Raw genomic sequence first — 60612 nt, 5'->3', positions numbered from 1 at the left:
TTTCTTATATATATTATGTATTTAAAAAAAAAGTGACAATTATCATTCCACAGTATTTTCAAACATCTAAGCGACACAACGAAAATAAATACAACATATATTAATTTATTCTACGGGAACCCTCTCAATTTTTAATTTAGTTGTAACACGAAATGCAATAAAATTTGATTTTGATAATTTAATATGTATTATTTATCGTCGTAGTAGCAATAGATATACACCTTATTGTATACATTTTGGTAATCTATTTACAATTCTCGAGATACCTGGCCCTGTGGTAGACAGACGGACAGCGTAACCTATAGTAATAGGATTCCAATCATAACTTTTTCAAAACAGAACCCTAAAAAATTAAATTTTGCAAACTATAATTTGTATTTCATGATCACAATACAATACAATGACACTTTATAGTACCTACACCACAAATAGTAAACGACACATAAAAAGGGTACACAGAGTGAAAACTACAATATTGACACTTTATTTTCTATGAATATTTCTATGTCAGCTTCTTAGTTTTAAATAATTTAAATGCTATGGTATTTTATTTCAAATATGTTTTGTGTGTTAGTGCATAATTATTCTTTGTATTATTTTAGGTATAGAAGTTTTTTTTTAATTTGGTATTCTTTTTTAAACACGTAAAACAAATTGAACTTTGCACAAACAAAACCCTTCTGAGTATCGAACAACGCTTCACAAAATTAAACCTCATTTACGTTACGGCGTACGAAGCGTTTTTAATTTTTTTGCACACCCTCGCTGTATACAGGCTGATCGCAATTCTAAAAGCGTAGGTATTTTCGCAAACACTGGAACCCTAATTCCGCTTAGCCCCAAGCAACTTGTAAACGATTTTTCATTATGTTAAGTGGGGCAAATACGTAAATATGCTTTTGCACTTGCCTTTCACTGCCTCTATTAAAAGTAATGAAGATTCACTTGGGATAAAGAGGAAGTATTGGAAGAGATTGCTTATTTTTTTGATAATAGTTAAGAATCATCATCATCATACCAGCCTATATACGTCCCAGTAGGTAATGGCACAGGCATCTTCGCAGAATGGAAGCACTTGAGCCGTAGTTCTCACGCGAGCGCGATGTGGATTTTAAACTTCCACACCATTGGATTTTTTTCGTCGGTGTTTGCAGATCCATAGCTAAAATTTGTACGATCGAGGCGTCATCTTATGATCAAGTAATAACGTCGGAGTAATTCAAAATGAAGAAACTTTCTTGAAAAGGATTACTTCCAATCCAGTTAGTCTAAAATTGAGATTAATTGAGTTTCCTCGTTGATATTGAGAAGACAAATCATTGATGAAATAATAATAAACTGTTATTAAAAGCGTTTATACCTGGTGAGCTGGCAACGTTGCATTTTTGTTAGTTTTTCTCGATTATTCCATAATTTTTTTATGAAAATTTAAAATCTGGTCTGATAGAACTCAATTCTTAATTATATAAGTTAATGTGTCTACTCCAATAATTATTCGTGATAGACTTTTATATTCTTTAAAAACAAACAAAGGAAGACATTGGCTTTAAACATATAATACCCCTTTTTGCGCCAGGGTTTAAAATCGAGATAAAACGAGTACTTTTAACACTGTCTTACATAAATAATAAATAAATATCATGGGACACTTGACACCAACTGACCTAGTCCCAAACTAAGCAAAGCTTGTACTATGGATACTAGGCAACATATAAACATACTTATATTATAGATAGATACATACTCAGAGTTAAGATATATTTATATTATTATATCTTGTTTAACATCCCTGTGCAATAAAATAAAATTAAAATATAAAATGTACTACGTACTTACTGTAAAACATACTTAAATAAATATTAAACATAAGACCTGAGAACAAACATTCGTATTATTCATACAAATATCTGCCCCGGCCGGAAATCGAACCCGGGACCTCAAGCTTCGTACCCAGGTTCTCAACCACTTGGCCATCCGGTCGTCTAAAATACATTTACAGATGGTTATGTAGCCTAGTTAAATACTTATGTTTGAGCGACCCAGCCTTGTAGAACCAGAACGGTCCTCTAGGGATCTCAAGATACATTCAAGGTTCAACGAACCTTATTCCGACCACTTAAGCGTATTGCTAAATATTTGACTTTGCGAAAAAACTCAACAGCACGGTACATTGCTTTGATAGTATCTTGATTTGTTGTTCCACTTCACTGGCTTTACATTTGGGAATGGAATTTCCAAGAACTTCATGTAATGTTGCCGTGTATTAGGGTTCTAGTGGTTTAACCTATGCCCTTTCAAGCAAATCGTGGGTTCAAACCCGGGCTCGCCTCTGACTTCTTAGTAGTTCATGTCCGAAATTATATTTGAAATTTACCACGCGGTGAAGGAAAATATCGTGAAGAATCTTGCAAACACCTACTTACAAAGAAATTCAATGGTGTGTGTGCGTGTAAAGTTCCCAATCCAGAGACACACGCAAAGTCGCCGAAACAAAAACTTAGCTTACTGTACTTAGTTATTATAATACATAAGTGTTATTTCCGAATTTTCCGAATCTCCACACCAATTTTTGACTAAATAAATTCGTCCTGCTGTTTTGGGATGAAGGAATAACAAGCGCATGCAGCTGTAAATTTTCGTAATAATATTAGTAGGATTAAAGTTCTTTTACGATCTCAATTGATCCTCAAGCTTCACCATAAACGAAGCAGTTTAGATCATAAGCATTCATAACGGCGAATATTCACACAGCCATGTAATTTTTGGTCCCGACCTTCGGGGACTTGCCTCCAGCTTTATTCCCTCCAGTTTCAAGTTGTCGTACGAAATGGTTTTATGATTAATGCCCCGATCTGTCCCTTAAGATCTAGAGATTTTTCTAGAACGTGATATAATATAAAAGTATCACGGAGATATTGATTTGTCGGCAATATTTTGGGATTGAGGCTATTTATTGGCTATGGGTGTTTCCTTCGTAATAAATACTGGCTATTATGTCTCGGCCGCAATAATCGACCGGCGTCTCAGCAAACGTTTTCTGTTCATTGTGAGTGCTGCCAGGTAACCGCTGTGTTACGTAAATACCTTCTCAACCGCGCAATTAAAAGAGAAAACAAAGTCGCGCTGCTAACATTATCAAGAAAAGTTCAATTACAAAAGTACTGTTCATCATAATCAGACGGAAGACGTGCACTGTTGAACAAAGAGTCTCCCTCAGTTATCCACCAGCTACCCGCAACTCTCGGGGTGTCGTCAATTCACTTAGTGATTAGTGGGACGCCTACCAACGCTTCGTCTTTCGATTCGAGGTCGCCATTCCAACCTTTCTCCCCCAATGGTATCTATTCTTCGACCGATGTGACCCGCTCCTTGCCACTTTAACTTGCATAGTCTTTGAGCTACCAGTACTAAAGTCATCAACAGCAAAAAGTATTTCAAATATGAAGTACATTATTAGCATACCATTTTAAATAGGTACTTTTTACCATTGGAGAAACAGTTAATCACTAAATGTGTTGGTTATATTTTGAGGATTGATAATTTCAAATTTCAAGACCAAAACGATGGTCGATGTCAGAAACTACCATCATTATTTTAAATAGTAGCAAATGATATTTTGTTTGTTGGCAAGCAAGTAAGGACCACGAGCACTATTAACTAACCTAGAGGGCGATTATTGCTTGTAATTTTCTCATATGTCTTGCTCTTCGCTTTCAAAACACACTAGTACAAGTATCTACTTGTAACACCAAGCATCTACTCTTCCTTGGTGGTAGAATTCGCAGTTCAGATGGTACTCGTAGTAGCGATCCGTAGGAACCTTTCAGTAGGTCCCATAAAAATTAAGTTTACCTCGTCGGATTTACTTTGTCTTCTCAATTACTCCTTCATTACTTAAGGAGCGTGACGTTTTATCGTATCTTCAACAATTTAAGAATTTACCACCAGTCAAGGCCTGGCGAAGGCATTGCGAAGTCGTCAACGTAATACTAACAAACCAAAACAAACATTTAAATTTGTCATTGTAAGCCCTCAAGTACCCAATTTATTTTTCATAAAAAACTAGCCACAAAAATTTCAGCACTTCATGTAATTTTCAACGTTTGTTACACCTTTCCACCACGTTAATTTGGGAGCCATTCTAAATACGCCGAATGAATTCGAAGATAGGTAATTTTATTACACGTCTCTGATTTTCCGCGAATGCTAAATCTGTTAACACCTCGGCAAAACGTCTCCATTAAAAGCTTGAACAAACAAGCAGGCGTGTGCTGATACAGAGGAATCGCAAAAACGAGCCTTACCTTAATCGGGTTCCGAGAGCTTTACCCGGGCCAGGAGAAGAGCGATTTTATATAAAAAAATAGAATTACTTTGCAAAGGTTCACACAAAAAAATCTAAATCGTAAGGTCGCGGGTGAACAAGGAAATTCTTTTAGTTCATCGATCAAATCAGCCCACATTCACCTATTGCTGGGTGAAGGCCTCTTCATATTCACGCCACTTTACCGGTCCTGTGCTAGTCTCATCCACAGTGTTTACCAACCGCCTGCCAAGATGTCATCCGACCAATGGCCGGCCGGTGGTCTGCCCACCGTTCTTCGACCCAGTCTTGGCTATGACTCCGTAATAGCTTTCGAACACCTGTGGTTAGTCTCGCCAAGTGACCCACCCATCTCCACTTCAATTGTATTACCCTCTTGCCCACATCCACAACTCCAGTCAGTTTCCGAATTGGGGATAGATAGATAGATAAAAAGTTTATTTCTACACATCACAACACATGCACACACAAATATAAACATATGGGATTTGATCAAGAAGTATGATGCCCAGCATAGCTTGCTCCATGGCTCTTTGTGCGCCTTTTATTTGGCGCATAAAATAATCAATTAAGTTTTGTTTATGACAGCAAGCATACTTAACTGTCGTGATTTGTTTACTCAGAAATGTTATATTTTGGCAGAATTAAGCACAGATTCGTAATATAACAATTATAATCAGAATAATACTATCACGTCATATTGATTGATAATACTATTCATGATGTTGAATACTTAAAGTTTTTCATTATTGCAAAATTAAAATCAAATACGACTTTTCATTTGTCAATGATAAATGAAAAGTAAAAACAAACAGCACAGAAAATAAGTGTGTTGAAGAAATTTACTAAGCAATCCAAGCTATCGGTAGGCGATAATAATTATACTTTCTATACTATTAAACTATACAAAATTAAAAATTACAAGATTAATTACATCTTGTATTGTATTGTATTGTATAACTCTTTATTGTACATAAAACATATAATAATAACAGTTTACAAAGCAAAATACAAAAGCGAACTTGTTGCGGCCTTATTGTTTTATTCTCAGAACTTTATAAGAGAATGAATTTTAAAAAAAAAAAACAATGTCATCCTCTAGTTCCCTGGCCCAACGTAAGCACATATTACATTTTGAAGAATGTCTCTCATCCCGTATTAATAATATCGGGGATCCTTTAATTTTCGCTGCCGAATAATTTTAATGGCACATTATTCACATAAAGAATTTTTAGACCCAAGCCCTACTCAAAAGGTAATCGACATAAAACATATAGGATATCATTAACTACACAAAGTGATAAATGGACGATATTTTAACACGACACGTGTAAGGCAGGACGGTATGAACGGTATGAATTTGATCACAATAGAAAAGTAATTTAAATCTCAAATTTAACCAAGAACAGTAAAGTGTATAGATATCGACACGGCCAAAGTTACAAAAGTATGTACCTATACACGACCTTAATGTTAAGTGCAAAACGTCGTGTATACAAAGCAGTTGACTGAACCTCATTAAATTTTAACCATTTTTGAATGATTATCCTAAACTTACAGTATAGGCACGTAAAAAATAACTAAAAAAAAGGATCCCCTTAGGCAAGGTTCCAAAGATGCTGGCAGCATTCCCTCTCTGAATAGCTGATTCTTTGTCCGACGAAGCTGCGAGCGCTTCAGTACCCGAAGTTTACTAACCTTCAAAGCGCTAGGACTCGGACCAAGAGTCTTGACACCGAACGGGACAAAGTCATATTCGGTGCCTACAACCTGTATCTGTATACTTTCGCTAATGGACAACGACATTATGTTATTATTGTACTTATATCATAAGTTTGCAGTGAAATATTTTTAATAAGTACACGTCAGTAAATTGTTCCTGATGAATTAATTTAAAATTTTGCGTTTAGTTATATTTTGTTCAGTCATAAAAGTCACCTTATTTCGTTGAAATCACCAAACTATCGAATTTACCTATTACATATTTCTTGTTAACAAACCTGCAAAGGGTTATAACTCAAATGGAACTCATATATTAAATAACACATCACCATCTCTTACATAATATAAGAACGGCATATATTAAAATTCGTAATATATTCGGCAAGAAGTGATCCTTTCACGCATGGCAAAGTGGAGCGTTTACATGAAACAAATTTATGTCTTCACGTTCTTGTAATTAGTCAAAAACGTATAGCTGACGTCTGAAATGATGATGTTTGTATGAACAGATGGCATAAGACATTTATAAGGCAGTCGTATGACAGCTGTATTTAGCGGTGCCATTTATTTGGCTGAGTCTTCGAGCTGTGGGCAAAAAGAAGCTTGGTAGAAGTCCAACATGCGTTTGTTTGTGAATTATGATAGCTTTTTTCCGTTAAGAACTCGCTATCTTAAGCTTAACTAGCCATTATAGTCAAGGTAGCTTTGTACAAGCTTTTATTTAACTGGTCCTGTTTGTTAGGTCAAATCCTGCAATTTAATTTTTACCCACTGTCAGTGAAAATTGGTTTCAAATTTGGTATATATTATGTAGGTTGGATAAAAATGCAAATACAGACGAAAATAGAACCTAGTCAGCAAAAAATCATGTATTAAAAATGAAACTTTTGACAAAAGATTATTTTATTATAACATTGACTATAAACTGAATTTGACCTATAACTGTAATGTAACGCTTCAGGTATCACAAAGATCATCAATCCTAAAAGATTGTGATCGTCAACCCTTTGTGACCTTTGTCACTTACACTCCCTTTACTCGTGCTAAATTTTACAACCATACGAATATCTTTTAGGGAAATTTTGGCTGGGTTTTTTTTTTATTCTACTGGATGGCAAACGAGCAAGTGGGTCTCCTGATGGGTAAGTGGTCACCACCGCTTATAAACATCTGCAACACCAGGGGTATTGCAGATGCGTTGCTAACCTAGAAGCCTAAGATGGGATACCTCAAGTGCCAGTAATTTTACCGGCTCTCTTACTCTCCACGCCGAAACACAACAGTGCAAGCACTGCTGCTTCACGGCAGGATTAGCGAGCAAGATGGTGTTAGCAATCCGGGCGGACCTTGCACAAAGGTCCTACCACCTGCAAAACCTCTGTTCATTACAACCACGTGTAATACAATGATTCTATATTATTGTACACCACATTAGTAAGCAATCCAGAAAACAGGTCATCATCTTCATCTTCATCATTACGTCTACTTTTGGGCATTGGTCTTCCACAATAGATGGTCATTATCATCACCATCATCTTCAAGTCAGTCGTAGGTTACTTTTTAGCAGAAAACAGGTATACGAGTACACATAGAGAAAATTACACGATAAGGAATAAGCAAATATCAGAAGTGGCCATCTCAACCGAAATCACTTCAATGTCACCATGACCAAAATTAAATTCCAGATTGTGGATTGCAATCTGGGTATAGGGGTCTGGGTATAAGTCGACCTAGTGCTTTGCTATTTTTACCCGACTGCCCAAAGTTGGGTTATGTAGCTCTCAGTCTGTTTTCAACAAATAAATGAGATATCATTAAATTTGTTAAACACTTGAAGTTACATAAAGTTTATAATATTTCAAAATAGCGTCCGCGAAAACACTTTTTGTTGTTTTTCGAGAAACGTAATCCTCTTTTGGGCAGTAGGCTAAAAAGAAAAGCCCAGCCTGACATCGACGCCCATCTCAAAGTTTTGAATCTAGAAAACTGAAATTCAGTATAGATTCTATTAAGTTACAAAGAATAAGGGAGGATTTTGCGAAATTCCCACGGGATAAGAAGTTCTGCAATGGCGCTCAGTGAGCACGAGATAGGGCTTTGTATAAATCAGCTGCCAGATGTATTTGATTCCAATTTGCAGCATGCGGCTTATCTCACTAGCTTTGAATACTAACAGCCCAAGACTACCAGCGACAAGCGTGGTACGGAGCGATTTTCTAATACATTACCTGTTTTGCTTGCTAAGCGCTGAGCGGTAATCGCCTCTACCAAGCAATATACAGAGAAATCACGATAGAGATCGAGATAGTCGAAGCTAAGACTTGGCAACCGTAACTGCTGAGATATTTGCGGTTTGTGAATTCTGCTTTGAAAATGTTTAAGCATCTTGTATTGCACAGTTTTAAATAGCTGTTTGGATTAGTGGAAATGGGAAAGGAATGCCTCTTCTGTTATTTAGCAGCTACAAGTAAAAGCTAAAATGAAACAATTTGCAGTCTGAAAAGAAACTAATTTGAACAGCTGAACTGTTGATACAAGTTGAAACGATTTGATTTTTTTTGTAAATTTTTCTTTCAATAGGTACCTGTGACATGGCAGGTTAAATATGTGAATGAAATTGAAAATGTTATTTTGTGTGCAGACTTTTTTTTTACATTAGCGTGAACGAAAGTTCGTTATATCTGAATCTCATGACAGTTTTGTCTCTGAATACGCGAAATAAAAAAGAGATGTTTTGTAGGAGATATTTTCGTAAGTCTTTCTTAGCCTGCTTCAAAACTACAAGACAAGTTAAATTTAAAGCGTCTCAAATACATTTTGTGATAAATACACAGACACACCATAGCATTTGTTAAACGAATTTTAAATATGACCCTTGTCTAAAGTCACCTGTGAGGACATGCATAGACGGAACCTGGACAGGGGCAATTACTAATGTACCACCTAGCAATTACAACAATTAATACTGTGTCAGAGATATTCTTACTTGTAAATATTATAAGTTTATTTTACGAAAATATCATCCTTATGTCTAAAACTCCTAATCCTTAAATTGAGGCGTAGCCTCTGCCAAAAAATATATAATACCTATGTGTTGATGTTGGAAATATAAACATGTATCATGAGTAGATATGGCTACAGTGAGAGTAAATTCGAGATTCCCATGGGGTGAAGAAAAACTTATAAGTGGATATTTCAAATCGAATATGGGATCCATGGGAAAAGTTGGGAAATACGATGTTTGACTGACTTCAACCATTGATCTTCCGTTTTTATGGTGTGGAATCGTAAAATCGAAAATACGTCCCTGTAGCGAGCTTTACTGGAAAAACTTGGGTTATAATTCCCATGTGATCTCAATATGAATTGCAAACTTCACGTACAAGATTCAATTGCTTTGCTGTATACACATTTCACAAGACAGTGTTTACGCTCACCGAAAAGCTAAATGGTAAAGAAAAATGATTTCGCACATAAATTTCGAAAATTCATAGCATTGTTTTGAACCCACGACCGTTTCTGTAGGCCATAGGTCAAAACACTAGACTTCCGCAGTTTTTAACGTAGATTCAGATTACTTTCACTATCATCATCATCATCATATCAGCCATAGGACATCCACTGTTGGACACGCCTCCCCCGTAGATCGCCAGTTGCTTCATGATTGGGTTCACCAATACTTGCCATGCTTGGCAAGCGGGTTGACCAATGCTGTATAGGATGTAATGATGCTAAGAAGATGCTGCTGCCCATCTTTTAGTATTCTATCTATCTATAGCAAACCTTGTTGCGTCCGTCTTCGAACGTAGGCCTCCTCTTCACGTATCACTTCTGTCTGTCCCCTGCCACCTTCTTCCAGTTAGTGCTGCCGGATGTCATCCGTCCATCTCTTAGGAGGTCTTCCTCTACCCGGGTGTTGGCACGTGGTCTCCACTCCAGTATTCTTCGCACCCAGCGGCAGTGATCCATTTTGGCTATGTGTCCTGCCCATCTCCACTTACGTCTTTTCGTATTATCCCATTTTATTTTGGTATGTATAATCACTATTATTTTACAACCTTTTATTTAAGTTGCAGTGTATGGGTCAAACCTTGCACCTAAGTTAAATTTGACACACTTCCAGTATTCAGATTAACTTGTGGTATACTTAATTAAACCTGGTGACAATACAATAATCTGATAGTGGCATCCTGGTAGTCCGGCCAAGAGCGTCTTCACAGGACAGAACTCCTCAATGGTTAATGGCAACCACTTGAAATTTGGTACGGAAATGTAGTTTGGATGACTATGTAAGTGTAGTAAACAAAAAGTACAGTCAGCACAAAACTTGTATTAAAAATGTTATTTTTAACAAAAATGTTACTTAATAGGGCACCCGTTCCGTGCAAACCGCGTCAGTTAGCGTAGGCCCTCATCATCATCATCATCAGCCGGAAGACGTCCGCTGCTGAACAAAGGCCTCCCCCTTAGAACGCCACAATGGACGACAACTCGCTATGCGTAGGCCCTAAAACATTATTTTTGACGTAGGTTTGACTTTAAACACATTTTTTGTCCACAGTACGAAAGCCGAGCCTTCAATGAGTCCGTGACCAACAGCTCATGCGACCTACTGTCATGCTGGATAATGGTGCGACCAGAACGTGGCACTGCCAAGTACACTTGCGAAGTGTCCAGCGAAGGCCCGCGGTTTGCTGTTGACAAGAAATCTGCCAATATGACTTTAGCTGGTGAGTCCTTGAATCCGTTGCTGTGGCGTGCCCGCTTATACAGCGTGATTTTTTTATTTCCGTTAATTTTGGCAGATGACTCTGTTCATTATTAGAAATCACCTGGTAATTTGGTAGTTTGCTGATATGAGACCATTTTGTGACATGCGCATTTTTTTCCCATGTTGTCACAAATAAATGTTTTCTTTTTTTTCTTTGTAGTTAACATTTAAGCCAAGTAGAAAGAAAAAATCATACAAAATTGATTATCTTGATTATCTTTTAAATAGTAAAAGTAAAGCAACTTAAATATTAACGTCATTGAACCTGTGAAGGTTCCCCTTAAGTTGGCGGAAAAAAATATAACATGTATCATGTTTGTTTTGTTTGTTTATACTCTTTATTGTACAAAAAGGAAAAACAAAAAGATTACACAGAAAAGTAAAGCGTTAAGTACAAAGGCGGACTTATCCCTGCAGGGATCTCTGCCAGTCAACCTTTGAGAGGTAGAGAAGAGCTATCAAAAAAAACAAGGATCGACAAATAGAGAACATGTTGTGTCTTTCAGGATAATTCTGAGCTGTTAACAGTGACTTATAATTATCTGTCGACTTCTAACACGTCGACTTGCAAAACAACAACTAACATTCGAACAACTAACGTATTTGTTAGGTATTGTCTGTTTTTGTGTTTATAGGTATTATACATTTTTTGTACTGATTTGTGGTGTGCAATAAAGAATATTTGTATAGTATTGTATTTTTTTGTAAATTAAATGAAACTTAGTAAAATTAATGTTTATTTGTTTATTTAGTCACACGGATTGAGAAAGGGATGCTTGGATGGTTTGGCATGTTGAGAGAATGAATGAAATCAGATTGACTAGCAGATCTACAAGACGAGCGTGAATGGAAACGTTGAGAGGAAGGCCTAGACGAACGTACCACGATCAAATCGGGGACGTTCTGAAGAAAGGTCGGGTCAGGAGTACTCTAAACCGACGTGCATGCATGAAAAGATTGATGAATGTAGAGGAAGCGAGAGTTGTATGCCAGAATCGTAGCAAGTGGAAGGATGTAGTCTCTGCCAACCCCGTTGGGAAAGAGGCGTGTATGTATTTGGGCAAATAACGGTAGGTACAATATATAGAAGAAAGGAAAATAAAACTTAAACATTCCCCAGCAAATTAAATTACGCAGTGGAATTATAAACTGGAGTAACAATTACAAAAAAAGCAGGAAATAAGTTTTTGGTTAAAATTACATTTTAATACAAGATTTTTCTGCCGAATGTACTTTTTGTTGACTGTACTTGCATTGCCACCGAGACGATCCTGGCCGGACTACTAGGATATGACTACCATATTATTGTACTGTCACGCAATTAACATAAAGATACCAAATTTCAAGTCAATCCAACTGCTGAAAGTTGGTTGAATTTAACTTGCAAGATTTACAATATTGCAAGACAGACAGACAACGGGACTAGGTGAAACTAAATAAAAGCTTGTAAAAACTACGGGCGATTAAACAATAAGAATCTAAATCAACATTAAAGCCATTTTGGTGAATCTTTACAATTTTTCGCAGTTCATCGTCTAATTAGCAAACCGATGATAAATGGACGTTTCCGGCAGATAGCTACAATCCCAGCGGGCTGGCTCATCAGTATCAATGATTGTGACACTTATCCAACCCCCCTATAATAAAACGTCAGCCAGAAGCCCAACGAAATAAGTTAAAATTAAAAACTTTGATACGAAAACTTTCCACGGAAGAATGACGCATTTTTTGAAGTCCTTCTTCGTTTTAAATTTAATTAGCAAGCAGCATGGTCCTAACTTTGCTTGGATTTATGAGCTCTAGGCATTCAGAAGTTGGGTCACCTTCAAGAAATAGAGTTGGAAGTTTTAACAATGCTAGCGTTTGAAGAGCGAGAAGGTTTTTTGATAAAAATGAAAGTTGACAAGGGTTATTAAAATGAAGTTTTGTTTAACGGGGCTGTTGGAAAAGCTAAGAGGGTGGAAACGGTTGGAAGCAATTATGGGAATATGCGTTGTTTTGTAGGAATATTGATCCAAGTATGGAGACTTTATCTGCATTCTACAGTTAATAGCGTTTAGATTTGACTGTCTGATTCTCTTTCTGGGTTGGACAGATCAGAGGAAGAATTATATTTTGATAATTAGTAATTATTGCTAAAGTCTTAAGTCAATTGCTATTAACATACTATAGGGATACATATTCATATTCATTTATTGCGATCATGTTCATTTGTACAATTACTGTAGACCTTAAAGTAAACATGCGAGTACGTAGGTACATGATACCTTGTTAGGGCACTGCAATTTTCTTACTTTCTAAATTGCTTATTAAATTTAAATTGTTTGTTAGAAAAATATAAATTAAAGTTTCATTATTAACAAAATGTCAGCGTTTAAAATTGTATAAATTGTAAATAGTACATAGTATAGTTCGCAATATATATATGTCGTAAGATAGGACTTAGAGAGCCGGATCCGACCGTAACATGATCAATGTGGCATAACAAGTGGGATTCGGGCAGAGAATGAAACTTTTGAAGAACTATCAAAGTCCACTAATTCTGGTCAAGATAAAACCAAAACAATACGACACTTGTTCACTGAAATCTTAGAAATGCAACTATCATAACGATTCACAATAACTTAAGGAAAAGCCTAGCTAAAATAAAAAAACGCGTAACAGTTCCTGAGACTGTCGACTCGGGCCAGACTTCTTTACAAAACTGACAATTGACGATCGCTTTTCCGCGTCCAGATCTCAGGCTCTGTCAAGCGCGCCACGCATGGCAACACTGGCGTTTCGTAAGTGCTATAATGCCAATCCTTAATAAACCACACATAGTAATGACCATACAAGGACCATACTCATATTTACACGGCCATCCTACAAGACACACGTCCTCGTGTGTTTAATCTGCAACAATCGACACAATAGCATCATAATATTCGCTCGGCCACTTCTGACCACAACACACACAAAACAAAACAAAATTACGCACACACACACACACACACAAATCAAGATCAGTAACAATAGTATTAGACATTATTCTGATAAATTCCGCATAGTATTACTTAAAGATGAGTGAAAACGAGAGAGACAGAAAAGAGAGCCAACCATTATTCCATTCTGTGACTTAACTATCAGTCATGCTTATTTCAGCAGCCATTTTTATTTTTCTCTTCCTTTCATTCTTATGGCTCTCTTACGAGTCATCCCTGTGACTCCGCTACTAGTCATCCTGTGACATTCTTACAACTCATCTCTGTGACTTCCCTACCAGTCATCCCTGTGACTTACCTACGAGTCATCCCTGTGACTTACCTACGAGTCATCCCTGTGACTCCTACCAGTCATCCCTGTGACTTTCCTACCAGTCGTCCCTGTGACTTTCCTAGGAGTCATCCCTGTGACTCTCCTACCAGTCATCCCTGTGACCTTTTCACGAGTCATCCCTGTGACTCCTACAAGTCATCCCTGTGACTTTCCTACCAGTCATGTGACTCTCCTACAAGTCATCCCTGTGACTTTCCTATGAGTCATCCCTGTGACTCTCCTAAAAGTCATCCCTGTGACTTTCCTACGAGTCATCCTGTGACTCTCCTACTAGTCATCCCTGTGACTGTCCTACAAGTCATCCCTGTGACTTTCCTACGAGTCATCCCTGTGACTCTCCTACTAGTCATCCCTGTGACTGTCCTACAAGTCATCCCTGTGACTTTCCTACGAGTCATCCCTGTGACTCTCCTATAAGTCATCCCTGTGACTGTCCTCCAAGTCATCCCTGTGACTTTCCTACGAGTCATCCCTGTGACTCTCCTATAAGTCATCCTGTGACTGTCCTACAAGTCATCCCTGTGACTTTCCTACGAGTCATCCCTGACTCTCCTATAAGTCATCCCTGTGACTTTCCTCAGTCATCCCTGTGACTCCACCACTCTTTTTTTTTCAATAGTTAAAAATACTTCTTTTTTGTAACATCGTTAGAAAACAACAGCTCCAACAGATACTCTACAATACAGAAATCTTCAACATGAATTTAAGATCTTACATTTTCCGAATAATCTGACTCACTTGCCAGTTGCAAGTTGCCACACTCACACCGTCCAGCACTTTACCCACAGGCACCATCTCCAAACGGTTGCAAACTTACAGGTGAGGCTTGAGCTTAGATCCCTTAACCTCCACAATTATCTCATTCTAAAACATTAATACCAAACCGCACCCTCTCATACCAGCTGATCAGATTTGTCTTTTCCTTCTGCTGCCATAACTCTATCTACATCAATATCTGTGTCCGTTCACCGACCAACAAAATTATCAAATTGATTGCAAGACAAAATATCATCATTATCCAGTACCTCTCAGGAAATGGTTAATTATTTACAGAAAACCATTATTGAAAAACAAAAATAACATTAGCAGATCATACACTCAGAGCAAAAATTATGAGGAATTCCAGCTTCTATTGATTAATTAGCAATTCCACAATGTCGATCAATTTCAGTACCTATATCACTAATAGAAAAAAAAGTGAATTGCACAAACCACACATAGCTAGGTCTCAAAAACCTGTGCCCTAACCAGATCACTCCCATACTTTAACCAACAAGAAAGGAAGACAACTCCGTCTAGCCCTGGGGCCACACCGGACCAGAGCTGCAGCCGACAGAGTGCAATGGAGGCAGCCGGAGGAGGCTCATGCCAAAAGACACACAGAACTTATAGACATTTTATAACAAAATACACAGAAATAGTACCAGTTCGGAATAAAAAAAAAGGCTATGTTGTTATAATTATAACCAGATTACTCGACATAAAGCCTTGTATGTAACCCAAACACAGTAAAGTATAGTAACTCAACTCAAAAATTTCCAACAAAACACTATTCATTATTTGCTAAGTTTTTGATAGCAAATGTCACACATTTATAAAGAAACTTGAATAAAACAATGTTAGTTTATTTAGCTAACACATTCAGCAGTTTTTTTTTTTTTTTATTAAATTCAGAAACAGAGAATCATTAATTTGACAACGCAGATGTTTTCCCAATAAGAAGCTAAGTTCTGTTTTTGCATTAAATTGAATGATTTATCCTGTTTCAATAGTTGAAGTAATTCAACATAGATTTGTCAGTTGTGTAAACTTAGCATGACGATTTTATTTTTTTTTATTTTTTTTTTTTTGTGCTACTGACAGACCTCGGTATGTAGTTGATTGCAAGCAGCAACACTTTTTTTTTGTATTGGCTCTCAAAAAATTAAGCGACTACAAAAAGTCATCCCCCCTTTTCATCAATACCCAAATCTAGTCATTGACTCTTGTAAAGAAGTTGATTGTAGTGGAAAAAACATTAGTAACTTGTATTTTCTTTTTTTTTTTTCTTTACTCGACCGGACGGCAAAGGAGCAAGCGGGTCCCCCGATGGCAAGCAGACCACCACCACCCACAAACATCGGCAACACCAGGGCATTGCAGATGCGACTTTATGTTGTTTACAGTAGCAGTACAGTAATATTGTTTGTACTAACTTGATTTTGTTAGTAGTAGCAATAATTTAGTCTGTAGTAACTCTCTGTAATCTCTCTTTACTCACAAGCAACACAAAACTGCATTATTTGATATCACAAAAGTTCACATTGCACAGAAATCGCGGCAAAAGACAAAACTCAAATAAATCAATGAGCCACATAAACTTTCTTTTTTTTACTAAGGAGTGAAGTTTACAAAAATTAAATTAAATAAAATTTGTCATGTAACTAAACAAAAATCTTTGCTAATACCCATCAAAGATATCACACCATGACACTCTCAAATGTGTTATTTAGGCACCACATAAGCTAAAAACAAAATGTTAAATACTCAAGGTTTCTGGGGTAACAAGCAACTCAGTTTTGCTAAATATGTTTTTAATAACATCCAATCCATACATCACAACCATGAAAAGAAGCATTAATTATCCAAAGATTCACATTAATTTCAGGTCACAAAGGTTAGGTAAGGGTCGTAGTAAATGTTTAGTTCTATTTGTTGTCATTTTTAATGCAAGTAGGTAACATTGGTTGAAATACAACCACTGTTGTATGAAGGTGTGACCACAATGCATTGGTAACTCAAGTGTCCTTAAGAGTAACTGTTACTACAAATTGCAGTCTGCAATAACTGAAAATTACGCTTTCGTCTTTATAATAATGTAATTAATTATGCATCATGCAGACAAAACACTGATATTGCAAGTGTTCATGTACATGCCAAGGAACATGTACCACATCCATATTAATAATATAAAGTTCTCTAAATACACTTACTAAGTGTGGCGTAGAGAATGAACTCATTGTTTTTGTTTTCGGCAACCAGTCGCTTAGACTGAACCCATGAGCTTACGATTTCTTCAACGCGTAATTATATTACCAGCACCAGCAAAATATAATTTCTTACGCTAAACGAATGTTCTCAGTACTGATCAATTCACTTAACACAACTCTTGGGTTAAACGGATAACCAAGAGAAAGAAAAATAAGTTTAAAATAGAGCCGAATGATAAAAAGAAAACTCACCAAATTTCCGTTGTTACCTTATCCATCTCGTCATTCATACTGCCTGTAACCGCAAATAATGCTTCGTGCGCTACAAAATAGATCGCTACAAAAAAACTTTACTCACACTACTACTTTCATAGTTTACACCGACTAAAAATTACGAAATATTCCAAATTTACCGGCTTAACTTTGTTGTAAACAAACAGTGACTTTGACGTTTAACTTTTTTTTTAAATCTGGCTGCAATGCAAAGAGACATTCTTGACAGACTAGAAGAATTGCCAACGTAACTAAATGTGATTTAAACTCGACGCATTTTTATGAAAAAGAAAACACAAAATTGACTTTATTATTATCACAGATTTCAAATTACCACGCCTGTACATTTCATAACATAATTTCGAATAAACACACAAGTGTGACACAAGAATACCGTCACATCAAAAAAAACATGGCATGACTGCATGTACTAAATTTCTTTAACTTTTTTCTTAACGAATACAATAACGAAACGAATAAAAAAATTAAATTCTTTGTAAAATCACACTATTTGCCGATTTAACGTAAAATTTAACCACATTTTATGCGTGTTAGTATCAAAGATTGTGTGCAATCAATATAAAGGGCAGTTGCATTCATTCGTTATTGTTTTAAAATAAGTAAAAAAACACTTTGATAATGTCACTGCGCGTAACTAGCACAATCACAATTTCACACGATATATGAAAATTTAGTTTCATTTGCCCGTTCGGACCACTTCTGATGTCGTAAGATAGGACTTAGAGAGCCGGGATCCGACCGTAACATGATCAATGTGGGCATAACAAGTGGGATTCGGGCAGAGAATGAAACTATTTTGAAGAACTATCAAAAGTCCACTAATTCTGGTCAAGATAAAACCAAAACAATACGACACTTGTTCACTGAAATCTTAGAAATGCAACTATCATAACGATTCACAATAACTTAAGGAAAAGCCTAGCTAAATAATAAAGAAACGCGTAACAGTTCCTGAGACTGTCGACTCGGGCCAGACTTCTTTTACAAAACTGACAATTGACGATCGCTTTTCCCGCGTCCAGATCTCAGGCTCTGTCAAGCGCGCACGCATGGCAACACTGGCGTTTCGTAAGTGCTATAATGCCAATCCTTAATAAACCACACATAGTAATGACCATACAAGGACCATACTCATATTTCTACATATATATTTAGTTCTAAAAAATGCTTAAATTATTAAAATTAAAAAGTGACTATAGGATAGGTCAAAGTTGCAACTTTTTGACATTTGGGCCAAATGGACAGCACAAAAATCTCTGACGGGCAGTGGCCTGCTAGTGATCTGTTAAAACCCGCATTTATTAGGCTAACCTGCGTCTTACTAAATTTGAAATGGATGAGCACAATGGCCATTTTAAATTTGCTTGACCCACAGGCCCGCGGGCCTGGGGTTGAGCAGCTATGCTATATAAATCAACCGGTCTGAAATTAAGAACTGCATTTTATCTTATTTATTTATAGCTGCGTGCACGTTAGAGCTGTTGTAGCTAAAGTAGTGCAAGCATACATAAATGTCAAAACACAATGTGCCGAATATACAGGACCGAAGTTCCTGGCCTAATTTTATATTTCGGTGTATTCGGCTGACACATAAACACGGAGATAACGTGACCGAACTTCGTGACAACTGTTATGCTACTTCGACAATCACTATTCTGAGATACTATCATGACGCTTATGACTCTGATCAAATGGATTTTAAATTTACTGAAACATCTGTGAAGTGAAACGAATCGAATATTCTTGGAAAAGGGTGTTCATGTGAACTTACCCTACTGCCTGAAATATTTTGGTTATTTACAATAATTATAACGAAACTACTTAACTGAAATACGAATCTACTTGTTAGTTTTACAAAAGTTTCCACAAAGATGTTCTACGCTTGGGAACTACGCATGGGAATCTTGGCAGCTTTCTTTTGTAATTTTTTGTTCAAGTTTGGAAGTCGTCTTTGACGTTTCTATAATTTAGTCCCTCATTAGAATTTTGTTGTGTGTTGTGTTTTCAACGGGCCTTTTGTAATAGAGAAACGTTGTTGAATTCTTATCAACCGACTTCAAAAAAGGAGTTCTCAATTCGTCTGTATGTTTTTTTACTTTGATTAATGTTTTTACTGTTATAAATGATGTTAATAGTACATGTACATTTTCTAACATGTTTAGAGTCGGGTACAACTAAGGGATCCCCGACATTCCTGTAAAATTCAGATATGTAGCCCAGGTAGTTTTTATTGAACATCTAACTATAACAATTCATTACTATCCACACTCTTATCGAAAGCTTGAGCGAAATAAGGGAAGGTTTTAGGTTTTTAGCTCTACCTGCTTCTCGCTAATCTTCGGTCATAGTAATTTTTTTATATTTTTGTTTAATATAATTTTAAAGTTCTCGCACGGAGACCGTGGATTAGCAAGCGCAGCGTAGGACGTCCATCAACGAGATAGACGGATGACCTGGTTGAGGCAGCAGGTTCACTGTAAATGCAAGCCGCTTCCGACCAAAACAACTTAATGTCTATTGGGGTCTATGTCTTACAGTGGACGTCCTACGGCTGAGATGTGAAGATCATATTTTATCATGAATCTAACTAGTTCCGTTTGTTCTAGTGCCACCGGAGTATGACCCTCTTATCACGGGTCTGCCAACAATGATGCAGGCGGGAGAGCAAGCCCTAATCAACTGCACTTCGGACTACTCGCTGCCACCAGCCACCATAGACTGGTTTGTGGACTCCGAGCCACAGGAGGTAAGCGAGATAAAACTGAACGGATTACCCAACCAATGTATACAAGCCGTTTACCGTATTATTTACGTAAACGTAAAACGTTTTTTATAACCATTGCTAAGGAGTTTTTTTTAATTAGCTTATAATGTGTCCCCTTTCTTATTCCACTCGTCTCTACTCTTGGCCAGCTCTTGCCAAAATAAAAAAAAAAATTGAATCGCCAAATTAAAATGAGACTGGGCGGGACACGTCTGCCGCATGGATCCGGATCGCTGGGCCAAAGTTATCACCGATTGGGTTCCGTGCGACGGGCACCGGAGCAGAGGCAGACCTAGGAGGAGATGGCAGGACGATTTGCGGACCGATTCCAGCCAGGGAGTTAATAATAAACATATAAGTTTCTGTTAAAAATTTCATTTTTAATACAAGTTATTTTTGCTGACTGTACTTTTTGTTGACTTTACATTGTCATTTAAACCGCATATGCCGTACCAAATTTTAAGTGGGTACTATTAACCATTGAGGAGTTCTCTCCTGTGGAGAAGATCCTGGCAAGACCATCAAGATGTCACTACCAGATTATTGTATTTGCATAAGTATTATGTCAATTTCAAGTCAACTGGACCACTCGAAGTGGGTTGAATTTAGTTTCCAAGATTTGACCCATATAAATAAATAATAAACTGGGTAAGCTAAAGAAAAGCGTGTACAAAAAATCAGACTGCTTTTAAATAAAAACTTACTGGACTTATTTTTTTCCTATTATTGACTAATTTTTTTTTACTAAAAGTACCTATTTAGTATTTCATATACGGTGGTGATCTCTTACCATCAGGAGACTCACTTGCTGGTTTGCCATCCAGTCGAATAAAACAAAACGCTCAAAAAATTAACCCTGTTTAGGGAAGTTGGATTTTGTTTAGTCGGCAGATCATGAGCGTGTTAGAAATTGTAAATTATGTTTCATCTGCACCAAAGGCCAATGATAATGTGTAAGGTAGGACAAACATAATAATATGTTAAGTTACCATAAGCTTAACCATTGTTTATAATAATGGGGACATGAGGATAAAGATACAGAATGTTTTCAAGGAATATGTGAACGCGCATTTGCTGCGAAGGTCCTACGAAATTCAATGAATTTTAGAATAGAACCAGCTGAAAGGGTCGGTGCTGAGAACACTGTCGTCTGATAAAGCTATACTCAGAAAAAATATATATAAGTAATCACTTTTCGGATTAAAAAAAGCTACCCATATCGTTACAAAATCGAACCGAATTATTTCTGCCAGTTTCGAAGTAAGTGATTTCAATTCAACCCATCTAAACGTATTACGACATTACTACATTGGGATATTTGATACCTCAACCCACCGCTTTGCCCGCGTTGAAATTACTGTGTCTAAAATCTGGTATCATGGTGAACGGTTGTGTTGTTCTGAAGATAAGCTCTGGTTCAGTTCGAAACACTTCAGTGGTGGTGATAGATGGGTTTGTTTGAATTGTGTGTTCTAAAGTACAATTCAATAGAATCTGTCAATTTTCTACATATTTAAGACACCCTATCGTGGGCACACTTGATTAAATATGTCCCTGTTGTTGCAATTATCATCTAAAAGGAATCAAAAAAGAATAATAGTCACATCACAAAGCCTTAGGCAGCCCGGTGCTTATATTAGTAGGCTAGAAGTGTCTACAGGATTGTCAGATTCTATTGAATTGGAGTTTAATCAGTGTGGAGGTAGCGGAACTGCATGAACACACATAATTTCTTGCATAAACGTAGCTATCATAAGGTCGCGGGTGAGTAAAGTAATTGTTTCAGATCATCTCTCGGCTATGTCATAAATCCTTATGAAACTGGAACTAAAAGGCGACGAATTTCACCGAAGCAATTCCGACCGCTGCTCAGAATTCGATATCTCGACACCTGACAGTAATCAGATCTCATAAATTCTCTTCATTTTCAGATTCCTCCGTTCGTACTTAAAATACGTATGGCATATGCCCATTGTCTTTCTTATACGTTTTGAGAGAATTCCGTCAAACGTCAAATTAGAAATGAAAGAATGCGCATTAATTTCGGAGAATAAAGACTTTGCATTTGAAAGCAATCAAAAAATGGGTGTGTATTCCGTATAATAGCTCTACATGGTATTAATTATTCAACTGAAAATCCGTACACCATACGAAATCCTTAGAAAAATATTAAATACTTGATTTTTTCGTAATGGCTACGGAACCCTATCTTGGGCGTGGACACGCTGTTGGCCGGTTTTTCAGAATGAGTTAGTTTGGCATAGGTATACTTAAAATACCATTATTCAAAATATGTTCATACGTTTTGTAAATTTAGTAATTCTACTTGACTGCTAATTAAGTGTATAGTCAACCAATATGATTGCCACAATGAAACCCTGTTATAGTAAATAATATTATTTTAACAATATTTATCGAATGACGTAAAATATCATTACGTACGACACGGTTCAACTTATCAGTTACCTTAGCAGTCTAGAACGTAGTCTTAAATAAATCGGTGGAGGAAAAATCGCAAGGAAAATTTGCACATACCCGCAAAGCAAATCAATGATGAGTGAAGTTTCCAGTTAACACTGAGCCTGCATGGGAAACACAGCCGAAGCCGAAAGGAGGCCTGTGGTCAAATTCAAATTGAAAATTCAAATAATTATTCAGTAAATAGGCCGCAATGGGCACTTTTACACGTAACTTTTTTTTACTACCAGAGCTTTCGAAAAGACCATCACAAGAAGAATGCGCCGCAAGAAACTTGGCAGAAAGTATTTTTTTCAAAATGAAATAATCACAATGAATACTTAAAAACTACTGTATAAAATTAAAGAAAAAAATACATGAAAAGAGCAATAAAAATACAGTGATGTATGGAGTCCCTTAGTTACAAAACTAAAACTAAACAAGTGACCGTCATAAATAAAAAAAAAAAATCTGAAATATACATTTCAATGGTCTGCAATGATGATGGAGATAACAATACAATACCATACACGTACAATATCATGTAGCGACATCTCGTCTGGGTGAGCGGTTAGTTCCGAAAGGGAATTACGTCTCTCGATGAGAGCAAAACATAGATGTCGCTAGTGCTGCTGCTTAAGTAGTGTAATAGAAAAAAAACAAGCAACCTGACATTATGTGTGCATTGGAGAAATTCGTGTCTGTACTCCTGTCCAGTGGTGGTGTAGGGGTATGGCACGCAGCACGGAATTTTCGATATGTACAATATGTCTTGCCGTGGTGGCCTAGTGGTTTGACCTATCGCCTCTCAAAGAGGGTCGTGGGTTCAAACCCCGGCTCGCACCTCTGAGTTTTTCGAAATTCATGTGCGGAATTACATTTGAAATTTACCACGAGCTTTGCGGTGAAGGAAAACATCGTGAGGAAACCTGCACAAATCTGCGAAGCAATTCAATGGTGTGTGTGAAGTTCCCAATCCGCACTGGGCCCGCGTGGGAACTATGGCCCAAGCCCTCTTGTTCTGAGAGGAGGCCTGTGCCCAGCAGTGGGACGTATATAGGCTGGGATGATGATGATGATGACAATATGTCTTTGAAGTAAGAACCTTTCACTCAGCTTTGCCAGCCTCCCAACTATTGCAACTCTTATCGCACACGTGTGTAACCAAGTAAATTGAATATTTCACCTCACCGCCTATTCGCGCGTCGTTTATACGTAAATACAGGGTGTTCACGGCTCGGAACCAATTTCATTGGAACAAAGCAATCATCGCCGGGCCATTTGGCGCGGTTCGGGCGTCCCGCGCTATCCCGGCGTAGGCGCAAGCGCAGATTGAGCAGAACAGATGGCTTAATTTCTTTGCCAGGCTAAATGAATACCGAGTCTTAATTAATTTTCTGAAAATCTCAGACACCTAAACAGTATTTTCTTATTTTAATTAAGTTAATTGCATTTATTTTGAAATAACTCAAATATAAAAAAACGCATTTTTTGCTAAGAGTATATTAGTACTTCAGTTCTGATTCTACACTCGTAATTATGAAAATAACATAAATAAATAATAGTTTACAAAAGAAAGCGAAAGAGATGTAGAAAGGCGAACTTATCCCTCAAAGGGATCTTTTCCAGTTAACCTTTGAACAATTTTTTTCCTAACATATACCTACATAAATAAATAAAATAAATAAATAAATATCACGGGACAATTCACACCAATTGACCTAATCCCAAAGTAAGCTTAGCAAAGCTTGTGTTATGGGTACTAAGCAACGGATAAATGTAATTATATAGATAGATACATACTTAAATACATAGTAAACACCCAAGACCCGAGAACAAAATATCTGCCCCGACACGGGAATCGAACCCGGGACCTCAAGCTTCGTAGTCAGGTTCTCTAACCACTAGGCCATCTGGTCGTGGTCGATAAGTATGTAATAAGTTAAGTATAAGTCAGCATTAATAAAATAAGCGATCTGCTTACGTTTAAACTGCGTGCTGTGTTTGCCTGTAATTGGGTAATCTTCCAATTGTTATGCCTATGTTTGTACTGCATGTTTTACGGTATGTTACAGTCAAGGGCAAAGATATCAACACGGCCAAAGTTGCAAAAATATGTATACACGGCCTTAATGTCACGTACATAAAGTCGTGTATACATATTTTTGTAACTTTGGCCGTGTCGATATCTTTGACCTGGACTGTACCTGTTGGCAAACCTAAATAAATACATTTTAAACTTGTTAGTTGCACTTTACCGCTGATAGAAGAAAACGAAACTCACAGGAAAAGTCCAAAATTAAAATACGAATAGTGTGCAACATCGCTAAAACATTTAACTGGCGTACCTATGTTGCATTCGTAGCTTTTAGACACTTAAAAGATATATTCTGAATCTAATTAAGTAGGACGTTTTGCCCAGCACACCTCTATAGGCTTCTAAATAATAATAATTAAGTACCTAATCCAACCACTTTGTGCAGTTCAACCTCAAAGTGGTTGGAAACTGCTCAAGATCGGAACAGATGGCATAAGCTGAAGGAGGCCTACACCTTAGGGGTTGAGAACGGCTAAACAAGAAGAAGAAGAAGTACCTAATAAAATTTATTAACTGCCTGTGTCCCAAACATCAAAATTCCTTCAGTAATTAAATTTTTGCATGATACTGTAATGTAAGAAACATCCGAATATCCAAAATTTCGCATTTGCTTTTAACCGCAATGACACACTCCACTATTTGTAATAATACTGTGGTCTTGTGTTATTGAGAATAAATGTATTTTCCTTCTTTGAGCTGGGAACGTGCAACCGGGCTTATAGCCGGTGAGAGTCCGGCTCTGTCTGGATCCTTCCCAGTCGTCCATAATTGATTTTTTCCGACTGCACGCCCTCATTTCCTTTAAAGCAGCTCATGTAACATTTCAAAAACTACAACAAGAAACAAAAGCAAGGACCTCTGTTTGACCCATAAGCCGCTTCAACCCCGAAAAAAAGTGTAATAAATCCATGGTATTGGTTACATGTCTGTATTTATAAATCGCACTATATATTCCACGCAACTAAGCAAACCCTCATTTGAGTCTGCGCAGAAACCCAACGATTGCCAGATATGTATTTATTCCCAACCCGTGGCCTGATCCTACCTTTATGCGGCATTGTAATATGCGACCTGAGGATTGTTCGAAATATCTTTCCCGCGATGTTGCGTCGTTTAGTAAATCTCGCGCTTACTTCATAGCTTTTTATGTGAGAGCTAGCTTTAGGCCGCGACTTTTCACGCGTAAATCATTAGATCGGTATTCAAATTCATCTGCTGGAAAACGTCCACTGCTGAACAAAGGTCTTCGAATGCCACAATGAACGACAACTTGCCACATGCATGCCCCGCAACTCACAATGTCGTCAGTCTTTCTAATGGTAGCACTGCCAACGCTTTGTCTTCCGGTTCGTCGTCACCACTTGAGGAATTTTCACCCCTAACTGTTATATGTTCTTTGAGCGATGTGGCCCGCTCATTGCCTCATTTGAATTAATCCAGAATTTCGCTGTATTCCTACCGGAAATCTTAGAAATCAACCATAAAAACACCATAATCAGCCATATAGTAATCTACTACTGGACACATCACTCTCCCAGAGAGCGCTATTGCACCCTTTCACTTATATATGTCGGCGGCCGATCGTAAAATCCGCCAGATCACGAAATTCCCAGGCATATCGTGAAAGGGAGATCCGCCATATCGTTCAGAACTCACCGTTTAACGATTTGCCTAGTGACGTTTAGACAGATCATGAAATTCCTAGGCATATCATGAAACACCGCCATATCGGTTCTGGCACTTCGCCGGCCGCTGCCGCGACAACTGTTGCGTAGTTACGTACTATAATCGTGAAAGCGTAACGAACAAACACACCTCTCACCCTAAACGCATCTATTGTGTCCGTCGTGGATAATAGTACCAACAAAAAGTTGGAAAACCCCGACTTTGTCACTTCAAATTTCAATATCTCAAAAACAGCTAAACCGATTTTAGAGAAAGAAAGAAAGAAAATACGTTTATTCGCAACACAAGACACAACAATATTATTAGGTACAAATAAACAACACAAAGTAGAAATAGAAATAGAAATAGAAACGTTTATTCGCATTTCGCAAATTACATAAGTACACAAAATAAAACAAGTATAAAGTAAATATTAATGACAGTATTTGCGAAATCGCGAAACGGTCTCAGCTCAGCATAGTGCTGGCCGTAGAGGCCAACGCTGGTCTTCCGCTGAGACCGCTTGGCGACTTCACGGAAGGCGACATAAATTCAAAAAAGTAAATCTAAAAAGAAACAAATAGAAAGTAATATAATTTAAATAAAATAATAACAATAATGAAAACAAACAGAACACAAAACCAGACAAAAGACACGTGTACAATAATAAATTATAAACAACACAGTAAAAGAAAGAGTCGACACACCACTCAACCAAAGCAAACCAAACCAAAGGTACACAAAGGGGTTTGATGAAACATGTCTAATAACCATCTAAACTATCTAATAAAAAATCGAAACCCTACATGTGTGCGAAGGTTTATTTTAATTAAGGTCAGGCAACAAAAGCGAAAGACATTTGAAATTCATAAGCCAACTACATCTAAGTTTGTTTTCTTTTACGCTTCTACCGCGCGCCAATTAATTTGTCAAACGTCAGGTAATTCAACATTGCGAATGGCTCTAATTTTGTGTCGCGCGGGGAAATTAAAAATGGCCGCTAAATGACAGAGGCCTTGACGGAATTGATCGTTACGGGTGGCACGTTGGCGGGTATTTGTTCAGTTATGATTTCGTATTTATTTAGTCAAGTGTGCCGCACGTTGAACATTCCAGCCTATACATTCCGCAGCTGGGCCACCTCTCAGAATGAGATGGCGTGGGCCGTAGTTCCCTCGCAGGCCCAGTGCGGATTGACAACTTCAAACACATGCCATTAAATTGCTTCGCAGGTATGTGCAGGCTGAAACCATAGGGCAAACCTCTAAGCCACCACGGCTGCCATGTGTTGATATATCGTCGCGTTACTAACATATTTCATAAGGTATAATTTTCACTGTCAGAACAGTACGATGACTGTTATTACAGTGAAAAAAATAACCTAAACATTAAAATTTCATTTTTTTTATTCAACTGGATGGAAAACGAGCAAGTGGGTCTCCTGATGGTGAGGGATCACCACCGCCCATAAACATCTGCAACACCAGGGGTATTGCAGATGCGTTGCCAACCTAGAGGCCTAAGATGGGATACCTCACGTGCCAGTAATTTCACCGGCTGTCTTACTCTCCACGCCGAAACACAACAGTGCAAGCACTGCTGCTTCACGGCAGGATTAGCGAGCAAGATGGTGGTAGCAATCCGGGTGGACCTTGCACAAGGTCCTACCACCTGCAAACAATTACTCTTTTTAATACAATCTTTTTTGTTGACTGTACTTGCATTGTCACCCAAACTACATTTGCATAAAAACTTGAATACCGCAATGTGCTTGCAAGTTGCATACCGTGGAAGAGGAGACGATCCTGGCTGGACTACCGGGATGTCACTACTAGATTATTGTATTTTCACGCGATTCACATAAGTATTCCAAATTTCTAGTCAATCTGACTACTGGAAGTTGATTAAATTGAACTTGCAAGATTTGATCACAGACAGACAGACAGACAGACAACGGGACAGGCGAAACTAAATAAAAGCTTGTAATTTAACCTTATGCAAAATGCTATTTACGCGTTATTGCAGTAAAAGTCAGCCCCGTTACATGTGCAGTGTCCCTTCTTTAAGGCATTATACTCCGAATTTTAAAAACATATACATTTTGTAGCTTTTGAGTAAATGTCTGTGACTTACGGTAGGGTGGACGAACAAGACGAAACTATCCTCCTTCCCATTCCATTCGGTCCTTGCCATTTTGTCTCTGGAACTTTAAAAAAGTTAGCTATTGATAGACAGACCTATATATGTCTCGGATATCGGATAATGTAGAGGAAGCGAGAGTTGTATGCCAGAATCGTAGCAAGTGGAAGTATGTAGTCTCTGCCTACCCCGTTGGGAAAGAGGCGTGGTTTTTTGTATTTATGTATGTAAATCGGAGCGATCTTATAGTGGATCCCTTTTCTTACCCTAAAAATCGCCCAAGTGCTACTAATAACTTGTTTTAGTTCAATAACAGAGCACAGCCTGTCATTATTAGGGCTGAAACCATTAAAATATTTACAATCTTTATACCTACCATCCTGCGTGATATTTGTTTTCAGTTCACGAGCTTACGGCAGGTACAGAGGTATAATATGAGGGTAAAAATTAAGGCTAAGGCCACGTCCAAAGTGGGACAAAACGCTCAATGTCACACCGTAGATAAATCGACGCCCGATTGTAATATCCCAAAGATCATGAAGTTTCTCAAGCATAATCATGAAACACACACACATGGACAGATGATATCCGGCAGCAAGCTGGCGTAAACTGGATGCGAGTGGCAATGAATAGGCAAGACTGGAAAAGTAGAGAGGAGGCCTATGTCCGAAGACGGGCGCTATAAGGGCTGATATAGATAGATAGATAGAATCATGAAACACTGTCGTTTCATGATATGTCTAAGAGTATAGGCGTGCGCATCTAGTCGCATAATTATAAGTCGTAAGTCATAATCAGAGCGCAGAATTTTCACGGCATTTATGATCTGTCATATAGTGACTTCTCAGTTATCGACTTCCGATATTCTATATCGATATATCTATACACAGCATGTTAAAAAAGATTAAAAGTAAAGGTCAATAATAATCGGTTTTATCGTTAAAGAGCGATCTCTTCCAATTAACTTTTGAGCAGTCGGATTAAACACGGCCACAATGATGGTTGGTAATGCTTTTAATAACCACGGGTGTATTAAACACGGCCATAATGATGGTTGGTCATGCTTTTAATAACCACGGGGTGTATTAAACACGGCCATAATGATGGTTGGTCGTGCTTTTAATAACCACGGAGTGTATTAAACACGGCCACAATGATGGTTGGTAATGCTTTTAATAACCACGGGGTGTATTAAACACGGCATAATGATAGTTGGTCATGCTTTTAATAACCACGGGGTGTATTAAACACGGCCATAATGATGGTTGGTCGTGCTTTTAATAACCACGGGGTGTATTAAACACGGCCATAATGATGGTTGGTCATGCTTTTAATAACCACGGAGTGTATTAAACACGGCCATAATGATGGTTGGTCGTGCTTTTAATAACCACGGAGTGTATTAAACACGGCCATAATGATGGTTGGTCATGCTTTTAATAACCACGGGGTGTATTAAACACGGCCATAATGATGGTTGGTCGTGCTTTTAATAACCACGGTGTATTAAACACGGCCATAATGATGGTTGGTCATGCTTTTAACAACCACGGGGTGTATTAAACACGGCCATAATGATGGTTGGTCGTGCTTTTAATAACCACGGGGTGTATTAAACACGGCCATAATGATGGTTGGTCGTGCTTTTAATAACCACGGGGTGTATTAAACACGGCCATAATGATGGTTGGTCGTGCTTTTAATAACCACGGAGTGTATTAAACACGGCCATAATGATGGTTGGTAATGCTTTTAATAACCACGGGGTGTATTAAACACGGCCATAATGATGGTTGGTCGTGCTTTTAATAACCACGGAGTGTATTAAACACGGCCATAATGATGGTTGGTCGTGCTTTTAATAACCACGGGGTGTATTAAACACGGCCATAATGATGGTTGGTCGTGCTTTTAATAACCACGGGGTGTATTAAACACGGCCATAATGATGGTTGGTCGTGCTTTTAATAACCACGGAGTGTATTAAACACGGCCATAATGATGGTTGGTCATGCTTTTAATAACCACGGGGTGTATTAAGAGAGGGTGTATTAATGAGGTCAAAGTAACTCTTTTTAAGGCCTACTGCCAGACTTTCTACACCTGCAGCTTGTGGGTTCGCTTCGCACAAAAGTCATTCAATGCTCTAAAGGTCCAATATAACAACACCTTCAGGATGCTGTTGCGGCTGCCCCCGTTCTGCAGGGCATGTTTGCGGAGGCGCGTACTGATAGTTTTGGAGCCGTGATACGCAAACGAATATCATCAGCCATGGATAGGATGAGGGGCAGCAGTAACAGCCTTCTATGTGCAATATCGGAGGATGTATCTTGTCCGATATTGCACCATTGGACCAAAACACATGTTGTCAAAAATGCCTGGTGACAAACTTTTAGAAATGTATTTCTTTTTTACGTCAAGTCTGATCTGTAATTGTAATTTTAAGGTTTTATATATTTGACATTTGATATTAATTTTTATTTTTCAATTTAATTTAAAACATGTCTAACTTAGTTTTTAAGTGTGTATGTACTAACAAATGAATGGATCTATGTTGTCTGATAAATAAATAAATTATTATTATTATTATTATTAAACACGGCCATAATGATGGTTGGTCGTGCTTTTAATAACCACGGAGTGTATTAAACACGGCCATAATGATGGTTGGTCATGCTTTTAATAACCACGGGGTGTATTAAACACGGCCATAATGATGGTTGGACGTGCTTTTAATAACCACGGGGTGTATTAAACACGGCTATAATGATGGTTGGTCGTGCTTGTAATAACCACGGGGTGTATTAAACACGGCCATAATGATGGTTGGTCGTGCTTTTAATAACCACGGTGTATTAAACTCGGCCATAATGATGGTTGGACGTGCTTTTAATAACCACGGGGTGTATTAAACACGGCTATAACGATGGTTGGTCGTGCTTGTAATAACCACGGGGTGTATTAAACACGGCTATGACGATGTTTGGTCGTGCTTTTAATAACCACGGGTGTATTAAACACGGCCATAATGATGGTTGGTCGTGCTTTCAATAACCATGGCGAACAATCATTATGGCTGTGTGTAATACACCGCTGGGCGCTAAACGCGTCACTCACAGTATACCTTTAGTCTTAATTATTCATAATACCGTCGGACTAAATGTCAGATATCATGTGGGCCAAAATGTAACAGAATTACGTAATTTTGGCCGACGAAGAAAATTGGGGCTCATTTGGGAGATAGAATCTTGTGATATTTTTGTAACACAATTATGATTAGATTAAAATTTTCCGAATAACATACCTGGGTCTATTTGGGATATCGATTGCGTAAGAATTACTTTAATTACGACTTTTTCGGTGTCTATACCAATTCAAAAAAATAGGAAATATTAAACTGTTTTTTATTATATGTTCAATAATTTTGTATTTGAAAAACAGAGTCTGTTGTTGGATTTTTTTCTAATACTTTAAGGAAATAATATATTCAGTGATATAAACCCGAATAACACACGTCTTTAGTCGAGTTTAACTTGCTAAATACGAGCGAGTCTCTCAGTGTGTCTCGGGATAGAATTACACCTCTCCATTTCTTCCGTGGATGTCGTAAGAGGCGACTGAGGATATAGGTTAAGGTATACCGTAGGCGACAGGCTAGCAACCTGTCACTATTGTACCGTTTTTGTCAAACTGTAAACCTAAAATTGCTAAAAGTGGCTCCGAAGCGGTAACCTTTTGTGTGCTCTGCTTACCCCGTTTTGGGAATACAGGCGTGATGTTTGTGTGTGTGTGTGTGTCTCTCAGTCTCAGTTCAAATATGAATTAGATAAGCACGCTTTAAACGTTCGGTTTTAGTCAGAGCCTTTGCACGCCGCGTTTTTTAAACGCGCTGTCGACATGCGTTTTAAAAACGCGCGTCTTCGATCTATTGATGATGATAACGCGAAACGTTCGCAACGGTTTTTGTGACAACTTATACTAAATGCTGTATTTACATAAGCCTCGAGAGCTTTGCGGAAAACTTAGCAAGCACGGCACAAATTAAACATCAAGTTAAATCTAGTTACAGTTAGGTACTTAACGCGTTGTTACCGGGAAGTTAAGTCGGTGGTGGCGACAAGTTACCGGTACAGCGGAAGTTATTGTCGATCGCTTTGATGACTTAACTATTGTTTATCAGTCCTGTAGCTTTTCGTGTTTCTTTTCATGGGGTTCTTGTGTGCTAGTATCATCATCATCCCAACCTATATACGTCCCACTGCTGGGCACACGCCTCCTCTCAAAGAGGGCTTGGGCCGTAGTTCCCACGCGGGCCCAGTGCTGATTGGTAACTTCACACATAATATTAATCATCAATCAAATAATTAGATTGGGTTCCAAAATAAAAGATGTGTCACTAAAACTGATTCACCAAACAATATAGAAATGGCTAAATAAAAATTAATTATCATCATCATCATCCCAGCCTATATACGTCCCACTGCTGGGCACAGGCCTCCTCTCAGAACAAGAGGGCTTGGGCCATAGTTTCCACGCGGGCCCAGTGCGGATTGGGAACTTCACACACACCATTGAATTGCTTCGCAGATTTGTGCAGGTTTCCTCACGATGTTTTCCTTCACCGCGAAGCTCGTGGTAAATTTCAAATGTAATTCCGCACATGAATTTCGAAAAACTCAGAGGCGCGAGAGCCGGGTTTGGACCCTCTGCTTAGGCGATAGGTCAAACCGCTATGCCACCACGGCATTTTTAAATAAAAAATAGTTATAATCACTGGAAAATAATATTGATCATCAAATAATTGAACTGAAATTCGACGATAATGATCATCTCACAAATTACACTAATTGACCCAGCCCCAAACTAAGCAAAGTGTGTTCTATGGGTGCTAAACGGGTAGACATACATAAATATATACTTAAATACATACAAACATCCAAGACTCAATTACCTACTACAAACATCTATATTCATCATACAAGTATTAGTTCCACTGGTGACCATAGGGCTGGCTCTTTCCTCGGTCAACGTATTGGCATTGCCATACAACGAGGTAACGCAGCCAGCCTTATGGTCACCCTGCCCAATAGCAACGACTTGGGTGATATTTGTAAATATAGATTTTTAGGATTAGAGTAAGTTAGTTTTGGTTCTTTTTTATTTATGATTGGTTTTTTGGAGTCTTTTTGTATTTTTTATTTCAACTCCAAATTTGTTACTTTTACGGGTATCCCGTGAAACCATATCGAAAATACAAACTGAGACATGGATGCATAGAAAAACCAGAAAAAGAGACCAGCGCTGGGAATCGAACCCAGGTTCTCAGCAATCCGTGCTGCGTGCTATAACCCCTACACCACCGCTGGACAGGAATCTAGACACGATTTTTTCCTATGCATACATATCTCAGGTTGCTTATTTCTACTACGCTACTTATGCAGCAGCACTAGCGACATCTATGTTCCGCTCTCATCGGGAGCGGGGGCGGGAGAGAGCTCTCTCTTTTTTATTTATTTCTGTTAATTATTGTATATATTATTTGTTTGTTTATAAATAAATAAATAGAAAGTATTAGAGAAAAATGTTCGGTTCTGGCACTTCGCCGGCCGCTGCCGCGGCACGCTCGCTTCGCTCGCTCGGCTCGCGCACTGAGGGTCGCGGTTCTACCTAACACGCCTCCTCGATTCGCTCGTCGTCGTACCTAACCAGACCTGCCTTAGTAGAATAGGTAGAAGCATCGAATTAAGGAACTGATCTATTTATTAGGTGACAGATCTTTTATTTTGGTAATCGAATTTTGATGATCAAACTATAATTTAGGATACAGGTTTACATTAATCTGATGACTCATACTTAGAGACAGATTTGATTAATTTGATGACTAATATTTCTTAGGGATGGATATAATAATTAGGTTATCGCAGTTTAGTGACAAATCTAAATTTAAATGACAGAAAATATAGTTCCCGTTTATAATCAACGTCAATGAAAACGACGATGTAACTTTTGAAAATTAAATTCCCACAGTATTTAGTAAAACCCCGGTTTCAATTAAACTTCAGGATCTAATGACGGGACATGGGACATGGCCCCCAAGCTCAAGGACCCCTCGGACTCTGACTTACAAACTATAAATGACAAATCTGGAGTACGTTGAATTCGAAACACGACGAATACGGAACAAACGATTTTAAATAGTTTAGTTGGGGCCCTTAGTTTATATTTTGCCCCAGGTCAGGGCCAATGGTTACCTAGATACACCACTGAGTAGGCGTGTGTTTTTCACAAACATCTTTAACTCAAGCTTGTAGCTGCCATTAACAAAATAAAAAGAACTTTATCTAGAATTGTTCGTTCTTTTAAACAAAAATGTTAAAACAAATTTCACGCCGAATTAAACTGTAACCACATGGTCCATCCATTACCGTCTAACAGCCTTATTCATAAAAAATCCTTAATTGAGGTTTTGATCGGTCTGTTACTTAGCAGACTGATTAAGCTTGTTAGACGGTTGTCAAGAAGTATGATTCATAAACGCTTGCTAGCAGTCTGCTAGTTGTTGAGCCGCTGATAGACTGATTAGACTCGTTATGTTGGCCACCTTGACAAATCAAAGACAAAAATGGCCTAATCGATAATTTAAAAAAAAAAAGTTGACAGCAGTGACAGCAAATTAGCAGGAAAAAAAAAAAAGCGAGAAGTTTGTTTTCCCGCCATTTCCGATCCGCATGTTTATGTTGTGCAAAAAGCCATAATTGTGTTAATCATCCTATTTTTTTTTCATACTTATTGTTAATTTATTGCTGCTAATTTAGAGGATTTTTAAATACAAATTCCTGAAAATATTTTTTCCTGGTTTTTTTTTAATCTTTGCGTAACTTCACCCTTCACTAAAATATCTTCGGTTTGGTTTTTTGCTCTTGTCAAAGTCAGCTGTTCAAACTTGTGGCGGCCATTTTGTGACTTAGCAGGGAGATAAAGGAGGGTCTACGGTCCGCTAACTTTAGCAGAGCCTTGATCGACTGATTAGCGCTAACAGACGTTTATGAATCATGTTTTTTTAGCATCGGGCCTTCAAGGAGCCTTCAAGGAGGCTCTAACTTTTTATGAATAAGGCTGTAAGTGACATAAAGGCAAAAAAAAAACTAATTTTTGAACAAAGCACGTTGCGGAAATTAAACCGTGTTATCAGCACATTGAGGATCATTTTGCGCCATTACTCTCAGTTTTAATAGCCATTCGGTTTTATGCGAGTGTCTTTGAAGAGGTTCAAGATTAGGATCGATGCGAATTAGGTGGGAAAGGTCGTAAAATATGTCGTGAGTCATACGACAAGGTCGCTCAGCGAGCTATGGAACGAGCTATGCTCGGAGTTTCTCTAAAGGATAGAATCCGCAACGAGGCTATCCGACACAGAAGGTCATCGACATAGCTCAGAGAATTAGCAAGTTGAAGTGGCAGTGGGCTGGTCATATCTGTCAAAGAACCGACAACTGGAGTAAACGAGTTCTTGAGTGACGACCGCGTCTTGGCAAATGTAGTGTAGGACGCCCTCCGGCCAGGTGGAGTGACGATTTGCGAAAGGCTGCTAGTAGAAGCTGGATGCGTCTAGCCGAGGACAGGGCGCAATGGCGCTCTTTGGGGAGGCCTATGTCCAGCAGTGGACTGCTATAGGCTGATGATGATGATGATGATGATGATACGAGGCTCTGTACGGGAAATTAGTTTAGATTTCTAATATTGTCCAATAGGGTTCTAAGGGCCTACGCTAGCAGGCGCGGGTGCATTTCACCACGAGCAACGCACACATAGACACTGCTACCGACACGATATCTCGGACCGGTTGGGACCAGTGCGAGCGCGAGTGCCATCCGCTTGAGACACGCGTCTGTGAACTTTTTTGTGCAATAACGGAGAATGCGATTTTGTTACACTTTAAAATATAATCGTGCATTTCGCCAATGTCGAAATCGTCACCAGATATTTTCTGTGCCAAATTTGTAATATTAAAATATGTTTGTTATTTTTAATTGATATTTCCATTCTTCCCGTTTTATTCTCAACAATAAATACAACAACTAGATACGAGTCTCGGTACCACATTATTTTTTGTGCATAAGCCATAGTTGACAACCCTAGAGCGATCGCCTAGCGTAGGTATGAAATGTGAAATACATACATGAGATTCACTTCTGTACTTATCTGTTTTGTGACTTCGCGGGCGCACGCCTGAGGGTGCGGGTGCAGCAGGGCTACTACGAAACTCAAAACCCGAAGTTCGTATGGTGTCGTCCCTCTTGCTCTCGTATTAAACAGTATAAGCGTCAGAGGGACCGCACGCCACGAACTTCAAGTTTCGAGTTTCATACTCGTAGTAGTCCTGCAGGTACAATCCGTCGCACGTGGCGCGCAGTTAGCACTGCAAGGCTACTACGAAACTCGAAACTAGAAGTTCGTGTCGTGCGGTCCCTCTCGCTCTCGTATTAAATAGTGTATGTGTCAGAGGGACCGCACGACACGAACTTCGAGTTTCGAGTTTCGTAGAAGCCCTGCTGCTCATACTATTTTCCAATAGGCCTCCACCCTTTCCGTGTTAACTGTGTCAGCTTGCGTAGGCCCTGATACTATGCCTCCAAGTGTAAGTGCGTATATTTGACAACAAAAACACATTGAACAACAATTGAGCCTGGAGGAAAACAGACAGTAAGAGGCAATAAAGTAACGTCGAATTCGGATTAGTTCCCGATTAGCCGAACTCTTGTTTCGACGGAAACATTTATATGCAGTCGAATCGACATGTCAAAACACAAACAAAAAGAGGCCATAATAGTAAATGCCAGCGAACAAAAAACAAGTGCTATCCATCCATCCATACTTCAATATTATAATTGCGAAAGTGTGTTTGTGTGTTTGTCCGTCTTTCACGCCGTAACGGAGCGACGGATCGACGTGATTTTTGGCATAGAGATAGTTTATGGGCCCGAGAGTGACATAGGCTACTTTTTATCCCGGAAAAATGCACAGTTTCCGAGGGAACAGCGAGCGATAACCGCATACCACGCGGGCGGAGCCGCGGGCAAAAGCTAGTAGTTCAATAAATATGTTTGATAGTATAAGTCTACCTTATATTTAATATACGACCATAAAGCCACCACATTTCCATAGTTTTGTTCAACTGAAAACCTTTCACAAGGTCCTACCACCTGCAACACATGCACATGATGGAAGTTTTTAACAAACTGTCTGTCCCGTAATTCTGAAGCGCAGAGCCTTCTATCAATATGTTCTGCTGGTGATGGCCCCAAGACAATGCACACTGACACAGCAACACATACAGTTATAACGAATCGAATGATACCTTATAGTGTTGAAACCATCCAACATTTAGGCAACAGAGAGGATCCAAAAAATACATACATAAATATTATGCTCGAAACATAATCCTCCTTCGGAAATTCGAGTAAAAAAATAAGAAAGGGGTCCTCATACAAAGAAATGTCTCGGCGTCTCTCAAAACCTTTATTACTTTTCCTTTTCACCCAACTTATCCTCTCCAATCTCCAGCAGCATAAGCATCCCGAATTAAACCCCAAGTTCCACCACTTCCAAATCATCACCGATTCCTTTCACCGAATCCCTCCTCCAAACGACCAATAAATCTTACACCAATTGGCCAATGACGCGAACTTCCGGTTTAAATCGACCGGAACTCAATCGACTGACCGTAATCACACGAAGCCAAATTACCGGACACAAACCACCTCTACCCCCCAAAACGGCGCTAGTGTGCAACAAGAGCAAATATTCTGTAAGTGAAAAGCTAGTTCCTATTTTCGCCACCAGCGCATGTAAGTTGGCAAAATGGGCTGAAAGGCGGTTGACATGTTTATGGGAAAATGGACTCTATTGTGCAGCGATACGGGTCATTGAGTTGATGTGTGGGCTATTGAATTATTCTGTTTGGTTAGTTCATGGAGTGATATTAAAGAATTATACTATTTAGAGCTTGCTTCTTCGCTACACATGTTACACAGTTCAATCATTGCGACACATGTATTATGTTATGTACCATGCCGAACCCTTTTGCATATCAAACAAAATGGCAAATGATTAACAGCGGAGTGTGTAAAAGACTCGTCGCGTCTATGGCTGAAAGAGTTGCTGCTTGTAAAAAAGGAGATGGAGGGCCAGTTAATATTGATTTTGATGATAAATAAATGTGTCCTAGTAATTAATAGTTATTTGTGTCATAAGGGAGCAAAATGGTGTATTTACGGCGAGGGCGTAAATTGAATCCAGAATGTAGCGAAGGATTCTAAAGTAGAATCCTAAGCGTAATGAGGGATTCAAGTGTTAGCGCCCAAGATGAAAATAATTTTGCTCCCGAGTGGCTCATACAACTTTTCACACCGAGCATTAAGAAACTTGAAAAAAAATATATAAATATTATTATCGAATGAAGAAGCCGTGGTGGCCTAGTGGTTTGACCTATCGCCTCTCAAACAGAGGGTCGTGGGTTCAAACCCCGGCTCGCACCTCTGAGTTTTCGAAATTCATGTGCGGAATTACATTTGAAATTTACCACGAGCTTTGCGGTGAAGGAAAACATCGTGAGGAAACCTGCACAAACCTGCGAGAAATTCAATGGTGCGTGTGAAGTTCCCAATCCGCACTGCCCGCGTGGGAACTATGGCCCAAGCCCTCTTGTTCTGAGAGGAGGCCTGTGACAGCAGTGGACGTATATAGGCTGGGATGATGGATGATGATTATCGAACGACCAGCATAGAAAATGGCGTGGCTTTACAATAATTATCAACTTCAAAAAATGGCATTTGCAATAAAACAGGGGGAAAAGCCTTGAACAGAAAAGTTGCACTTTGCTCCCTCTCGTCAGGGAGGAAAAGTTACTTTTCTGAAGGAGAGGTGTAAAAATAGGTTTTTCACTTCTCATGCTCGTAGAGTTCGTGTTTATGCTTGATCTAGGCGACATGAAATGAAATGCTCTAGTGCATAAAGTAAAATGTTCGTCTAAGATCAAGGTAATCAGGTATCAATAGCAACAAACAAAAAGTTTCGACATATATTTTTTATACATTTTTAATTTATATAATGATAGGTACTAATGCATGAAAAATAAAAGGTTCATAAGTAAGTGAGCAATTTTTTCTATTGTTGCTATTTCATCTCCTCGCAATCGAAGTGAAAAGCAGAATATAAAACTCGAGCATTAAACCCACCCTCGCCCTTACCGCCGTACCGGCTCGGGTGGCTATAGAGGTATGAACACCTCGGTTAAAATGGCTCGTTTTATGCTCTCGTTGTACAATCTACTATTATTTAAATCTGGCAAAGATACACTTGAAGGAAACTAGAGTTGCAGTGTATAAAACGAAGTATAATGTTCACGGTAAGCTACACAAGCAGAAGCTACTCATTGTAGACGGCAGGCATGAAGAATAATAGAATAATATTCAAATACAAAATATACACATCATATCAAAAATGACCAGGTTGTTTATAAGTATTCAATATATAATCAAAAAGGTTTTACAGATACACTAGCGAAATCGCATCAATTTTTTTTTATCTCATGGTCTCATGGGACACTTGACAGCAATTGACCTAGTCCCAAACTAAGCAAAGCTAGTACTATGGATACTAGGCGACGGATAAACATATTTATGTAGACAAATACATACTTAAATACATATTAAACATCCAAGACCCGAGAACAAACATTCGCATTATTCATACAAATCATCTGCCCCGGCCGGGAATCGAAGTCGTCATTAAATTGGTGCTCAATACTTTTGGCTAAGGTTGTATGTCACCACAAATACCAACACAAAGTTCCTAATCCGCACTGAGCCTGCGTGGGAACTACAGCTCAAGCCCTCTCGTTCTGAGAAGAGGTCTGCGCCATGCAATGCCAGTTATACAGGCAGTAAGATGTAAACTAACGAGTGTGCATTAAAGCGCGAATAGCATGCGAGGGCTATAAACCATAGTTTTATTGCTCTGCGCCGCCCTTTGGTGATAATAGTCCTTTTTACAGCTCAAGCTATTAAACAAATAGAAACATTAGTTTTTCCTTAAAAAACAAAAAGGTTACGTCGCTTGGGCTTTAAAAAACAGTTTTGTTCCAGTACAGTGTGTTTCCGTTAACTTTAATAGAGTTAATTTTTTCAAGACACTAATTGTCTCCCCACATCCATCGACGCGGAGTCAGCAAAAGTCGATAGAAAAAACCTTTTCACTTCTCATGCTCTAAAAGTAGGTCAATATAGCCTTACGAAGCGGAAGTAAAGTAAGTACTTTATTCCCTAGGGAGTAAAAGTATTTTTTTTTTAATTTACTTTGAGGGACTTATACGAACTCAAACAGCCAGTACTTGCTTAGTTTTTGGCATAAAATAAGATTGTGTGTGGAGCATTTTCATGACGGAAATGTTACATTCTTAGTCTACGTGGTCTTAGTTATATGCTTTTCCGCATAGAAGGTGTCGCCATTCTATTTATTCCAGTTTGTGTATGGACCATTTCGCCGATGCGATTTTGTTATATCTGTGTTTGGTTGAAAAAAATACTCACCGCGAAAACTTAGAAATTGTTGTAGAGCGTCAATCATAAACGAGTAATGACTATTTTTTCCTCGCAATCGAAGTGAAAAATAGAGTTTTCACATCGAGACTAAAATTCAACATAAACCCTCGGTTAAATAGACACCCTCGCTAAAGCTCAGGTGGCTAACCATTTTGGGTATATATTGGCTTATTTTAGTCCCTCGATAAAAAATATACTATTATGTCCACGCAATAAGAGCTAACAAGTCATGGTTCGGCTCGCATCGGCTCGGCCGACGCCTGCTGACGCCTCTACGTCTTTTTCGCTCAAATTGCGTGGACTTAAAGAGTCTTTTGATCGGCTTAAGCCGATTCCGCCTTAAGAGGATCGCTGGCGGCGGATGGATGCAAGGGACTGAAGACAGAGTGTTGTGGCGCGCCATGGAAGAGGCCCATGTCCAGCAGTGGACTGCTGTAGGCTGATGATGATGATGATGATGAAGCCGATTCCGCGTCAACAGATGTGGGGAGACCCTAAGTGCCCTAACTCCATTGACATTTAATATAGTCCAGTGTAAAAATATGTACTTATTCAAAGTTTCAAAAATATATACCACAGACTCTTATTACGATGCAATAAGGCCGTAGTAACATATTTTTGAGTGGTTCGAATAGATACTTATTTTTGCACTTGACTGTACCTTACGGCCAGTCTAGGGCTGTTTGGAACAAAACGCGCGGCGCATCATTATTATTAGTATACCTCTCAATGGCGGCCTTAAGGCTTGGGCCAATGTCAGTTAAATTAAAGATAAATATATTCTTCTTCTTCACTTTGTACGGTGATTGTACTTTTGCAACTTGATAGCAAAATTCCAGAAACCACGCGGAGACAACTTGCGCATTAAAAAATGACAGACACGAGAGCAATATAGAATTTCACTCATCAATCAACAATATTACTTTGACACGACCCCTGTCACGGACGTCCACAAACCATAGTGAAACCGTTGGGTGACGAGCAAGAGCCACCAATTACCTAAAGTCAAGAGGTATAATCAAACTTATGCATAGCATCGTAAGGTTAATATTTCACCAATCTTTTTTCTGCATTTAGTGACTTTTGCTTGTCACTTGACGAGGTCCACAAAACTGCGCTGTGAACCAATTTTGTGAACCGTTTTGATGTAAGAAACATGCAATTTATACATAGATGTCTAACATTCGAAAAACCCCCGACATAGTCATTTTAGAGTTCAATATCTCAAAAACAGCAAAATCTATTTTAATTTAACATAGCTTAGAACTACTGCAAACAAAATTGCTTTCACGTGAAAAACCTGCATCGAAATCGGTCCGTCTGTTTGAGAGCTACTTTGCCACAGATAAACAGACAGAAAGTCGCGTCTTACTTGCAACACCCCTCTTTTGGCGTCGGGGGTTAACAAAATGAACGAAGACGCAGTTAAATATAATGACCCGGATAACTCACGTCTAAATCGAGTTTAGCCGTTGAGTCGCGTTGCTCCGAAGACGAAGGGCTACGTTAGCCCGAAACATGTCGAGCTAAACTCGATTTAGACGTGAGTTATCCGGGTCATTATATTTAATATGAGTGAGTCTCACGGTAGTTTCATGTTCAAAGAAGACGCAGTTACAGCAATCTATGAAGGTGTAAAAAAATACAATCTCTAAACTGTCGCGGGCGTCTAAATCTTTCTCTGGCAAGATTAACTGTACCGACGGCATTGGAATAGTATAGGGGCTAGATGCCAATCCTATATTACCTGTATTAAATTCCACTTTATTTTTTATTATTATATATTAGATAGTACAGTGACTGTTTCCCAAGAGAATTTTCTTTATTGTGTGTAATGTGCCATCCGAATATTCAATTTTTAAGTTCATTTTTTTAAGAACATTATAACTGTTTTGTTTTTACCGAATCATCCTATTCAAGTTTTCCTTTGTTTTTTTTTTAATAGTATAATATCAGTACTCATTTTAAGAATAAAATACTAAGACGTATTAATAGTCGACTGTTGGCTTTCCATTCGAGCTCACGAGAAATCATGTATTGATTCGAAACATGTCGGACATACCTTGACTAATTAATACATGAGGGACTAGTGTACCTTATTTTGAAATTACATCTATGTCGAAAAGTAGTTTTAATTCAAAGTTACTCAGTATTTGTACACAAACAGCTCTTATTTATATCTTCTAATTAACCCACATTCCAATGACATATCGTAAACAAACTAAAATAATTGCCCTCGCGACTTGAATGTAACCGCAGTGAGCGCCTAGACTAGGACATTAACCCACAATAGAACATCTGGAATCACCGCAGGCTAACAAACTACTGGCTTTATTAAACTTTGTAGCTTGTTTTGCTGTAATTAATTTATTACAAGACAAGTTTAATTCTTGCGGCCGCCTCTGTGCTAAATTTGTAGTAATGATAAAGAGATAACCCGTAATCCTTACAAATAAATTATGGTAGCTAAGGGCTTAAATACAGTCAAAAAGAATATTCTGTTCGTTTGTTACCTCATCAGTTTTTGTGGTCTTCCTCATCAGCTCTACTTAAAAAAAATCTACCAAACTAATAACCTCTCTTTTTAAGTCGGACTTTCAAAATTCTCTGGATTCCTTTAAACTCCCTGATCACCTTGAGCTCCCTTTTCCAGACCTTCCAGGCTTTGGGAATTCTGTCGGTCCTTCGTGCCGGATCGTCAAAAATGCCCAACAATTTCATACCATTCGTAAAATTCATTAAATAAACGCGGCAGCTATACAGGCTACATAAACTGGGCAAATGGATTCGCCCACGAACTTATCAACGGGAACATGAAAGGGAAATATTTCGAATCCCTCCGTCGTGGTAGAATAATTCTGTCGAGGTCATAGAAGACAACTTTTAAACAGTACGCCAAGACAATGATTCAACGAATTTATAGTGTAATCCTACTTTATATTATAAATGGAAAGTTTGTGTGTGTGTGTGTGTGTGTGTGTGTGTGGTTTGTTACTCCTTCACGCTAAAACTGATGGACGCATTTTGATGAAATTTGGCACATAAATAGTTGGACGTCTGGACTAACATTAAGCTACTTTTATCCCGATATTCCGACGTAATAGGGATAAAATCTTGAAAATGCTACCGCTGGGTTTAGAGTCATGGAATTTTGGACAGTTGTTATTAATACAATCTCAATAAAGACCACGATATAAATTTTGGGATTTACCAGGGTAATTTTGTAAAATCCCGGAATTTAAATTGTAACTACCAGATCGAACCTACCACGCGTAAACTACGTGTGCTAAAACTTTAGAATTCAACAAATAATCGCCGTATGTGTTGTATTGTTATAATATGTGTACCGTGCCTGTGGTTAATACCCGTGTAACTGGGGAAGGTGGCCACAAAAATATAATGTCCTTTGCGATACGGCCCGATGTTGCCCCGTTATTAATAAATATAATACCAGAGCTCTCCGTCCAACTCGTTTGCTAAATTTAAATTAACTTAGGCCTTTTTTGTTACATATTATTTATTTATTCTTTTTGTAATTTTTTTTCTTTAATTGTATACTATAAATTTTAGGTATTTTATTTGTAATTATATTATTATGAAAAAATGACTTTTTGCCAAGTTTCTTGCGGCGCATTCTTCTTGGCTTCCGAAAGCGCTGGTAGTTTAAAAAATGACGTGTAAAAGTGCCCATTGCGGCCTATTTACTGAATAAATGATTTGAATTTTGAATTTGATTTATAAGAGTTCTAAAAAAAGTTCTTTTCTCTAAACGCATTGAAGTATTAATGCTTAGGTTTCCGTTTCATAGAGCTGTAAAAAAAAAACAGGAGATAAAGTTCGTACTGCTGCAATGTAGGCTGCATAAAATTATTATTTTTTGTTCTAAAGAATAAAGTAAAATTTCGTCTAAGACCACGGCAATCAAGACAACAGCCAAAAATAAGTTATTTTTTAAATATATTCTTTTGATTCCAGTGAAAATCGAATAAGTTTATAGTTAATACAAATAATTAGTTAATAAATTTTCAACTTCGATGTTGATGTTTAATTTTTGTTACTAAAACCCATTTTACCCTCGATTCAACTATCAACCCTTGCCTGTGACTCGGGTGGATATTGTGGTCGGGTGGATAAAAGTGATCTTGATTTGTAAATCTGTTTAAAAAAAATATACCTCGTTGAGTTTCTTGCCGGATTCTTCTCAACAGAGGTTTTTCCGAACCGGTGATAGATTTCTTTTTGACATTCATAAGTGCTTGTTATAGCCTAAATTGAATAAATATATTTTGACTTTGACTTTGACTTCATTATTGTATTACTCGTCTCTGCCGGTCGATAATCAAATCTTTTTAGTTAATTTTGTTTAAATTTGAGTCATTTCATATACTTACAAAATGCAAATTGGCTGATGCAAGAACAGTCAACAAAAAGGACACACAGAAAAAGCTTAACTATATTCAAAAAATACGAATACCTACTTTAACTTTTCCAAAAAGTAGCCTCGTTAACTTCAAAGAAAAGAAATCATTTTTTTATCAGTGACCTACTTATTTCTTTCTAAGACATTTTAACCGCGTAAGCAGTTCTTCGTAACGACAAAGTTATACCTCACTAGCAGCTGGCTGTGACTGTCTGCAAATAATTAGTTTGTCACGCTCACGCGCCAGTGAGAACTAGTTATTAATTGTTTGGGATAAAATCTATTTTATGTCCTCAGGGTCTCATTCCATCCCAATACCAAATAGCTGCTGTCCGCGACTTTTTTAGAAAAGAATTGGGTAGATTCCTTGTTACAAAAATATAAGATTCTATTCAGTTAGTGACATTATCATTATAAGCATCTACATTTTATTAAAATGTTTTGCTCTATTTGTCGATACTTATTTTGATTGTTTTTCTCTACCACTCAAAAGTTGACTGGCAGAGATCCCTTCGGGGATAAGTCCGCCTTTGTACTTAACACTTTTTTTTACCTTTATGTATTTCCTTTCTTTATTGTAGGTACAATTAGGAGTATAAAGAAACAAAAAACTGCAAACGCGAAGAGCGATAAAGTTCGCGAGTGGAGGCATGTGGAGGCCAGTGAAGTTACTCCTTACTAAAAAATATACATAGGTGTGACGTCACACAGAATTTGAACCGGCTAAATCTTCATTTTTTTATTGTCAAAAGAAAAAACACTTACCTATCCGATATTTTTTGAAAATCTAATTGAAGATTAATTATATTTATAGTTTACTAGCCGTCACCCGCGACTCCGTCCGCACAGAATTCGTTTATCGCTATCCCGCGGAAATTATGTAATTTTCCGGGATAAAAACTGTCTAATGTCCTTCTCCGGGACTCAAACTATCTGCATACCAAATTTCATCTAAATCGGTTTAGTGGTTTAGAGGTGATGAAGTCACAAACAAACAAACAGACTTGCAAACTTTCGCATATATAGTATTAGTGGGAAGTAATTTAGCCTATTCGTTTATGGCGTGACTACGGGATTATAATTTTTCGGGATAAAAACTATCCTATTGTTTAGCACAGGGTCTCCTATCCCCATAGCAGTCCCCTATTTCATCACGATCGGTTGAGTATTTCAAGCGAGAAAGCATAAACTTACATATATCCACATTTTGAGGGTTCCGGAGCCAAAATGGCAAAAACGGAACCCTTATAGTTTCGCCATGTCTGTCTGTCTGTCTGTCAGTCCGCGGCTTTGCTCAGGGACTATCAATGCTAGAAAGCTGTAATTTTGCACGGATCTATATGTAAACTATGCCGACAATATAGTACAATAAAAAAAAATTTAAAAAAATTTTTTAGGGTACCTCTCATAGACGAAGTCGAGATGTTTTTTTTCTCATCCAACCCTATAGTGTGGGGTATCGTTGGATTGGTCTTTTAAAACCATTAGGGGTTTGGTAAGACGATTTTTCGATTTAGTGATTTGTTTGTGAAATATTCAACTTTTAAGTGCAAATTTTCATTAACATCGAGCGTCCCCCCCCCCCTCTAAAATCTAAACAAGTGAGTGAAAAAATTTGGAAAAATTCAGGATGATAGTAAGTATATCAAACTTTCAAGGAAAACTATAACGGCCAAGTTTGCTTGAGAATTATTAGTAGTTTATGAGTAAATAGCAGCCTAAGGTATAAAATATACCTAAACTTGGAAGATTCCGTAAAAAAAAATGGCTACGGAACCCTATTTTGGGCGTGTCCGACACGCTCTTGGCCGGTTTTTTTATTAGTAAAGATTTACCACGCGCAGGAATTCGATCCTTCAGTAAAAGACAGAAGATTAACTTTGGCGTACACCATAAACTTGGAACTTCTGATCCGTATTACAAGCGTCCGAACAATTTGTGGTCCCTCCATCATCAGCTAAGTCTTGAATTGACGTGGTGTCGAAAACTTTAGCTTTTGATGCTTCTTCTGAGGGAAATATAGAAATAGAATATCTGTAAAGGTAGATACAGAAATACATAGAAACAACTCATTATAAGAAAGAAAGAAAGAAAGAAATAAAGAAGACATTTATTCACTTACACAGAAGACACACATATACAGCAAAATTAACACAAATAAAATAAAATAAAAAAAAAAACAGAAAAACACATGAAAATATTAAATACAATATACACAATCATTATCATTATTATTCATTATCATTATCATTATCAATCATTATCATTATTATTAACTCATAATTCAGAAAGATTACAGAAATAACTCATTTCTAAGTTAAAAATAATAACATTCTGTACCTATTACAAATAATATGACAATAGCCCAAAAATAAATGGCACTATGAATTTTTGTAATAGTTGATATAATTTTTTGTCTCACAAAAGTTTATTTTTTATTCGACTGGATGGCAAACGAGCAAGTGGGTCTCCTGATGGTAAGAGATCACCACCGCCCATAGACACCTGCAACACCAGGGTGATTGCAGATGCGTTGCCAACCTAGAGGCCTAAGATGGGATACCTCAAGTGCCAGTAATTTCACCGGCTGTCTTACTCTCCACGCCGAAACACAACAGTGCAAGCACTGCTGCTGCACGGCAGGATTAGCGAGCAAGATGGTGGTAGCAATCCGGGCGGACCTTGCACAAGGTCCTACCACCTGTACCACTACCATGAGTTTAAAGTGACCGTACTCGATAGCGACGGCATAAATTATTTGTATGGAGAATTGTACAGCGCCTCTACAAATAATTTACGCCGTCGCTATCGAGTACGGTCATTGTAAACTCATGGTAGTGGTACTGCACTTCACTCACAAATGTGATAAAACATTGTATGTCATATCGGAGGTACTGGAATTTTGTAGAACAACGTTTAGGCTATATAACGTAAATGATAATAATCGTTTAGCATAACAACAAAGTGAATAACCATTAAAAAGCATAACCTTAAAATTACTTTACATTGGCATAGCAACTTTTGTCATAATATTTATGTTTCATAATGTCAATTTGTATAATGATTGAAATGCATACTGTCGTTTAATATAACGTTCAGAGGGCATAACAGCATTTTTACATAATTAGGTCCTAAGTAAGACTAAAAAATAGACTGGGTTAAGTTCGTACTTCATTAAGGCATAAAGTGCCTCAACCACGAGTAACAGTAGCTGTCAGCCACTGTCAGGTAGAGCAGTGAGACCCTAGGGGTTCAATTTGAGTAAAACGAATTTAGGTTTTAGACGTTTATTTAGCCCCTAAGGCTTTTCTGACAGAATAAAAAAAATAAAATAAAAAACTCGAGGTCGCGGATACGGAAGAGTTAAGTTGGAATGCGTTTCTTTTGGAGAGGCTTCCCTGGACTAGAGTCCGAAGCGCAGGTCGCCGGTGCTGGACAAAGACTGGAGGCAGTAGGGGCTCCAGGGCCAGCAAGCAGCAGCAGTCCTTTCAATAGCGGAAGGACAGGGGCTTCGGTTCCAGCAGCCGTGCAGGTGTTGGTGGAAACGGTGAGGGGTTCAGTCCCAGACCGTACTGTGCAGTATCTAATTTGTAATTTGTCTAATTTGTCGAATACTTCCCCCTCCGTTGCATACAATGCGCAAACGCAGCTTCTTGGCCAGATTAGCAAGTAAGATTTTTAATCCTGCACTGTGAACCTTCTTGTTTGTATTTCTAACTAGCTGTCGCTGGCGACTCCGCCCGCGTAGCATTCGTTTATCGCTATCCCGCGGGAAATATGCAATTTTCCGGAATAAAACCTATCCTATGCGCTTCCCCGGGACTCAAACTATACCTAGTGCCATCCACGAAGACGCGTGATTTTGACAAAATTAGACATTAATGGCATTGTAATAAGAATCATGGCACGCGTCATCGTGAATGACTCTACCTATATCTGAATAACGAATTTCATTTAGATCGGTTCAGCGGTTAAGACGGGAAGAGGTTTCGCAGGATGGGATATTAAACACCCTGCCCGACTGCCCGTAAGAGGGTTATGTTTTTTGATACTGTGTATTATTTTTATTTATGAATATTATTCCTTTCTTTTTGTCTGTTATCTTCACTTCATTCTTGTATTATGTACCGTTAATAAACTTCGTATTAATCCCAGTAACTCTAGTTTCCTTCAAGTTGCACCTTCATCATCATCATCACGTCAGCCGAAAGACGTCCACTGCTGGACATAGGCCTCCCCCAAGGCTCTCCACTCAGACCTGTGTGCTTTTCGCATCCACCGCGACCCCGCGATCTTAACCAGGTCGTCGCTGCACCTTAAACTTGTGTTATTTTTCCCAGGACCCCCTGATCACCCACCCGACGACAGTATCGGGGCCCGACAGCGACGGTCTCCGCGCGTCATGGCGGACTCTCCGCGTCTACCCAGATGATTACGCGGCACCGCGCGGCTACCTCGCGTTGCGATGTCGCGCGACAGTGCCGACGCGACCGCCTGGCGAGCGCGCGATGTCGGTGCGACTTTATGTCGCGTCACGCCCGCCTATATCTACGTACATGTTTAGTAAGAACAGTAAGTCGTTTCTATTGGGTTATTATTATTAGTGAACTAAAATAATTTCCTTGCTCACCCGCGACCTTACGATAGCTAAGCTTATGCAAAATATGCGCGTTCATGCAGTTCCTCCACCTCCACACTGTAAGAACACACACAAATCACACAAACCCATCTATCACCACCACCACACTACACTGACGCGTTTCGAACTCAACCAGAGCTCATCTTCAGAGTGACACAACCGTACACCATGCTACCAGTTGTTAGACCAGGTGTTAGGTGTAGGTGGTGTTGAGAGTTGTGAGTCTAACATCTGGTAGCATGGTGTACGGTTGTGTCACTCTGAAGATGAGCTCTGGTTGAGTTCGAAACGCGTCAGTGTAGTGTGGTGGTGGTGATAGATGGGTTTGTGTGATTTGTGTGTGTTCTTACAGTGGAGGTGGAGGAACTGCATGAACACGCATATTTTGCATAAGCTTAGCTATCGTAAGGTCGCGGGTGAGCAAGGAAATTATTTTAGTTCATTGATATGGACCTCCGCAAAGTAACGCCTAATTCAATAAATTATTATTATTAGCCTGTTGAGGCAAAAGCCTCCCCCCATGTCCTCCACTAGAGGTCTTGGGCGATCTCTGACCAGCTGGAAATTTATTGGGTTAAGAGCGTTTATACCTGCTGAGCTGGCAACTTTGCATTTTCGTTAGTTTTTCTCGATTATTCCATAAAAAATGAATGAAAATTAAAAATGTGCTGATAGATCTGTTACAATACAATACAAAGACTCTTTGTAGTACACCAGATATAGTAAGCGATACAGAAAACAGATACACAGAGAAAAAAATGTTCTTAATGTAAAGAAAATATAAAATAAATAGAGCTGTTCTTAATGTAAGACCACATTTTTAATTTTCATTCAATTTTTATGGAATAATCGAGAAAAACTAACAAAAATGCAACGTTGCCAGCTCAGCAGGTATAAACGCTCTTAATGCGCATAAAATAATGTATTATCGAACCACTGTGGAACCTTTTCGTAGAAAAGTTATGAATTCAAATTATTTTTATTGCCAGAACATAGTCAATACTAAAGGTCATAGTGCATAGTGGCATCGTATTGCTTGACAAAGGAATTAATTATGACACTTACTGTGAGAAAGTTCTACGGCGGGTCAGGAATCAAATAGTTCGACTAATACCTCGTCGAAATCAGAGATATCTTTACACTATAGTACCCTGTCGCTGTCAGCTCGTGTTTGAATTTTTGTATAAAATTGACAGAAGGCAACACAACACACAGACAAACACACAACACACTCAACAAGACAACACAACAAGAGTGCGCGCGTGCGTGTGTGTGTGTGTGTGTGTGTGTGTGTGTGTGTGTGTGTGTGTAAATTAAGAGTATTTTTCACCTCGACTACACCTGATTTAAAAACGTACGAGTATAGCATATTAAGGGCAGTAATTACAATTACCCTTTTTTAATTTCTAATCATGCTGATTAGTTTAAAAGCTTTCACCATCACTAGGTAAGTATAGACTTAGGTCGGTACTATTCGACTGGAGTAATAAAGCGTCAAGCAATAACAATTATAATTCGTTATTTACACTACACTTATTCCAAAATCTTGTGTTTTCTGAAGGATGACATAACAATTTAATAAAAAAAAATCCAATACCTCTTTTTATTTTATTCTGTTAGTTTATATATTTGAGCAACCAGCTACTTGCTGCTTTATATAACGTGAATATATTACGTTATGTCCATGCCATGTCCCAATTAGTACTGCCCTAAGGGCAAAAATGAACATGGTTTGTAGCGGCAACTCAAATGTAGGCGTAAGCCCGGAGCTTGAGACGAAAACCTATTTATTTACTTCTCAGAAAAAGTAATTTCCGATTCATGTCTGTGTCTGAGCATCTAAGATAAGGACGACAATGAATAAGACATTTCCTAAAGTACATTTTGGAATGCCAATATTGAGGTTGAGTTTAATGCGAGTGGGCAGTTTATCTGTATTTAACCTATATTTGTTAAAAAGCAATTTAGATCAGTTAGCGGTATGAAGCCATAAATCGCCATTACTTTGATAAAAGCTCGTACCTCAAAATTGATACTTTTCTAAGTGAACTTTATCAACATTATTTCAAAGGTCAATTTTGTTGACGTATTGATTTGGAATAGGATTTTATTCTGAGTAATGCCGAAATATTCCTTATTCATTACTTCTAATTTACTTTTTACCCGACTGCGAAGAAGGAGGGTTATGTGTTTGACGCGTGTGTATGTATTTAGCTCCACTCCTAACCAATAGATACAAATCCGTATACCTTAAGTCATTTCGTCATTTTTGACGAATAATCCAATGTGTGTTTGTGTGTTTGGTTGTTTGTCCGTCTTACACGTAACATATAACACCGTGTCATACCATGATCGTAATAGGAACGTGTCAGACAAAAATATATTCTTTGTATTGAAAGTAGTAGGTACCTACTTTTCGGTTAGCTTGGTACGGTGACATTTGCTTTTTTTCCATTCCACGCCATGAATGTTTCAGGCCAATATTTTATAAAATATATACTTAAACCTTGAAAGAACAAAAAATATATATCTCCACTAGCTTTTGCCCGCGACTTCGTCCGCGTGGAATAGTAACTTTGGAAAGCATTTAATTTATTTAGGGTACCTATTCTGCCAATAATAGCATAGCACATAGAAACTTCTACGGTTTACTGAAAATAACCTATTTTAATAAATTGCTTTATATCTAAACTCGAACAGGTCAAATTTTCAAAAAGCTCAAACAAATACCGACTTATTTGTTATTAAGTGCCTAAATCCCAAGTTTCATGATTTTATTTTCGACAGCGACGAACTTCCACCATATAAACTTTCATCCCCTATTTCAACCCCTTAAAGCCTCTTTTTCGCGGTTTTTGCGTGAAAGCGTAACAGACAGACAGACAGAGTTACTTTCGCATTTATAATATTAATATATAAAATATAAATATTATATAGTATATATATATATATAGTATGGAAGTATGGATGTTTGATGATTTAAACTGTTACTTTGTTATTCAATTTTTGTGAGAGCATGGTTTGTGAGATCCCGATAGACAAGCAAAAACACTTGCTACACAGGCGAAGCCGCAGGGAAAAACTAGTTAAAAATATAAACTATCACTAATAAAATCGATTACACACCTTAGCATATTTAATCGAGAATCGCAATAAATCGATTCGAATTTATATTGTCACAACCCTTTAATTGCTTATTGACATTGTCACCGTACCCATCCTATCCGAAAAGTACCTACTATAGCATGGTTCCTAATCAACTGTCGCCATCGCGTGTCATGTATGCGTTTGGCATTCCGTTAATGACACGCTCCTATTACGATCATGGTATGATACGGTGTCGTAAGTAGAGACCTTTAGAGCCATTTTCTTAACGATCATGAAATGTCGAATATATCGTTGCCTTAGTACAGTTTTGAAAATTTTACAGGAGAGCAATTTCAGGAGAAAAATGTTCAATTTATGACTTTCTCTATCTTAGAATAGGTCTTTGACATTATATAATGTCAAATATTTATTTACAAATAAAAAGTATGAAATCAATGCAGTTAAGACATTGACGAAGTACTATAGTATGAATCAGTAAAGAATATGACTCGTCAAAATAAACATTTAAACAACAAAATAAACCTCGCAAAATGTTATTATATTGGACGAAAACGTTTTAAAATAAGTAAACGCATCAATGCATATAAAATGATAGGATACAATTTAACCATCGGCACTTACAACAATTGTATCTTCAATACATTTTAGAACGGATCGTATTAAAATGGCTTAACATGTTTGGGCAGATAACAAGTTCAACCAGAAGTGTCTTTAATCGATTTATAAAAACACTTCTGACAAACGTGTCGCATTTTTTTTGTACTAAAACTACTTAATTTATTATTGCAGACAAGAAAGTATAACTTTTCGATGGGACTAAATGTTCTTAGGATTGATGTACATTTCTTTGAATTTAAGCCTATCAACCTTAAATTATGGTATACGTTCATAACATTTAAAGAAAATAATGGATTTTAGTATAATATTACACACCTCCGTCGCAGTTAGTATTATGGTGTCACATTGTTTTTAATAGAAGCAGAAGGCTTTACAGATTTCTGAGAAAAGCAAACGACGCAGAATTTCATTTAATATAATATATGCCAATAACAAAGTTAAATTTGACTTTTTCGTAATTAGTACGAGTGTGAACTAAGGCATCGATATTTAATTGACCTTAGAAGTAGGCTCACTCATTTTCTCGGCTACAAGGTTATAATTATAACAGTTTAACATTTCGGAATCCTTTGATCGTAAATTCATGAAATCTTAATAAGAATAAAGCGATCCTTTTTAATATCAGGTTGAGTTATAAGACCCATGGCACAGTAAAGTTCTAAAGCATTTTCACTCATTGTTTAAAATTTAGAGTGAATTTCTTGAGTGAATTTTTAATTATATTTGCAAAAGTACAAGAACGTACGTACGTAATGGAAATACGGAAATATTCAGAGTTTCTTGGAAATTTCGTTCTCTTTTAAAGGGCTTGTTTGCTAAAACGTATTTAGGTCTGTAAATTTTAATATTAATTGATCTCTATAGCGGTGTTAACTCTATTAAAATATTTACACGAATGAGGGTTATGTTTTTCGAGCGTATGTACGTTTTTAGGGTTCCGGAGCCTAAATGGCAAAAACGGAACCCTTATAGTTTCGCCATGTCTGTCTGTCTGTCTGTCTGTCTGTCCGTCCGCGGCTTTGCTCAGGGACTATCAATGCTAGAAAGCTGTAATTTTGCACGGATATATAGGTAAACTTTGCCGACAAAATGTTACAATTAAAAATTAAAAAAATATTTTTTTAGGGTACCTCCCATAGACGTAGAGTGGGGGTGATTTTTTTTGTCATATAAACCGGTGGATGGAATTTTTTTTAAAAATTCAGGATGGTAGTAAGTATATCAAACTTTCAAGGAAAACTATAGCGGCTAAGTTTGCTTGAGAATTATTAGTAGTTTATGAGTAAGTAGCAGCCTAAGGTATAAAATATATCTAAACTTGGAAGATTCCGTTTAAAATACGAAATCCTTAGAAAAGCATTACTTTATTTTTTTGTAATGGCTACGGAACCCTATTTTGGCCGTGTCCGACACGCTCTTGGCCGGTTTTTGTCTTTGATCCTCTCTGTAGCCAAAATGGCTGCATGGTTTTCAACATATATGAGTTACAATTACTCTTTATTGTACACCAGAAATAGTAAGCGATACACAAAAAAACAGGTACACAGAGAAAATTACAAGATAAGCAATAGGCGGCGTTATCGCTTAAGAGTGATCTCTTCCAGGCAACTTTTTTACAGAAAGAAGGAAGGACTAGTTTACAGCAGGTGGTGCATCAACAGTAGATCAGAAAATTAAAACATAATATGTAATCATATGTCGTGTTGTAACAATATGGGTATCAAATTAAAGCTAATAAGTACCCCATTCTAAAAATAACACTAAAGATACCATTCTCACAGAAATATCCAAAAAGTAAGAAATAAAAAGTAAGTACATCAAAAAAACCTTTTAATAAAAACTAACAAGGAAAAACAAGTCTAGTAGTGTAAAACTCGAGTATTTAACAGTCGGAACCTATTTCCTGAGGATTTTTGAACTGATCTCGATTTTGAATGGATTTTGTTCATATAATGTAGTTTGTCATAACTCTTTTTTCTATGATAAAACTGCGTTAGAACTGCCACTCCACGTATAAATTACGCCCTTAACAAGATTACACGTTGAATTTCGACGATTTGATAATTATGCCAAACGGTTCTATGCGATATGAGATTATGCCAAAAAAGGTAGAACCCTCGGCACTCTATGTTTGTAAGACGGCAGACGGCACTCTATCTTTCTAATAGCTGTCTGCTAACCCTTTACCGAAACCTTTAAGAAAACTATAGGTCTAGATTGTGTTAATTTAAGTCTGCTCATAATTCTGTATAAGACTGTTTGTTTCTTATCAATAAATAAATTATTAAATAAAACAAGACGCGGCCAAATACCGCACTCAGTGTAAGTGCAAAATTCGAACTTCGTATCTTGCCGTCCCGCTTACATTATTTAATACGAGAGTGAGAGGGAAGGTACGGCACGAACTTCGATTTTCGTGGTAGCCCCCCAGGCACAGCGCTGTGATGCCCTGGTGATGTGGCCAGGCCCTTAGTCATTGTATTTTTTTGTTCTAGAAGCGGCAGCAGGCTGCGCGCGCCACCGCCTGCGGTCGGAGATGATTGTGTGGACGTTACTGCTCCTCGTGAGGAGACGAGTGCCTTTTCTAGGGAACTAGAACTGTTTTGTTGAACCGCCGATGATCTTGCCAGTAAACTGATGTTCTACTTGGATATACTGTAGCAAGAACACAGTGAAAAAACCGGGCAAAATTTAAAACCTAATATCAAACAAACATTGACATTTGTGACATATATGTTCTAAATGTAGGACGCTGGACTTTATGTGGTTAAGGTCTTTTTTCTGGCCATGATTAAATTAGTGACAATGACTAGGAAAAACTCTTTTTGAGCTTGATTGCGCTTGTCATATTATCTCCGCGTGAGTAGCGAATACGATCGATCGTGTAAGTTTTCGGTTACAAAATACGTCTCGATCGCGTTCGCGTTAAAATCTCAATTTGTATGGAACACATGGAAACACGAACAGCGCCTCTAGCGGAACGTTTGCGATGTTCGTGTTTCCATACAAATTGAGATTTTAACGCGAACGCGATCGAGACGTATTTTGTAACCGAAAACTTACACTAAGGGTACAGAGCTCTGACCAAGCAAGTAACGCAGACAAATGGAATTTCGTCTAATTTAGGTCTTGCAATTGATACGCCTCAACGAGTCATCATTTTACACAATTATTGTAAAAAATCTTGCTATAAAGTAGGTACCGAATACAACATGTACACGAATCACTTTGTTGCCCATTATTTCATTTCTCATAATTTCACTGGTCGTACCAAGGTTTGACATAAAATGTATAAAACCTTTCTTTTTTTTCAATATGCCATTCTAACAGAATCGACATGATAAATTAATAACAACCCTGGAAAATGTTAATTATAAATAAAATATATTATGACAAACGAAAACTATGGCAAACGATAGTGATCGCTGAATACACCGTCGGCGGTGAGCCGGCTGGTAGGTCTGTCACACACAAGTCTCGTGTGTGACAAGTGTCAATTCTTTTACGTAGGTAGTTACTGTTATGAAATCTGTGCTAAGAGTTTTTGTCAAAAATCCATTGAAGTGTTTTGTCACGAACAAAGGTTTATTTGGTGAGAATATCATGGCGGCTTAATTGTTTAAGTATGTACATAAAATAGATCAGTGTCTTGAAAAGGTGATTCTTTTTAATAAGCCAAGGTAAAAGTTTTCGTCTTGGCGGGGGCACTACCGTGCCCCCAGATTTACTTATAATTTTTTGTCAGTTGCATTTTTGGACAATTTAACTAACTTCTTGATTAATTTTTAGTTTTATATAAATTTTATCGATGTGTACCTAATTAGTATATAATAAATTTATTTAACTTTTCAAATTAAAAAATAAAACGTATTATATTCTTTATCTTTTCAAGACATTTTTCTGAGAATAAATGATGCTGTGACTGTTTTGAAATATAGTAAAATTATTAAAATTATATGTGTAAATATTATGTGACGCACTAAACTAATTATTATGAGCAAAGTTAATGTAAAATTGTATATTTGACTTATTCGTCTTAAATCTTCGTTATTTTTATTTCACTTCCATAAAGTTTCCTAATAAGCCATATTTGCTACAGGGTGTAGGCTGTTATTACTTATAATGAGCTTCCTATAATAATATTGAGACGCTACCAGCGTTATATATATATATAATACGGTATTGGTCGATTTTTAGGATTCCGTACCTCAAAAGGAAAAAAACGGAACCCTTATAGGATCACTTTGTTTTCCGTCCGTCTGTCAAGACCCTTTTTCTCAGGAACGCGTAAAGGCATCAAGCTGAAATTTATATAAAATACTCAAGTCTACTGTCCCTTAGAGCTGTGAAAAAATCAAACTTATAAGCCAACGCAATGAAAAGATACAGCCATTTATGCTGCAAAATTTTCGACACTCGCAAGGGAATCAAAACCTACAGGGTACTTCCCGTGAACTCAGAATCTTGAAATTTGGTACGAAGCAACGTCTTATAGCACAGATAAAGGAAAAATTGCGAAAAACATACATTTTTAGTTACATCAAATATTTGTACGGAACCCTCGGTGCGCGAGTCCGATTCGCACTTGGCCGGTTTTTTATTTATTTTATAGATTAAAGCGGGACAATCCATGTTATCGAACAGGTTTAAAATTTAAGATTAAACAGAGAAAGATATACTTGCATGTGACGTCACACGCAAGTAACGCCATACTTGTGGCATAAAGAAAAGCGTTTTAGAAAGAGAGAGATGTACCGATTTTTCAAAAAATCACCATTAATCCAATTTTCCAATGAATTAAATTTTACCTTCGCTAAACATTGTTTGTATATTTTCATAATAATATATGGGTAAGGCCGCGAATTTTAACCAATGTGACATAGAAATAACATAAAAAAATACGTGACGTTACCATAAACGTAACGCAATTTTTATAAAGCCTAGATCAAACTGGTAAAAATTCCCATTAGATAACGTATGTATGAAAAAAAAATACATGTCATATAATAGTGAATTTTTATTTTTACTAGAACTTTCTGACGATACTGATCTTAAATCTGTCCTATATGAGATCCTATAGAGCTAAACATGAGAATGTGGAAGTAGAAGTACCCTCTAGTTGACGAAACATCTTTCCAAAAGTGTATCTTTACATGCCTCTCTAACACTGACAATAAGGTTGCACATTTATAAGCTAACGAATTGGATGTGGTGGTTTTTTTATTCGACTGGATGGCAAACGATCAAATGAGTAGAGATCACCACCGCCCATAAAATCTGCAACGCCAGGGGTATTGCAGACGCGTTGCCAACCTAGAGGCCTATGATGGATACCTCACGTGCCAGTAATTTCACCGGCTGTCTTACTCACCACGCCGAAACACAACAGTGCAAGCACTGCTGCTTCACGGCAGGATTAGCGAGGAAGATGGTGGTAGCAATCCGGGCGGACCTTGCACAAGGTCCTACCACCTAGTTTGTGAGCATGCTTGTGACATCGACTGTACAAGCTATAAATACCTCAAAGAAATGGCCCAAACCCTAAATCACAGGTTTTACCAATTTAGGAAGTAGTATCTTAGTTAAGTGGACAATGTAAAAAGATGTTTTTGGAAATAAATTATTATGATTATTAAGTTTAGGTAACAAATGAACTAAGTAGGTAAGTGAATCACTCCGTTTGTCTCTCACTTTAAATACGCTATGCATGTAGCAGACGTGAACACAGAACTCGCCACAATTCTCTTGTGCCGATCCCTGCACCTACAGATTAAAATTTATTTAACTTCAAAATATCCATCTAACTAACTTACTGGCGTGCAGTCATTGGAAACCTAATAATAAACTGGTGTAAGTTAGAATTTTTCTGTGTGAACTTCCCTACCACATTTTTTCGTTACGTTATGTACAAAAATACGTAGCATTTTGTAAAAATGTAACGTAATCGTAACGAAAGTGTAACGTATTTTATACAAAAAATCGTTTATCATGGCGAATAACGACATTTTGAACATAATAACACATGCCACTTACATGGAAAAGATTACCCTATCGTATGAAAAAACAACCAGTTAAAAATAATCATACTTACCCTTAAAATCGAACAAGCACTTTCGACGTTTTTTTCGAAAAAAACCGCCGCGTCACTTTTGATGGCTGTTTGTCAACAAACTGATGAGATTTATTTATCTCATCGATGTTGCCCTATTAGAGTATTAGTGCCAGTGTACAAAAACAAATTTCTACCGAAATTGGCGTTAAAGTAGCTTAATTAAGCGTCACCTAAGTATTCGTAACGAAAAACGTGGTTTTTTGGCACGTGAAAAGAAATAAATAGAAAACATGAAAATTATTTGATTATCATGATTCCGCAATCGGTAGGACTATCGTTATATCATAAAATTTTGTTTAAACAAAAATCATGATCATGAGAAGTTAAATAGCATGAAAATAATAAGGTATTTAGTACTCGTGGTCAAAAAAAATAGTCAATTTTCGTTACGTTTTGGACGGTAATATATTTTTATTATTTTTTTAAAAGGGTTATAAATCAATTATCTCATTTGCGACCTTGAGAGTTTATATCGTGTCATATAATAAAAAAAAATTAAACATCTAGGTGTTATCAGTTTTTTTTTATCAGCGTTCCAAATTTGAAACGTCCAAATTGGTCAAAAATTCGCGGCCTTACCCATATAGGATAT

The 60612-nt window shown here is 37.8% G+C and overlaps 1 protein-coding gene across 1 annotated transcript; it reads left to right on the top strand.

Annotated features, from left to right (window-relative positions):
- Window positions 1–4557: 4557 nt before the first annotated feature.
- On the top strand, window positions 4558–57652 carry LOC141428762 (uncharacterized). The gene is made up of 5 exons (XM_074088769.1): window positions 4558–4626; window positions 10608–10776; window positions 20005–20144; window positions 49884–50115; window positions 56404–57652. The coding sequence occupies exons 1-5, from the start codon at window positions 4558–4560 to the stop codon at window positions 56502–56504; spliced, it is 711 nt and encodes a 236-aa protein (XP_073944870.1). The 3' UTR covers window positions 56505–57652.
- The last annotated feature ends 2960 nt before the right edge of the window (window positions 57653–60612 follow it).

The sequence above is a fragment of the Choristoneura fumiferana genome, chromosome 6 (genome assembly GCF_025370935.1).
Source record: "Choristoneura fumiferana chromosome 6, NRCan_CFum_1, whole genome shotgun sequence".
In the NCBI taxonomy this organism is placed as follows: domain Eukaryota; kingdom Metazoa; phylum Arthropoda; class Insecta; order Lepidoptera; family Tortricidae; genus Choristoneura; species Choristoneura fumiferana.
Note: the sequence above shows the minus strand (reverse complement) of the source record. Positions and strands in the feature narration are given on the sequence as shown.

What these genes read in the sequence shown, in the direction of transcription:
- LOC141428762 (XM_074088769.1), top strand. Translation starts at nt 4,558, where the DNA reads ATGTCATCCGACCAATGGCCGGCCGGTGGTCTGCCCACCGTTCTTCGA. An exon ending in CCAGTCTTGGCTATGACTCC is followed by an intron (nt 4,627 to 10,607) that starts GTAATAGCTTTC and finishes TTTTGTCCACAG; the next exon opens with TACGAAAGCCGAGCCTTCAA. An exon ending in TGCCAATATGACTTTAGCTG is followed by an intron (nt 10,777 to 20,004) that starts GTGAGTCCTTGA and finishes CGTTTGTTCTAG; the next exon opens with TGCCACCGGAGTATGACCCT.